The sequence below is a fragment of the Corvus moneduloides genome, chromosome 1, assembly GCF_009650955.1.
Source record: "Corvus moneduloides isolate bCorMon1 chromosome 1, bCorMon1.pri, whole genome shotgun sequence".
Taxonomy (NCBI): Eukaryota; Metazoa; Chordata; class Aves; order Passeriformes; family Corvidae; genus Corvus; species Corvus moneduloides.
In genome coordinates, this window is record NC_045476.1 from 7,740,836 (window position 1) to 7,811,913 (window position 71,078).

The following is a 71,078-nucleotide window of genomic DNA, read 5'->3' on the forward strand; positions in this document are numbered from 1 at the left end:
AATCATCTTAGAGCTAACAAATCAATAAGAAATAATTGAAAACCAGACCAGCTCTCACTCTGCATATGCAGACACCAGAAGATTTTGCCTGCATCCATGCAACTGAAAGATGCTGTGTCACTTATTTCAGGGTTTGCACTTTTATATGACCATGATAAATGGTGCCAGTGAAAAACAGGGCAAAGAACTGTGGTGAACTTTGGGATGTATCAGGAATACAGCTTGAGTCTTCTGATTGATTTAAAAGATCTTAAGCAACACAGACAGCAATTACAGCTGTGCTAGAAACTTCATTCCAATACCAGAAGGAATCTGCTGTACCAAAAACATTTTGAAAGCGTGTCAAATAATTTTCTTAGTTTTTAATTAGCTTCTGCAAGAGGTTGTGGCTTAGAGGTTGAAACAGAGAGCTGGGAGTAACAACATCCAGAGTCTCTTCCCAAGCATGGAAGTGACAGGAGAGGTGGCTCTGGGCCACTGGCTACAGCCCCTCTGTCCAGCTTCCACAGCTGTAAGATGGGTAAAATCATACTTACTGCTCAGGGACACTGTGAGACCTAATTAGAAGTTTGCAAGGAGCCCACTGGTCCTCCAATGAATTGTGTGGGGGAAATGAACAGTATTATCATGTGGGTAATGAGCTCTCACAAGACAGGGACTCTTTTGTTCAAAGAAACCAGCTTTTTCAGCAGCAGCCAGGATCCTGGCTAATAAAAAACAGAAGTTTATTAGAGAAAAGTAAGTGTTGTTCATCTCTATATAACTGAGAATTTATTGCTTTATATTAGGAGGATTTATCTGCAACATACTGCATTCCTCAGAGTTTTTACCTTTAGGGAATGACTGAGGAATAACTCCTTAACGCCTAGTTTTGTTATGAAAATTAACTTTAGCTATCTTATGAATTGTTTATCTTAAGCCTGCACAATCAGTCTGATTATAGAAATCTAGTGTTATTCAAAAGACTGCAGAATCTCAGGTGAGTAGATGAATATTGAAAAGATACGAGGGACATTCTGCTTTTCTGATTCTGTTCCACTCCTGTGCCCATTTCTCATATGAAGAAGAACAAGAGTGTAATTGTATTGCAACTTATTATTGTCATACAGAAGAAGCAATTACTATATGTATACAAAAAGGTAATTAAATATTTCCACTGGTAACCATGAATGATGCCAGAAATGTATTGCTATCATACTGTATTTTCATTACATTCCCCACAAGAAACTTGGTCAACAATTAATTCCGGCAACAGCATAAGGAAATAGCAAATAGAATATAATTTTTTTCAGTCATCCTTACTTGTAGACTGAAATGAAAAATGATGTGAGAAAAAGCAGCTGAAACATTGGAAGTTGTTAATTAGCAGAATAATCTATGCAGAGCTGAGTGACTATAGGAGTGCAGCCCCCTGAGCGAAATGTGGGGCTGTGTTGGTGCAGCAATGAGTCCCCGCAGGCTGAAGAGGTGAAGCAACCGGCCCAACCCTCTGGTTTTCACTGCTGGGAAAAAAAATAAACACTGGCATCCCTTCTCCCACCCACACATTGCCAGCTGCACCAGCAGTTCAAGGCAAAAGCCCCAACAGCTCCAGCACCTTGGGGTAGAGCCCTGTGTGCTCACAGTCCTGACCAGGACACAGATGTCTCTGAAATATTTGTGGGTGGTGGTAAAGGGTTCAGCTACTCACTGCTCTGTTTCTCTCTACTTAAACTGTATTTTCCCTATTTTTTGTGCCTTCACCAGTGATGGCAGGAAATACCAACAGGTTTTCTGTTTCTATGGAATGGCTACACACAGCATTCCTACACCGTCCCAGCCCTAAGAGCAAATTGCACAAACAGTGCCAGTGTATGACATTTATGAATTATGTATGAACTTTATATTGCCACAGGGCCACGGCAGCCACCAGACCAGCAACATCAGCCTTGTGCCCTTCCTGCAGCACCTTGCATCACCTTGCTGCACTGGACTGCCCTGTCTGCCCACTCCTGGCAGCCTCTGTCCACATGGCTCCACCATTGTGACCATGAGGAGGAGGGAGGCTGGAAAGAAACCACTGTGGCCATGGAGAGGCTGGAAAGCAGCCACACTCTGCCTCAATTTCTTTCCCAGACAGGCAGAACATCTTGACTTCCCAGAAAAGTGGTAGTTCAGAACAAAATGTCTGCGGGGTCAGTGGCTGCACCACTGCCTGATGAGTGGGAGTGGGGAGGGGAGGCAAAGGGAGTCCCTAATTCCAAGGTGGGTGGTAGAGTAAAAGAGGAGAGAAAGGCACCAGAGAAGAAACCCCTGAGCCTCAGGAGGAGAGGAGCATCAGGAGCAGACCCATAACAATGTCTTGTGCTGCAGCATCCAAGAGGCAGCAAAGTCTCCCAGGCCCCAGCCTGTCAGAGAGGGCTGCTAGGGCTCAGGGAGAAGAAGAGAGCAGGAGAGGCACTGAGGACATTTAGGAGAGAAGCTGTTGTAGTTTATCAGTGGAGACTTTTAATTACAACACCCAGTGACAATGCCCACTTGGTGGTAAGATGTGAATCTCTGCCACTGTTGTAGTAGAGAAGGGGAAAACACTACATTTTTTCTCCTCTGAAATGTTAAGAGAAGCAGCACAGCTTTGTAACTCTCACAGCCAGATTACTTAACAAGAAACTCCAGGCAGTTATGAAATAGGTATAAAAGAGTGTGCCAGGGCTCCCGAGGTTCCACATGAGTTAATCAAAGACAAGTCAGAACGATGATAGCACCAGAGCCATTGAGTGAGCTTCACTTGCAATTAAAGACACACATGGCAGCAAAGTCTTCCCTTTCCACTGTTTATTTCCAGCTGTTTTGCAGTTTGCCATAACTATAAAGCTTGTGGCCTTTCTCTGCTCTTCCAAGCTCTGTAACCACTCCAACAAAATGATTAACATGAGGCCAGTTTTGCATTAGCATTTCAGCAGAGTTCTGCTGTGATCTTCCTTATTTTGTTGTGCATGTTTACAACTAAATTCAGCACCTGCAGTGACTGCAGCCCTCCAGCAGTGTGTTTACCTTGTGTAAGTGTTTAGCTTGTGTAGTCTATCTGTTGTACATAACATGCACACCAGACAGAGGGAAAGCTTGCCTGGATTGCTCCTTTAGTCTTCTTTTGGAAGGAATCACAAGGCAATCAGCAGGAGTCTGCTTGATGCCACTGTGATGGCAAAAGCTGCCACTTCAATGTGTACAGCACTTATCACTGGCAGGTCAATGGAACACCTTTCTAGGAGAGCTTTAGAAACTGGAGGGGAAAAGTTCTGGATCTACCTCCTACTTTTATCGTTCATTCATGGAAAGTGTCCTGTTTCCACCAAAATTAAGATAGTAATATCCACTTAGTATAGCAGACAAGGCAGCACAACTCTCTAGTATGACCAATATTTAAATCTCATATAATCTTGTTTAAATTCAGATCAATGCAGCAGGATCTATTCCAGATTAACACAGGCATAAGCATAGAACTGGAGCTTAAGCTGAAGGCCTCGGGGTCCTTCTTTCTGGATCTCTACAGCTGTTCTACATCTCAATCTGGTAGATGTGATGAAAGTCACCTACTTAGCCAAAAATAAGTTTCCTCTTTGCCAGCAGTTACTGCAAACACTTAAGCAGGCAAGTATTGGGTAATCCCTATGACTCTGCTGATGTTCTGGCATATCTCTGCTTGGAAAACAGACAAGTCAGCATCTGAGCAGAATGATTTCTCCTCTAACAAAAAAAAAAAAATCAAACAAAAAACCAGATTATTTACAAAACAGCTCTTTTAACAAATGCTTTAAAGAAAAGGTTATCAGGTCAACAGATTAAAATCTGAGAACATTTCTTTTACAGCATTTTCTAGCCCTCTAGTTAGTCTGCTTTTGAAGCTAAATGGTATTCATCCCCGGGGATCTTTCTCACTACATTCTAGATCTTGAGAAATACATATTTTCTGTTACTAATAATTTTTTGCCTTTCCTTGAACTTCTACCCTCTGTTCTTCTGGCATTAATCATGTCCTCATGCAATGTTTACCTGTGCTGTCTTTTTTTTTATTGCATATTTTTGGGACAGTCTGGGATACCAACTGTCTGTTCTTCTGATCTGATGCAATTGCTTGATGTGTTCAGAGAACATGGTGAGTGCTGACGACAGCCACCCTAGATCAAATCAAATCAAATCAAAGCTCCTGCCAGCCCAGAGTCTGACAATGGCCAGTGGGTTAAGAACAGCACAAGCTTGCATGGTTTGCCCTCTAGAATATTTTTCCAGCTTCTAACAACTTCTGGTTTAGGAATCTCATGAGCAGAAATGTTGTTTTCACATTTAGGGTGTACATTTCTTCTAGCTATTTGTTTTATCCTTTCCTCAGTCCTTGTAAACAACATGCTGCTGTAGGTTGTAGGTTTCAGATTTTGTGGTAGAAAACTAAAACAAGTAATGTTTTTACTGTTATGTAAGTGGAGTCTCGTCATGTGGTTATTCCATGCCTAATGAAAAGAACAAGACTATGCTTAATTATATTCAGATTTACAGAAAGCAGTTGGGTTCTTCAGGTTTGGATACTGGTGATTCAATAGACAGGTTCTTCCCCTGAATCATTAAAAACATTGCCTCAGCATGTGAATATTGCTGGAAGTATCAGCCTTAACACTGAATAAAAACACAAAGTCCTCATCACTTTGAGACTTTGAAAAATAACTAATCCAGCTGGAGTGTTGCTAGTTTTAATTTCCTCAGCCTGCACTGATGAACTGATCTTGTTGATGGTAACTTAAATGCTTGGGTTTTGTCTTCAGCTGGCACATAGACTTGCCCTGTCTGGTGACTGCACTGTTCCATCCAAGAGGAAGCCATTTATGAGGAAGCTGTACAGAGCTGTACTTGCAGCCAAATTACTGTGTTCATCAACATCTCACTCCATACTCAGCCTTATGACTTCGGCACCAGCTCTAATTACTGAATGGATTGAACAAGCTAAGCACTCTAGCAACCTGTTATTAAGATTACCTGAAAGCACAGCTCAGTCTGGCTCTTAGAGGTGTGACCAACTTTGTTACGGAAAAAAGAGTCTAAATGAGAGCAACTCCTCTGCTTCCATTCAGTCTCACCTGACCTCTGCTGATCTGTCACACCCTTAAAATTTTTAGCTGAGGAAGATGAAACTACAGAGGAAACCATGAGTTATATATGATTCAGTACCAGGCTAGTAGGACAAGAGGAGGTGTCCAGGTTCCTTTATTAGTGTGCTCTGCTCAGAAACTCCTCACTTCCATCGCCACACTGGCCATGCTTGCTGGTTAGTCTTGGATTTGGTTCTGTTAATGGAGAACCTGTCTTTCTGAGCCCATCCTGTCCTTCTAATAAGTGATTGACATAAAAGCTGCTGCAAAGCTGGCAGGAAAGCAGTTTTCTCAGCCAGGATTTGCAGTGCCACTGACCGTGAGCACTCTCACTGCAGTGGTGTCAGCCCAGCGAGGGCCAATAAAATGCTGCTGCCATGGGCATTTGGTTCTTGCAAAAATAGGTTATCCAGGAACAGAGGCTGCCAGAAGCACACACAGGCAAGTAAACAACTTGTGGATGTGCGTAGCAGAATGGGGGTTAGGATATTTCCCCATTCAGTGGGAGTAATAATCCTGCTACCCCAGCATTCCATTTGCTAGATTGAAGTCAGTGTGACTATGGCCAATGACTTCAACACAGGACTGGGCTCCTGGGACTTAATTCTGCAAGGCTTCAAGCACTCATGTACCCTGCTGAGTGTGCTGGCTCTCCTGTAGAAGCCCAGGAGTTTTTTGAAGAGTCTGAAATTAAAAAAACCCCTGCTAGTGCAGATACTTACTGAAAATGAAAGGCCTGCAAAGACAACAATGCAATACATGAGTTAATTATTTCTCACCTCCTTTCAACAGAAACATAATTTACTGGTTTGACAAATTGCAAGATTGCAAGAGCACAGCTAAAGGTGAGATAACATCTCTCTTCAGAATCTCTTTGGAATAATAAAAGATAAAGATAACAAGGCAAATACAAATCTGCAAATTTTTTCCAGTTAAACAAAACAAATCAGATCCTTTTTGTTGATATCACTTTAACATGGAGTCTCTTAGATAAGCACCTAAACATTTAAAATTTAACTGATGACTTGCATTAAGACCTAAATTCACCACATTCTATTAATTTAAAGTAAACACAAGTTCAAGCAGTCCATGTTTGCTGCTGAAGATGAAAAGGAAAACCATTTTGCTGAGAAGCACATGGAACAAGATTTGCTGTAGCCATGACCAGTTTTTGGAAACAGCAGCCTTGCCTACAAGCGCAGTGCATCAATCTCCCCCAATTCAGTACTAGCTAAACTAAACTAACTAGTAACTAGTTTAATAAACTAGTTTATTTAAAGTTGGAAATCTCTCCTGTGCTGGTGGTCTAAGGAGCAAAGAAGATAGTTTCCTCAGCTTCAGACAGCTGAGAGGCTGCCACCATAGGTCCCAGAGCATAAATAAACTCGGTTTATGCCAAGTAAATGTGCAACAAGAAGTGCTGTATCTCTGTGCTGCTGCAGGAGCCTGGCCACGACAGCTGACTCTGCACCTGAGGAGAGGCGTCCACACAGCTGTGACACAGATAATCTGCTGCTGAGCTGGAGGGAGCCATGGAACTGACAGGTGTGCACGCAACACTGCTGGGATCGATGCAGTCTAGTGGTCCAAAGTCAACTTTCCCCGTGGTGAATGAACTGAGGTCAGCGCATCCCCAGCCCAGTTAATCCGCGAGCCAGACAAGCCAGGCGTAGATAACTGAGAATTGATTTCCCCATTGAAGCGACAGACAAATGACTACAGGCTCTCCATTCAGTTTATGATCTACAAGAAAAAACACATCTTTTAATTTTTATCAGTGATAAAGAATTATTGATATTTTTGTTAGGGAAAAAAAAACCGCCCCGCAAAAATAACCAAAACAAAAGATAATGAAGTGGCCTGTTTAGGACATGGCTTCTTGTTTGCTGATTTGAAAAGAAAAGCAGTGCTACTATGACAGATAAAGAAGCCTGAGCTGTCTCTTGGAACAGCATATCCAGCATAATTTGACACAGATTAATGGGTAAGCAGAGAAAAGCAAATTTACACCAGCTTTGAATCCTCCCCCTTTCAGTCTTCTCAGGAGATTAAATAATGTATGGTGGCATTATCAGATGGACTAAATGAGGAAAGGAAATAGGAAATAAGTTTGGAAAAACTATGGCTCGGATAGTTTGGGGAAAAAAAAAGTTGTGCTTACCAGCAAACTAGGTCACTAGTGACACTGATACAGTAGCCAAATCAGTCAGAGATTAGGGTTTGTTGTATTTGCTCTTGGTCTTTAGTTATATAGTGAAAACCTACTCCATGGAACTATGGACCTAGGAAGAAGAGCAATTTTATGTGTGTTCATTTGGAATAAAATACCCAGTTTTAGGGGTTGTTCTCTTAACCAGTTGAGTCAGTGAATCTGTTCCTAGTAGCTGTCCAGAGGAGGATAAAGCTTTGTTTGCCTTTCTTGAGGTACTACACAGCAAACTGTAAAGCAACTGCAGGAGACAAATCAAATAGCATTTTGGCTCTTGGGACCAAATCTTTGTACAAGACCTAATCTACAAATTTTACACCTCAGTAAAACTTCAGATTTTCCCAAAAGAGAGGATTGATCCGCTATGCAGCCATGGGTTTGCACACAGCAGACCCTAAGTGCATCCATGCAGGTCAGAACCAGTCCAGGCAGTAAAAAAGCCTTTGCAGCTGCTTTGCCAAACATCATCACCTCAAGCCTAGGTCCAAATTATTTTATTAATGCTTGATTTAAGCAGAAGATCTTCTCATCCAGCCATTTCTCCAGGGCAAAAGGCCAACCATGCTTCCACAGTCATAAATACTCCCTGTTCTTGCACTACTGCCAGTCTTTTTTCCATGCTTCAGAGCAGCCTTTCAAAAAGATTGAGTAAAGTTGTTTGATGGACAGTATTACAGAAAATTAAGTTTTTAATTATTTTTCAGCCAGTCTATATCTGTTCCTGAGGAATGGTTTATTGCAAAAGCAATGACACGCTCCACTGCTTGGGAAGAGTTAAGGACAAGCTGCTGTGCAAGTTTGCTCCTCACGAAGAGCGTGTGTGCCAAACCACCTTCTCCCAAGCCTTGTTCTCTCTATTCCCCTGGGAAGGATATTGATGGACATCCTTCACCTTCAACATGAAATAACAGCAGGCTTTATTTCTAAAGAGAGTCCAGACACATTATGCAGGCAAGAACATTAAGTCATGCCACTAATTCTTACATTATTTATTATAGTGTTATCTTATACATCAGTTGGATTAAAATTGAGGTGGAGTATCTGTAAAATGTACAGTTACACTAGACTAAAACATTCATACCAGATACAGGAAGTCTTTAAAAAAATTGTAGATTTCCTTTTTCATTCAGTAGATTTTTCATTAATGAATCTTTTGGAACAAACTCTTTGTTTTGTCTTTGCATTTCCCATTGAAATTTATTGGTAAAGGGCATTTCCTACTACAAAGTTAAGTGTTAACGACCTCTCTGAGCAAATGAGGTTGTGGACTTTAAACATATGATTGAAAATTTCAAGTGCAAATTTACCTTTTTCTTGAGGGGAAAGTCATTGGGCAGTTAGGCATTTCTGACTGGCTGCCAGTCCTAACACCAGACATTCACGACAGAATTTCTCTTGTGAATGGACAATACTTTGCTTTAGCAGATCCAGGCAGGTGAGTAGAAGCACAAAATGACACATTCCTTCCCCAGCCTCATGAAAGCTTCTCTGTTACTTAAATGAGTCTTCAGTAATATCTCAAGACCAAACAACAGAACAAGTTCTTCCTGTCCAGCTCAAATAAGCATTTACATCACAGTCAAGGAAATACAGATATAATCCAGGTTAGAAAGCTTTGTCCAAACTTCAAGCAAAACCAGATGGAAGTATTCAGAAAATATGGTGTTGGTTTGATAAAGGTCTGATGAAGAGTGAGAAATGTCCTGGGATATTCACACAGAAATCACCAGTTTCACTAAATGCAGCACCAGAGAAAAGGCAAGACTGGAAGGAGGAAGTAATTTCCACGGGCGGCTGCTAGAAGATGAGGACTGGGTGTCATGGTACTATGATTACAGATTGTTTACACACAAGGAACAGGGAAAAACTCTGTAGAGAAATAGGATTGGTAATCACAAAATCACAAGGGAGACTGTCTGTATATAGTTTGCTCACCAGTATCGAGACTAGGGAAGAAGAGTGGCACAGTTTTTAGCCTGTTTCTTTAATGAAAGGAGATTTATTCAGCCTTGCTGCCTTGACTAGTATTCACTTTCCTACTTGTCCCATACATTTCAAACCACTGGACAATTTTAAAATTTTTTACAGCTGGGTAAAGGTCACTATGAAATAAAGTTCAAGATGTTTTCAAAATGAAGATAGCAAGGAAAAACACAGAATCATTTGTGCTATTTTTAAGAATTCCAGTTATGCATGACTGAGGGAAATACTCAACATGAGCTTACAAGAATCAACTTCAACTTTTCAGCGCTTGAAAAGATGCCAACAACAAGAAAAATTATAGTCAGTTTGCCATCAGTTGACAAAAAAAACAGGGTGAGTGAGCTCATAGGAAATTACTGAGCACATCCCTGGTAGAATGGCTGGGTGGTGAGCTGCAGTGAGACGCTTTCCACACAGGGAGGGCAAAACAGGCAGTGGCACAACTGACCTCAGCAGGCTCCATGCATCCGTAGCTGCTTCTCCTCACTCACCACACCGTTCATAGGGATGGATGAGAAGTGGATTAAACAAGAGAATGGATGCAGCCAAAACCTGCAGGTAACCTGTGCTGCCTGGGTCACGGCCTCCTGCTTCCCAGAATGATTACACAGGGAGATCCATGAGCATGCTGCAGGGACTGGCAATGGGATTAACTGCAGGAGCAGAGAAATGGCTGACTACCTGGTCAATAAATGCTTGCTCAGAGGCCACCTAAGCTTCAATACTCACATCATAAAGGCAGGCAAAACTCTGTGACTTGCAGTAAAGGACGGGGAGCAGTGGAGGAGCAGATGGCTGCACTGTGGTAATGAAAGGCTCTTGCACCACAGCTGGTATCAGTGAACCCAGTGGAACTAGTGACTAAGCAAGATACCAGGTGGTGTAAGAGCATCAGAGCTTGGCCTTATGGAAGTGAAACTCTAAATGATCCTTATTTGTTTTTGGAAGACAAGAATAAATAGTTGAACCTTGAAGAAATACAGTGAGAATTTCAAACAAGACAAGTAACTGTTAATAAAATAAAACCCTCATATACTAAAGTTTTTCTCAGTCTTACAGACAGATGTGTTCTGTTCTGGTGTGTGTGAAGCAATGGCTCCATGAGACTTTGCAAGTCTTTCAAGACTAGCCAGAGTAAATCCACTCCAAATAAGGTCCAGGCTTTCACAGCTACAGATACACAGAAGCTGAACTGCATCTACACAACACCTCAACTATGGAGTTCAATGTCCCTTCTCCTTATGTCACAACTGTTTTTAGTAACCTTTGTTCAAAGGAAGGCTCCATTACCTATTAACAGCCTCTTCAGTGATAAATCTTCATTAGAATCTGTTCATATGTGTGTGGATATTTATAGTGTACTTTGGAGCTAATGATAACATATGCAATAGTCACCCCATAAGGTTTATGCAAGGTATTTATTTTTTATATATATATATACAAAAACACCTTCCATGAGCACCACAAGCTTGCAGTTTTCAAAACTTTAGGCATTTGGACCTACTTATATTCACTTAGGCAATTTCTACATCTGTGGAAAACTCACCTTTGATATTCAAAGGCACTCTGGTAAATAAATTCACTTTAAGAGGGCTGAGACCCAGTGGAAGTCCAGCAGTTTTGAACTTGCAATCAGTGAATAAGGCACAGTGAATAACCCCTTCATGGTTGTAATCATAAGACCTCCCAGCTAGAAAATATAGTCCATCTGCAATTAGAAGTAAAAATGGCCAAGACAGTTAAATAAAATCCACTTTATACAGTCTGACCATAAGAAGTGGCCTCGTAATTATCAATTTTATTTAAGGCTTTACATTGCTGGGCCGGTGTAAAAGGCCCTTTATGTCAACAGGAGTCCAGCACTCTTTGTCTTCTGTGCATGCAAGTATAGCATTGCAAATATTTACCCAATTAGACAGTTAGCTCCACCCGAGTATGAACAAACAAAAACAACTGCTCATAGCATTCCAGAGAAACAACACAGCACAAGAACAAAGATTTCCACATGCAAACACAGGCAGTCAGCTCACCACGGAACAGCAAAACCAGCAGATTCTTAAATGTTAAAACTTAGGGGCAAGTTCTCTTTGATAACCACAAATCTTCGTGCTGCTGATTCAGACATAGGGGAAGTTGCCTGCCTGATTTTTCCAGCTGAGATTCCTCCAGTGCAAGTGAGAAAATTAAATACATATTCAGTTGAATAGATGCCCAGGCTGGCTGATGAGAAAACCAATAGCTTCTCTGATGGGATGCAGATTCTCTCTGGCTTCTCAGATGGGACACAAAGCCATTCATCTTGAGATGTTTTGTATTGGTTTCTTCTGTTTCCTCTGACAGGGTTATTGGTTTTTATTCCTGGTGTTTCTTCTCTCTTGCCAGATGAAGGACATTATAAACCAGTAACACCCAAGAGGTTAATCCCTGTCTGCCACAAGATCTTTCTGCAATCAGTTTCCAGCCTCTGCAACAGACATGAAGGCACCAACCTCATCTTTACAAATGTCACGAGCACCTGACCTTGTGAGGCAATTCACAAACAAACCTGGCCAAACAATGAAACCTGGGTGAGTTCTACACCAACAAACCATTCTGTATGATAACAGGGTAGAAACATATAGCTGCCCTCTGACCTCAAAGCTTGAATCTATCCCTCCTTCCTTCTGAATAAAGAAAGCAGAAGGTTTTGCCATAGTCAGGGGACAGAAATGGGCACCTCCCAAGGTCAGCCCAGACAAACTGGGATCTCAGCAGCCTCTGGAGGTACTATTTCCTCCTGCTCTCTCCAAGGGCAACCAAAAGCAACAGCTACTAACTTCAGCACCTCCATTACAGGCGTTAATCTGAGCACAGTGCATGATCCTGAACCAAGGATATTGTTACTCTACATGTTCTGAACTTCTTCAGCACTCTACATAAGCAACACCCCAAAATATGCCTGAGTAAGCAAGTGAAGCTGGCAGTGTGCAGCTCAGATCATTAACGAGGTGTAATCTGCCTAGCATTTGATTTGATCTGTTAGTAGTATCTGTAAAACCAGTAAAATTTACAGTGGCATATTTGAAGCTGCTGTGTAAGGCCCAATCCTGCAGTGCAATGATAGCAAAAGTTACACTAGTGTATAGTTAGAACAACTTAGCACTTAATTAGTCCTTTGAGTTTGCATGCAAGTGGCCTGATCTCATTATTACTAGTGTGTCCTTTCATGAGTAAAAGCTGAAGGGTTTGGCTTTATATTAATACATTTTTCAGCATAACCCAACTTCAGCAGTTTCTAAAGTATCGCTCCAGGCAAGTTGTAGGCTTCCCATACGCTGCACATTCTTAACCTAAAGTTCAGCCTGGCAATCTGAAACCATGTCTGACAGCAATTTTTCCCACTTAGGTACAGTGAGCTGCATTTAAGAGCACTGGTATAATCACTGACATGGGAATCTTAAGATTTTGCCTGAAAAGTGGCAATATTTACAGTACTAATCATGAAGCAACATGGAAGCCACGCTTTCACACCATATTAAGCACTAGCACATGTGCACATTCTCTCTCTGATGCTTTTCCTCTGCACTGGTCTTCCTGGTTGTATGGGGAGCGTTATCCTGGAAAGGTTTTCCCATTATCCTGCTCAAATCCAAGACAGCTCTCTGAATACATAACTCTACAGAACGATGGGAGAAAAAAATCATGGGTAGATTAGCTCCACATAATCATGCTCGCAGCCTGGAAGAGGCACTGGCAGTTCTTGGGCACCTCCACTGAGCTCTTTCATGCAGTCATAAAGTTGTCCTTGCAGATGAGCTACAGATGTCTTAAAGGCCTCTTTTTTTTCTCTTTCTTTCAAAAGCAGTGTGAATTGGGCAGAATCATCCTATGTGAAAAGCTCTGGAAAAAAGTGTTTTCCATATGAGAGGAACAGCTCTAAAGCTCTTGGCCTTTGTGCTCCTGAGTTTAAGGGACATGAGGATGTATAGCTATAACCAGCATGTGTGTGATACTGAGTCTATTCCTGGTAGCCACAGCTCTGCTATTTATAGTTACTGCCGCGGTAAGGACAGGAAGGGAAGGGAAGGGAAGGAGCAAAGGATCACTGATCTGATTTAGACCTTGACTGTCCTAGTCAGACATCGACGCTGCAGCCAGCTCTCCTAGGTGGGAACAGTCCCTCTGCCTGACAAAGTGAGGAGAGTTTGGAAAATGAGGATGCTGCAGAGCTCCTTCCTGTCCTCTGTAGCTACTCGTTCCAAGCTGAGAGCCTGCAGTGCCACTGCATGTCTCCCCCACTGCAAGGTGATGAAAAATCCAAAACTTGGAGTAAGCTGGAGTACCACCTTTGTGGTGGTTTCATGTTTAACCCTACAAATTGGCATAGGAATTCCAGGAGCATCTTCCTCAGGCACATGTGACAGGAGTAACTGGGAGGGTTGCCTACCTGAGAGGAGAAGTGCTGGAATTAAGTGTTATAAGAAGAAGAATGTAAGAGGAAGACAGTTCACAATGCACTACTCGAGAGAAGTTCCTTTTTTATCCTACATGGGAATGACCAAATCCACAGTCACCAAACAAGTGAAAACCATTAAAGCTTAAATCACACCATGGACATGCTTGCCTGAACACGCTCCTTGGAGGTGCCTTTTTGAAAAAGGACTGATGTTGCATAAGGATTGGTGAGAGAAATGTACCTAGTTTTCTTCCTTATGCAAGCAATATTTCCATCAAGAAATAAATGCATTTAAAAGACAATGTTCCTTTTGTTTGGCGGTTTATCATGATACCTCTGTTTATTTCACCCATTCTTTCCATGACTTGGACTACTATTATAAGACACAGGCCACGCCCCCCCAGATGACAATTGACTAGCTACTCCTTTAAAAAGGCATTACAGTCAATAATTTTGCCTTCAAGGAAACTTGGTCCATAGTGTCCTGCTTTTTATGTCACAGCTAATGTTAAAAAAAAAAAGGATGGAAGTATCACTTCCAACCAGTATCTTTAAAGGTCTGGACATGGTATAAATAAATGTATAAATGCAAATATAGAAAGACTAGAATATCAACAATTTTAACCACACCTGGATAGAACAGCTTGCCTCAGTAATGACGCTCATGCCAGCCTTGCAAACCTACTGTCGTCATCAAAGAAGTAACTTTTTCGGCAATATAACCAACAAACAGTATTTTTTCATAATGAAATTTAGTTTAAATCATCATTTGGAACATCAAGTATGAACTCCCTGAACTCTCTGCTACATAAATATGCAGAACGATGGTGATGAATGAAGTCAAAAGCAAGGCAAAGGCACTGCCTTTGTGTCAGGACAGAGGTTCATTGACAGGGAGTCAGTGCCCACAGCTGCATGTGGGATGTTGGTTGCCTAATTATATGATAGTTGTTATATGGATTTATAGACATTTGAAGACTGCAGTCTGCATAGAATTGTTCTTTCTGTTTTGTTCTGATAAAAGAAAAAGCAACTAGAGAAACGTCGGCAACTAAACAAAAAACCTTCAATTAACATTTGTCATATGCTCACTACAATATTATTAACTACACAAAGACAGGGCTTTGTTCAGATATCTTAGGGTTTAATTTCAATGTTCAGACTCCAACTATAGTTCCTCACCCTCAGATTATGTAAAAGCAGCCAAGTTTTTAAGCTCTGCTCACTGTGGATGACTCACATTATTATATGCTAACCACCAACACACTTTGTTTTTCCCCTTTGTTTTACATGCCTGAAGTGTTCTGGCTGGAGTTTGCCTTGTTCAGAGCTTGTACGTTCTGCATCCTGCCTGTTGTACCATGTAATCACTCCCTGTCCTTCTCCTTTCAGCTTTTAATGAGCTCCTGTGCTGGGGCTTGGGCAATCTCACAGAACTGGCCTACAGAACTCAACATACACCATTTACCTCTAAAGTGCCCTGACCTCTGAGAAGGAACCAGGAGATCAGTGACAAGTGGCGTCCTTCAGGATCCTCACTGGGACCAGTGTTGTTAAGTATCTTCATTAATGACATAGATAAGGGGACTGAGGGCACCCACAGCAAGTTTACAGATGACACCAAGCTGAGTGGTACAGTGGCCACACCTGAAGGACAGGATGCCATCCAGAGGGACCTGGATGAACTTGAGAAGGGCCCATGGGAATCTCTGTGGTTTAACAAAGCCAAGTGCAAGGTGCTGCATCTGGGTTGGGGCCACCTCAATAGCAATCCAGGCTGGAGAATGAACAGATTGAGAGGGATTTGGAGGTGCTGGCGGGTGAGAGGATGGACATGACCTGGCCATGTACAGTCACACTCATGTCCTGGGCTGCATCCAAAGCACCGAGGGCAGCAGGGAGAGGAAGGAGATTCTGTCTCTCTGTCCTGGTGAGACCTCACTTGCAGTGCTGCATCCAGCTCTGGGGTCCCCAAGACAGGACAGACGTGGACCTGTTGGATGGACTCTGGAGGAGGCCACCATGATAATCAGAGGGATGGAGCACCTGTCTTATGAGGAAAGGCTGAGAGAATTGGGATTGTTCAGCCTGCAAAGGAGAAGTCTTCAAGGTGACCTGATAGTGACCTTCCAGTACCTGAAGGAGCCTACAAGAAAAATGGAGAGGGACTTTTTCCAAGAGCCTGGAGTGACAGCACAAGGAGGAATGGCTTCACCTTGAGAGCAGGTTTAGATCAGATATGAGGAAGAAATTATTTATTGTGAGTGCAGTGAGGCCCTGGCACAGGTTGCCCAGGGAATGTGTGGATGCCCCATCCCTGGGTGTGTTCAAGGACAGGTGGGATGGAGCTCTGAGCAGCCTGGTCTAGTGAAAGGTGTCCCTGCCCACGGCAGGGGCCTTGAACAACATGATCTTTAGGGTCTCTTCCAACCCAGGCCATTCTATGATTCTATGATTTGCAGGTTTTGCTGCAGGTTCCTGAGAATTCACACAACTAGACTGGAAACCTCTGATAAAGCAGAGAACTCAGGATGATAGACTGCTGCTGATGTCAAAAGATTTTTTGAACTCTTGTATGTAGGGTTGGCATGGGGAATTAAACAATGAATGTCACTAAATCCTTTTATGGAGACACAGGAGATTACAGTTGAGCATATGACTGGGAAGGTTTCTCTTCTCTGTATCAATAGGAGAAAGTCTTGAAGGTGAATAAACTCAAAAAAATCTCCAGTGAAGCAGAGGGAGAGCAGTTTTACACATAAAACAGGCCTTGCTCTGTGATTCTCTACCACTACCTTTTGAGCTTTTAGCAGCAGCCAGCTCATGGTTTTGATCTGGTTTAAGTAGGGAGAAAAATAAATTGTCCAAGTATCCTAAGCTTCCCATGTTAGAGGCCCATGAGACAGTCCTCGTGAGGCAAGCACATTGTCAGGCTCCAGAACATCACAGAGCTTAATACAGAAAGTGTGAAAGAACAGGTGAAATTATTTATTTATGTAATGAGTAGCAATGCTGAGTACTTAGAGATTCTGCTGCCTTTGCTAAGGGATGAGTTAAAAATAACGATGTCATCAATCTTACAAAGACATGTGAGCGCTTCTTTCCAGAAAATAACTGTTAGGCATAAAATTTCAGGCATTAATTAAAGCATGGTGAGGCCTAACCTTCTTTAGGATTCCAAAAAGAAATGTAAATGCAACAGGACTGTAAAGCAACACGAACAAAAGGGGCATTTAACCTTTATTCTAAGTGGGTAACTTTGGGGAAAATATGCTTGGGGACAGGTTACTGAGTAGTGTAGATTTGCACTGATTCAGCTGGTTTTAGCAAAGCTGCAGCAAGTCTTACCCTCTCAGAAGTTGGTCTCTGCTGTCTGAAAGGAACCAGGAAGAAAGAAGGGCACCACCACATGATATCATGAATATGAAAAAAATATAAAAATAAAATATTCAAATAAAATATTCTGCAGGAAGTAGCAAAAGAGACATACCCACAAGGAAAGGAAAAACACAGGATTAAAAAAATGCTTAAGAGGTTCTTTCAGGAAGGAAAACCAGCACAAGGGAATGTAAACTCTGCCAAAATACTGAGAATATGGGCAAGATTCAGGGAGAGAATTTAAATACAGAAAGATACTTTTTCAAATAAAGTAGAGATGCAGCACAAGCAAGGTATAAATTATATTTGTTTCCCATAGACCAAGTCCAAGAAGAGATTTCCTACAAAGATGAATCATTTTATCTCAGATCCACAGCCTTGTTGATAATCTCAAAGTGATTCACCAAGAAAGGAGTATTTCCCAGGGAACGAGTTCTAGCCCTTTTTGAGAGCTGCTGAAGGTGTTGCTTAGCGGTCTGGGGATGCAGATAAATTGTCTCTGTCAATTCAAAGCTCATACACAGTTTCCATGAGGGGAAGTTTTTATGTCCGCATGTGATTTCCTGAAACAAATCAAACATTTCTGCAGAGGGAACCCATAAAAAGCTGACAATATATTAAGGCTGTTTTCTCTCAAAATAGTTAAATAAAACTTATAGTGCAGGTCCAGCTGGGTTAGAAAAAAAACCAAAATTAAAAAAAAGAAGAAAGGGAAATATGTTATGTCTTAAAAATCTGACAGAAGAATCCAAACAATGTTAGCGATATGAAACTAAAACCAAAAGCTGTTTCAGTACAATAAACAGCAACGGAAAACTGAATATTTACAATTCCACATACAGATGACACATATACCTTGGTTCAGCAGTAAAGTCTGCAAGACATTACTGGGGGTGATCCCAGCTGGCATTAAGAGAAAAATACTGGGCTCATCTGTCACTTCCAACAGTGGCACTAACAATCTGTCCAGTATGTTTTCCAAAGGCACTTTGCTCAGCAGGATCAGCTCTGCTAACTCTTTCCATCACAGCTAAAAATGAGCAGAGATCAGAAGGGATAGCCATATGCCAGCTTAATTTACCCTTCGTGATATGCAGAGAAGAGCTGCCTTTTTTCCGTATCTTTAATTGATTTCATGTATTTTATTTGCTACATTTAACACATCAATGAAAGACAACTGGAACCATCACTGAACCACCACCAAACACTGATCTTGGACCATCGTTCTGCCCACCACAGGCATGGCTAACAACTACTCCTAAATCCTCAGTGCCATCACTTGGGAAGCCCATGGGTCCTATATTCCTTCCAAGTGTAATGATGGCACACCTCGTGTGAAAAGAAGACCTGCTGGCTCCAGTGAGGCCAGTTCATAAACAAGAAGCCCAGTTATTCCTTCTGTATACACCAGCCTCCCACGTGTCCTGGAGAACTGGTGTCTTAAAAAGAAAGCTTGCGAGCTGAGTCCTGCTCTGCGTGCTCATCTTTTGGTGCTGAACTCTAACATAATGTACAGCTCACACTTAACTATCCCTGATAGGCTTCTTCCCAAACCCTTGCAGAGCCCAGAGGCTGAACTTGTAGATTTAGTCTGGGAGGATTGTGACCCGAGCTTTGCCAGTGCTGGCAGAGCAGCTGCTCAGGCTGTCAGGGAACAGTCAAGAGCCCGGCATCCTCCGGTCACCCCACGGCTGGTCGCTGACGCAGCGTCTGGCTTTGGCACCATCATCTTACAGAGTCATGGGCTTGGCAGGATCCCCTTACACCATTTTAGAATGATGACAGGGATCGCCGATCCCTTCGTCTTCAGGAGATGCCACGATAGACGCTTCACCTTCCCCATTATTAACTGCCATCTCCCAAAGGGACAAGCAGCAGGCTGGGCGAGCACACAAGGGCTGGGCTGCAGAGGCCACCAACACGTGGCCTTAAGATGAGACACGGGAGATTCAGATTAGATAGCAGAAAAAAAAAATCACTTTTAGGGTGGTCAGGCATTGAGATGGGTTGCTCAAGGAGGTGGTGCAGTCCTTGGAGGTGTTCAAGAGGCGTCTGGACTGGTGCTGGGTGATGTTTAAGGGTTACAGTGCTGGCACGGGGTTGACAGTTGGACTCGAGGATCTTAAAGGTCTCTTCCAACCTTGACCATTCTACGACAGCGTCGCCACCGCCAGCATCTCCATCCCTCCACCGCCCTCCCTCCCGGCCCGCGGCGGCGCGCATCCCCCCGCGCGCTCCCGCCGCCGGCCGCGTCCCCACGGCCCCGCACGGTCCCTTCCGCCGCCGCCGCCGCGGTGCGGGCGGAGCGGCCGGCCCGGGAGGCGGGTGGTGTGTCCCGCACGTCATATCAGCCGCCCGCCCGCCATTGGCTGCGCCGCCTCACCCGACCGGAGCCGCGGCCGCCCGGGGCTGGCGCGGCGACTCCCGCGCCCAGCCGCTCGCCCCGCCCGCGGGGAGGGGACGGGCGGGCGGGCGCGCGGAGCGGAGCGGGCGGGCCCGGCGCTGCCTGCGGCCGCGGGTAGGTTGGTGGCGGGGTAACGTGACATCCGCGGCTCGGGGCTTATAAACCTTCCCCGGGGCGCCGGCCGGTGGCGCGCAGGCCGGCAGGGAGGCGGCGGAGCGGCGGCCGGCGCAGCCCCCCACCCCGAGGTGAGCGGGGCGGCGGGACCCGTGCTCCGGATGCCCGGGGGGGCGGAGGCTGCACGGGCCCGGGTGGGGGAGCGATCCCCGTCCCCGCGGGAGACGGTCAGCTCGGGGCCGCGGGCGGGGGTCCGTGTTCTCCCGTTAGCCCCGGGGCTGTGCGGTGGGTCCGGTCACCCCGCATCCCCGGCGCCTCGGGAGCCCTTGTCGGTGCTGGAGGAGGCGGCGATGTGTGTCAGCGCAGACACAGGCGCCGGCCTGACCCGTTGCTGGGGGCTTTACTAGCGTGTGCCTGTGCGTGTGTTTCAGGACTCCGGAGAAGCCAATGCCCAGGCTGGAGAGCTGCGCCTGGAGCTGTTCCTGCGCTGCTAGAGGAAGGCACAGGACCCAGCTGGGGGACACGGCGGCGGGGCTGGCCGCCAAGGTGGGCGAGATGCTGAGCTCCTCCGTGTCGAGCCCCTCGCTGGCGCTGGTGGGTCGCGGCGCTCGCAGCCCCAGCACCTCCAGCGCCACCAGCAGCACCAGCAGCACCTTGAACTGGAGTCAGCACCTGGTGCAGAGGAGCGTGGTGCTCTTCGTCGTGGGTGCTTTCATGGCCCTGGTGCTGAACTTGCTGCAGATCCAGCGGAATGTGACTTTGTTCCCTGACGAAGTGATTTCCACTCTCTTCTCCTCCGCCTGGTGGGTGCCCCCGTGCTGCGGCACAGCCGCAGGTGAGTCGCTGACCTCCACGAGTGATGTTTGTTCGTTTCCCCATCCTCTCGTGCAGGAGGACAGGCGATGGGGCTGAGTGCGTGACCCGTGCGCGTGGGAGGCCAGCACGTCCATCACACAGCGAGTGATGCGAACTCGGGCTTCTGGAAGGGTGCGCGCCCAGCTTTATCCACGCGCGAGAGCTGCCCGCGCGTTTCCGCGTGTCCGAGGGCTATGTTTGAGCCGGTGCGCTGGGAATGGGGGTAAAGCGGCGGGTTTTGTTTCCCGGGCCGGAAGCGCGGCGGTGACCGCGGGCTTCCCTCGGGCTTCCCTCGGGCTTCCCTCGGGCTTCCCGCGTGTCCCCGGTGCCCGCGAGCCCCGCGCGGGGTTCCCGCGCTGCCCCCGCCTCGCGCCGCCGGGGGGACGTGCCGGCCCCGCCCCCCGCCGCCCATTGGCTGCCGCCGAACTGGTGAGTGGCGGGCGGCGCGCGCCATTGGCTGCGGCCGCGACTGGCCACGGGCTGGGCCACAACAAGGAAGTCACGTGCGGCGGCGCGCGCGGGCCCGGCACCGGCCCGGGGCCTGGCACCGGCCCGGGGCCCCCGCCCCTGGCACCGGCCCGGGGCCTGGCACCGGCCCGGGGCCCCCCGCCCCTGGCACCGGCCCGGGGCCTGGCACCGGCCCGGGGCCCCCGCCCCTGTCACCGGCCCGGGGCCTGGCACCGGCCCGGGGCCCCCGCCCCTGTCACCGGCCCGGGGCCTGGCACCGGCCTGGGGCCCCCGCCCCTGTCACCGGCCCGGGGCCTGGCACCGGCCCGGGGCCCCCGCCCCTGTCACCGGCCCGGGGCCTGGCACCGGCCCGGGGCCCCCGCCCCTGTCACCGGCCCGGGGCCTGGCACCGGCCTGGGGCCCACCCCTGGCACCTCACCTGCCTGGCCTTCGTCACCGGCCCGGGGCCTGACACCGGCCTGGGGCCCCCACCCCTGTCACCTCACCTGCCTGGCCTCCGTCACCGGCCCGGGGCCTGGCACCGGCCTGGGGCCCCCACCCCTGTCACCTCACCTGCCTGGCCTCCGTCACCGGCCCGGGGCCTGGCACCGTCACCGGCCCGGTCCTCCCGCCCCTGTCACCGGCCCGGGGCCTGTTACCGGCCTGGCCCCCCACTCCTGTCACCCGCCTGGCCCCTGCCCAGTGCCCCTTGCCCACTGGCCGTGTCAGCTGCCTTCTTGCTGCCCCTTGCACCTCTCGCCCGTCTGTCACCTGCCTGCCTGCAGCCCCTGCCCGCTGCCCCTGTCACCTGCCTGGCCCCTGCCCGCTGCCCCTGCCCACCCCTTCCCGCTGCTGGGCAAATACTACAGGACGATGCAAGTCACAGTGTGGTTGTCACAGCAGCTGGCACATAGCCAGTGCTTTATCATTCATGACTCCCCCAATCCGTGTCTAGACAAAACAAGGCTTTGGCGAATGGTTGAGGAATTTAAAAGGAGTTAAATTTTAGGAAATAAACGCACTGTAATAATTTTTAATTTACATTGAAAATACTGTAAACAACTCCTGCATGTTTTTGTTTAATGCAGTTGTGTGATGTCTGTTTGTATCACACAGTGAAGGGGGCATTAATGATAAACCATAAACCTTAATGAATAATGAACTGCGTAGTAAAAAGGATGGCCTGGGATATTCTCCAATGAGAGTTTTTATAGACCTGTCATAGTTGGATTAAACTTTGGAATTTAGCTGTTATCATAAGGCAAAAGTCCTGGTAGCTGGCAACAGAATAATGAGGCTTTTTCAGAACACAGCTGTCTTGGAATAGTATGTCCTGTAGCCTTCTTAACATAGAATTTTTTACTCTTAGGAGTTTAAGAAAAAAAAAAAAACAAACTAAAAAGGGCAGGAAAGGAAATGTATAAACACAGAAGTTACACACAGTAAAAGCAGCATGTCTGACCCTGGAGCTGCTGACAACACATGGAGTTGCAAGTCTTAAAAGAATGAAACTCATCTGGTGTTTGTGCTGGCAGCTGGGCTAACACTAGCCTATGTTTTTCTTCTGCCAATTTCCAAACTGATAAGGTTCAAAAAATGCTATATGAAGATAAAGTCTTTGTCTGCTTAATAGTATGAGTAGTTATTTTTCCCTGATACAAATAGACTTGTGGCAGGTGCTTGTTTAACTTCAGCTCTGCTTCTGTTTGGTATCAAAATTTATCTGACATGGGCGGGAGCACTGGGCTGACTTACAGCCCAGCAGAAGGGGAGAAAGCAACTCTGCCAAGGAACTTTTAAGTCCAGGCAAATATTTAATTGAGACCTGATTCACAGCTGATGAATCATGTTCATAAAACTGTCAGCCCTGCACGTGAGCAATGAACCCATATTCCACTCCTCGCAAAGCTTTTATTATGCTTTGCTTTTATTGGTACAAGCATTTGCTCAGGATGGCAAATGACAAATCTCTTTGGACAAAAGGAGCTTCAAGTCAGATACCTTAACAGTGCAATATATATCGCTGCTTTAAAGGTTCAAAGAGAATACTGCTGGTTAGAGTGGGGTTTTTACTTTTCTAAAGTAGAAAAGGTGGGTAGTAATTGTCTTTTCTTCATCAGTCTGACAGTAGTGTGATGAGCACCTTGCTGTTTCTCAAGCACTTACGTGCCAAGCTAATATTCAGTGATACTGGAGTAATCACTGCCTGACAGCTGGTACAAGTGGTGTTCCTTCTCTTGCAGCTGTGGTTGGCCTGCTGTACCCCTGCATCGACAGCCACCTTGGGGAGCCCCACAAGTTCAAGCGGGAGTGGGCCAGCGTCATGCGCTGCATCGCGGTGTTCGTGGGCATCAACCACGCCAGTGCTGTATCCTTGAGCTAGTGTTTGCTCCATGGGCTTACTCTGTGCTCATGAAACTCTCTGCCACTCAGGTCTGGGAGAATTGTGAAGGTAAGGGTGGTGCTTCTGGCAGAGAGGTTCTGTGAGACCTGCTGTACGCTGCAGGGGTTACTGTGAGATGTGTAACACGGCTCACTTGAAGTGTCACGGGAGGGAAGAGGGATCGACATCGCAGTATGTCTTGTTTAACTGCAAATGTAACAGTGTAAGTTGTGTTATTTTAATCTGTATCTTGTCTACATCTGAAAGTTAACAGAAGTGACTAGTGATGTACTAGTGAGAAGCACAAAATAAGAGTGTTCTTTGTGTTGAGATGTGGTGGTTTGAGCAGAAAACCTAAGTCAGCTGGCTTACCCAGGTTACTTGAAACAAAATTCCTCAAAGTTAAATATTTTAAAATGTAGCGTATTGTCTAGATGTTCAGTGTGACAAAAATTGATGTTAACTTTGCAGAGTCAACAGGAGCTATGATTGCTTGGCAGGTCTGAAAACCAAATCCTAAATGTATTGTATTTAAAGACAGAGAATTGTGCTCACTTCCAGTTTGAGTTCTCCCCTGTTCAGTTTCAGCAGCAGCATGACTGCAGATTTAAAAAGGATTGTCCTTAACGTCTTTTTCCAGAAACTAGACTTTGCAAACAACGTCCAGCTGTCCCTGACTCTGGCAGCCTTATCACTGGGGCTTTGGTGGACATTTGATCGTTCAAGAAGTGGTCTCGGACTTGGAATTACAATAGCCTTTGTAGCAACTCTGATAACCCAGTTCCTTGTATATAATGGTGTTTATCAGTAAGTTATGCTTCCAAAATACTATTTCAATTCTCCTGTCTTAACTAAAAACATGGGTGCACATGAACTGGAATTTAGTTGTTAACGTATTTGGCACGTTCTTATAAGGAAGTTATGTTTGTCTAAGGTAGTGGTCCAGTTGTTCCAAATGCCCAGGCTGAGAACTGCGGGTGGAAGGTGGAGAGCAGATGCATTGGGATGTGTGTTGAAATGGTAGGAGCTCAGACAACTGAACTTCTACTGGATCTCAGCAGAGTGAATTTCTAAACTTTACTGGCTAGGACATGGGGATTTAGAAACTTAAGAAGTTTACAGACTTAATTTGGTCTCCCAATTTCCTTCTCCTCTGTTGCTGCTTTTTTGTTTCAGCCCAGGGAGAGAACTCTGTAGCATCTGGTTAACAGTATGTAAGATGATGAAAGTTACTTGTCTCTAATTTATCTCCTTTTCTTTACTAGGTATACATCCCCAGATTTCCTTTACATCCGTTCTTGGCTTCCATGTATATTTTTCTCAGGAGGTGTGACTGTAGGAAACATAGGACGCCAGCTGGCTATGGTAATTACTGCATAATTAGTAGTTTCCTTAACAATCCAAATCCCTTCCATTGTTGTTAGTCCAAGAATAAACTATGCCTTGAAGGGTGTGACTCACAAACTGACAGAGTTAAATAGATGTATTCCTAAGAGCTGAGCTGTAAGCAGACAACCTGTGTTGCCAGTAGAGTGGGTATTGTCTTAGTAAGTGTTGGATTATCTTTTGTATTTAACTTTTTCCAGCAGCAGCCTAAATAAGACTGGAATCACTACATTGCTCCTGCTCCATCAGTGTTTATAATTAACATCTAGGGTAGCTGGAGAACTGAGACACTGATGGGCTTTCTCTAATTACTCATGCACAAAAGTATATATAGGGAAATGTCCCTATATAGCATCAAATTCCACTGCTCCAAAATCAAATATTCTCTTGCTGGTCACTTAAGACATGGTTCAAGTATCACTCCATACGTGGGATAATATAAATTGCTGTCTTGTTTGCTGGGTTCTTAAGGAATTATTTCCTGGTGGCACACTGAAGAGTAAACCTGGCTGTGTGTTTGCACATCAGCCTAAGGCTTAGTTGTGAAAAGCATTCTGACACTGATGCATAGTAATAATTAATATTGTGTTGATTTAACTTCTGTCTTCTTTGCTATGTGAGTCCTGTATCCTGGAAAACATCCTTCAGGTATTTAACTTTCCTAAGGCTGCTGTGGTTTAGGTGTCTTCAATTTTTACTGAAGGAAGGGCATTTGAGGTTCTTTAAACACAAGTTCTCTACTCCCCCTTCAAATCCCACTGGTGCATACAATCTGCATTTGGGTTTATTTAGGACTACGTGTATGAGGGAAGGAGAAGGTATAATTTCTCTTTTTAAATTTGCCACTCACATCAAACAAAAAACATACATTAACTTAAGTCTACTGAAGCTTTGCTATTGCAGCAGAATCTCAAAATAAAATTACAGTTGGTTTTGTGCTACAGTTCTGTATTTCACACAGTGCTTCCAGTTGCTCTGCTGGTCCTGTTAGAAAGCAAAGGAAGGGAGCCTTAGACTAGAAAGAGCTAAAATGAATTTAGGCACATAGAACTTTTTCCTTTGATATCTTTTCACCTGGCATCTCACCTGAATGTAGTTAAAATCAGCCTGGATTCTGCCTGCAGCTTCCCTGTCAATCTTGTCATCTTCCTTACAAAGAAAGGGGGAAGTTGGCAAGGCAGAGCTTTTTTATTCTGATTATTTAGAGGTGTCTTCTCATGTGTTTTACATTGCCATTACTTAGTCAGGAAAAGCTTGGAGAGGTGCAACATTTTCATAGGAACACTTCTGCAAGTCATTGTGCAGCATTCCATGCTGGAAATCCAAAGAAGTAAGAGTCTATAATTCAGTCAACCACATCTTTCTTCCGTAGAGGTAACTCAAAAGTACTGGTCTGTTTTGTCAGCCATTGTGGATGTGTCAGGAAGATGGAATGCAGCATTTTTTTAACCCATACTTGGATAAAACAGTTATTTCTGTAGCTATATTGTGCTGCAGTCCCTGAGCTATTTGCTGCATGTGACAGCTGCAGACCAAACAACAGATGCTTTCTGGGCTTGTCCAGAGCAGAAGGTGGCACCTGTGGAAGTAAGTGCAGTAAAGTTGCTTTGCTTCTTCCTCAGCCCCTGTCTAGCTTTTGCAGTTAGAAATTAAAAGTGAAATGAAAAGTGTCCCTGAGACATCTCCCATTGTGATAAATGTTAGCTGGGAGATGCTTGCTGCTTTCCAGTTGCTGGATTTCAAGGGAGCTCCCATGTACTAACAAAGTGCAGTGTGACCTTTCAGCAAGCCTGCTGTTAGCAGAGACTTTGGGGTTTTGCTTGGCTTGTTGGGCTTTTTTTGCTACCAGCTTGAGGATGAAATCCAATGTTTTCTCTTAGTAGGTTTTATAGCAAAAGAAGAGGCAAAGGTTCTGCTGCTGCCACCATCAATTCTTTTCTGCTCATTATGACACCTAGAGTTGCTCAGTCAGTGCTCACCAGCTGGGTTAAGTGGATGGCAACACTTCATTTTGAGTTGTAACCATCATTCTCAGCATCTGACAAATTAGGGTGGTATTCAGAACTTTGGCTTCACAAATACCTATTGTGTATTAGTGCTAGAGACTGGACTGAGAATGCATTCAGTACTTGAAAATTTGTTTGCATTTTGACCCTAGAAAGAGAACGTTACCAGGTTTGTTTCAAAAAAAAGTTGGTGAAATTTCTTACAGTGACATACTACAGGATTCCATACTAGAAAAGGGACTTAGGAGGAAATGAGTAAGTCTCTGATACCAGGCTTTGACTGGAAAATAAGGTAACTTGTGGTTAAAGGCAGTTTGGAAAAGGGCTGTTAAAACTGAATTAATGTCCGTTAAGTGAAGCACTGTGTACCTTCTGCTAAGAAATAAACTGAGGTAGAGAGGGAAGATAACAGAGTCTTATAAAAACTAGTGCAGTTGGCAGATGGATGTTTCAGATGCACTGATTGAGGCAACAAACACCCGTAGTGATTTGGTTTTTTTGTCCACAGTTAGGGAGCACGTCCTTGTTAAGCTTTTATAAGAAGCCATGCTCGCTGGGTCATTGTCAGCCTAACTGGAGTTAGTTGACTATTTAATAATTGAAAATACTAAAACCTAACATGTGTTTGATGTTTTTTATCCATAGGGTATTCCAGAGAAACCACACAATGACTAAGCCTTTGAAGAACACCCAGTGCCAGTGTGAAAGCAACATTATGAAGATGTGTTCCTTTTTAAAACTGAAGATTATTTAGAAGAAATAATCTCTTTGTGGGCTCACTGCACAAATGACTTGTGGGGAAAAAAAATATTAATCCACTCTTAGAATAGCCAAGTGAAATTAACTGCTTATCCTGAAATCTTACCCTGATTTACCGCATAAGCATTTGCGTATGGCTGTTCTCTGGAAGAGTTTAACACCCAGTGCATACAACTGTTCAGGCTAAGTGGCAGTTTTCCAAGTATTAGATTCCACTGTAAGTTATTGAATCAGCTGCCGTGTTTTAAAGCCTTGAAACTGAAATTTAATTACAAGCTCTTGTATCAGTGCCCAAAGGAAGTAGATCGATGGTGCTTAACAATGATGAAGTATGGTTTAATAGGAATAGTATTTATCCAAATCTTTAAAAAATAGGGTTATTTAAAAATAAGAGTGATCGAAACAGATTAAAGGCATTGCACTAATGCTTTTAGGAGACTTATGAAGGAATCATGCCCTTACTTGTAATGCTGCATTAAGTTTCTGTCTTTGATGGTGGAGAGCGTTTGAGGGATGAGAGATTGGAAGCCTTAGTTTGGAATTTCTAAATTACTTCAGTACGAGAAGTGAACACTGGAGACAATCTTGTTCAGATGTGAACCTTTATCAATAGATTCCAACTGGAAATTTCATTACTCCTGAGGCTTGCAGTTAGATTTGCAAGAATCAAGTTCTGGCCACAATTCAGTAAGAAATCTAAGTGTGTGTGACTACCCCTGCTTAATATTAGACACCTGCTTCAGTGTCTCACCAAAGGACATCTTTAAGTGTCTCAGATGTCTGGTGTCACTGAAAAAACATGCATGGCATGTCATTGCTTGGCCATCAAATATGTGCCCCCAACTTCTTTGATTTGTTATTTCCTCGTAGAGCTGCCCTTTCAATCAGGTTTTGGACTGAAATGATTAGAAACAGAATTGGGCCTAAAATTTGATTTAAACCCTATGTGAAGAATAGCGAAGAGCTTGTTTTCTCAGTTCAGTTTCTGAAAGAGATCACTACTTGTTTTTACACAACCCTATAGAACTTGCAATCTGTGATTGCCTTCTTAAAAACAAAAAGTGCTTATGTCACTGCATTAAACATTTGGTGTTTCCTAATACATAGTTCTGGTGAGCACAACATATTCATTTGATAGCTTAGACCACAGGAGACCTAAATAGCAAGTATTAGGTCTTAAAAGTTGAAGTGCAATGTACAGTAAGTCTGAGCCTCAAGTTCTCTTCAATATCGATCATTTCTTATGAGAGATTAAAGAGAAAAGGGTTCTGAGTTCATTTCAATGCTGCATGGAGTCAAATGGAGCAATAATTTATTTAACTAGTAAAGCTAGTTTTGTTGTATCTTACATTGAACCCAAATTTTTAGAAATACTCCAATTTTGTGGTTATGGTGTACTTGTAAACTTTTATGGATTTGCCTTTTTGTATTATGCAATTTTTTTTTTTTTTTGGTTGTGTTCTTTTACTATATTACATGGCTTCAGTTATGGTTAGAGGCATCAGTTAAAGGTTGAACCATCAAAACAGATGTTGAGGCCAGGTCATGGTTCTGGCTGTTTTCACTCTTCTAAAGGAGTGCTAGCAACAAAAGTTTAGCACGAAGTCTATACTACAGAGCAGACCCCAATTCTAACCTTGCTTTGGTGTAAATCAAGAGTAATTTCATTGGTATAAGATCCTTCCTCAGATGTTCAAAACCTAAATAATCAAATTTTATAGAACTACTTGGAGAGGTCGGGGTGGGTTCAGCTCAGCTGTTTAAGAAGCTGCTGCCTTGCTGGAGATGCAGCTTTGGAACCATCTTGAAACCCATTTCACAATGTTAGGAAACCAGATGTAAGTAAAGCTGGCAGTGATCTCTATGGATATTTGATAGAGAAGTATTTAAGATTTATTTGTAAAGACTGAAACTAAATCTGTACCTGTTAGAAATAATGCAGCCAAAAATGTAAGTCAAAAGTTCATTTTTTGCCAATACTATCTTAACCAAAGTGATTTAAGTTTGGAAGAGGTGGGGAGGGGAGTGAAGAAAATTTGCACTATTCTGAATTTGAACACTTAAATTCTCATTCTTACTGATAAGTTTTCACCGGTGTGTTTGGTTTTACACTTTTTTTACTATTAAAGTTTTAAGATCAAACCATGTTTGCCTTGGATGCTCTGTGCTCACATTATGCAGAAATCTTTCTTGAAAAGGACAGTTGTTATGGTTGCATAACAAATATTCAGTCATGCATATGCAGTGGTTTAAAAAAAAAAAAAAAATTCCTAGACTGAACTTGGCAAGATCAGCTTCAGCCTGGGTTGTACAGTTGAAGAAAAACAGCCTTGCTATTGTACCAGGAAAGAAACATAAGTGTGTTGTGGTTTTGTGGCTTTCAGTACAGAATCTTCCTGCCATTGTCTTCCAAAATGCTGAAATCCATAATCTGAAACAAAATATGGAGGGGGCAGGGTAAACATGAAAATTCCTGTTGTGGTTTGGTTGTCTGCAGCAGTGATTACTAAAGTCTGAAGCATCTTGAAGAGTGCGAGCTAAGAATGAGCTGATCAGGCTAAGCAACTCTAATAGCAGCTTGCAAATTTAGACTAAAAGTCTTCAATTTTACTGCACTTAAGTCTCTGGTTTGGACTCCTAGAAGTTGCTGCATTTTCAGTGGAAACAAGAGAATGACTTTTTGGTCAATTTTCTGTTGGCTTATCTGAAGAAAGCTTCATTAGGAACCTCTTAAGTACTTCAGTTTAAATAGCCCGGGTTTGTTTAAGTTCAGTGTAGCTGCTGACGAGGTCAGCTCCAATTTGATGGCCCGCATTCTCCAGGTACATTGATTTCCCTGAAACTCCATTCAAATTTTGTGAAAAGGAATTAAATATATATATATTTTTATGTGCATATGTATATAAAAGGTTGTGGGACACAGCCTGGTCTTGGAGAACTAAAGCATGAGAGTCTCCTTTTGAGGCAGGAACAGGTGTACAAAGTTTATAAAGGAAAAAAACCAAAATATTCTTCCCACCAAGTGGGATGATTTGATGTGCATATTCCTGCAGAGCCATTCTGTGGCTTGTGCAGCCTTTGGCTTTAATCATGGGGATTTGCAGGTGCTAAATTAGCCACAGGAGGGCCCATAGTCTGTTCTCTGAATGCAGCAGGAACATATTGAGATGAATAATGAAATTAGGTCTCAATTGCCTTTACTGCACATCAGAGTAGCTCCAAAATTCATGAGAACAAAGCACTACATGCTGGACTAATTGAGCAAAGCATATATGTGAGAGCTTATTGGGGGTCCTGTCTTGGAAACAGGTGAGAGGTGGGGATGACAGTGGGTTCTTTCAGCTAAAAGGCCAAGAAAGGCACGTACAGATAGATAATGGTGATTTCTCTGGGCAATGAAATACCACAGGGGTTCCCCCATACACAATTTGGAGTCATCTCCCTGCATTTAAATCCTTACATTGTGCAGTGATAATGTTCTGCCTTCATAGGCTGCAAATGGGGACAGATGAATTGCATATTCAATAAAGCCACAGTCCTTGTGCCTGTCTGTGTGATAAGACAGTCTGTAGATTGTGATGATGCTTCTGACCTGCTCTGGCTAACTTTCAAACACAGAATTCAAAGTACATATGATAATTCTTATAAATAATGAATTGCTACCCAAATCACATTAAAGGTTAGAGCTTTACTGAGTTTTACTCTGTGAAATTTTTTGTCCAGCTGCAAATCATGTTTTCCCTATTCCATTAAGTCTTCTTTGTGTGTTAAGTAGCTAGAGCACTATTATATTGTTTTATTAAATACCAGAAAAGTGCTACAGAGATTTACATAAAGTTACTGTGTTTTATGAGAATTAAAACATCTACAAATCAGCAGAAATTAAACACAGCTACATCATTTTCTCCCAGCTGGGATGGGGCTCCCTGTGGCAACCAGGTGCGTGTCCCTTGGGTATCCCTGCCATGGTTTGGGGCTGGGAAGGGGAGGCCAACTCCTGTAGCTGCTGGTACGTCTCTTACTCATATGAATGCACAGGGAGTTCATCCTTTTCAAGATAGCTTAGAGTAGGAGCCAAAAAATTAAAATAAGTTAACCTGGACTCACAAGTGAGTCAAGATCCCATCCAGTAAGGGCCTGTGACAGAAAGGCTCACTGAGATGCTCCTGGAGAAATGATACTTGTTCACATGTGACCATGGAGTTCTTCAATACAGAAGGTCTGGTGGGTGTTCTGGCTGCATTTTGAGTTGCATGATACTGGAGAGCTCACAGAATCATGAAATGGTTTGGGGTGGGACCTTAAAGACCATCTGGTTCTAGCCCCCTCCCTGCCATGGAGGTCTTACCTAGCCCAGGTTGCTCCTAGCCCCATCCAGCCTGGCCTTGAATACTGCCAGGGATGGGGCATTCACAGCTTTTCTGAGCAACCTGTGCTAGGTAAGACCACCAAGCACCAAGTCTGGGTCCACTTGCTACCACCTTGACGCGTTGGTTTGATTCTGACCTTTGAAGAGTGGTCCAAGTTGTCTGACAGTGCAGTGCTTCACCTCTTTGAAAACCTAAACCACTCTTTTTTATAAAAATGAAATGAGAAATTTCGATTTCCAAACGTTCTTTCTGGTTGTTTTTAATGTTGCAGAAATGTATAAGAATTTGTTGGTTTAGAAATTATCTTTTGTTTTGATAAATCAGCATTTTTTGGCCAGAAAAAAGGTTTTTTTAAAAAAATCTGGTCACTTTCGGTAAGTATCACCTTGCTTATGCACCACCCTCATCGATCTTTTATTTTCTGGCCCTGGGTAATCACTTTCTTCTTCCTTCCTGCCCTTTGTTAGTTAAACGGCCTCCTCTAGGCTTTATACTGGCTTCATCACCTTTTAGACCTCATCTTACTCTCTGCCCCCCCAATGGGAGCTTGAAAGGCAGCAGACACCTGTTCTGGATCTGTAGTCTGCATGCTGCACTGTATGGACCTTTTCATTCTCAGACATTACTGAGAGCTGGTTCAAGGATTTTTTTTTCCTGTTTTCTTGCCTGTTTCTGTCAGAAACTCTTTTTAGAATAAAAAGTCAGCCTGCTGGAAGGACCAGCATCCCCCATCTCAGCACCTGGGGGAGCAAGCAAGGAGCTGTGTTGTGCAGAATCTCTGCCTTGTCCTGACAATTGTGTTTGGGAAGACGAACTGAAGTTTTGTGTTTCAAGCAAACAAAACAACCCAAACAAACCCCAAGTTTTTCTCACCAGTTCTGCTGTGGCTCAGAAGAGCAGCTTTGCAGTGCCAGCTGTGTCACTGTTACGTGGTCCTGGAGACTTCTGGGGTTTCAAACAGCAGCCCCTGGGGATGGGATACCTCAGGCTGTGTGTTAACTCTGGATCCTACAAGCCATCACTCAGATTTTAATACCAGCGCCTCTCGTGCTGCTGCTGTGTTACAAAAAAGCAACTGCTGTTGAGTTTAATGCTAGGTATCATTTGAACAGATGTCATCCAAAAGCAAGAGAAGTTGTCTGTGATCCCTGATCACTCCTGGTGTGTCGCTGACAGACCAGGCTGGAGGGTCCTTCTTGGAGGGGTCTGTGCTGCTGAGCTCTTGCACCAGGACCCTGTAGCACAGAGCGTGGCGCTGTGTGGAGCTGTGCTGGGGGGATGAGCAATCGGCACTGATTTCTCCAGGAAATCTGCTGCTCCAGGGCTGGTGGAAGAGGTGACACGTGCTAATGGAGGAAGAAGGTGCAACAGATCCCCACCAGCATCGATCAACCCCACTCCAAATTTTGCCCTGCAAGGATCAGACAGCATAGTCCAGAAATCTCTGGAGGTGCAGAGCTTGGGCTAAGGAAACATCCCCAGGAATACCTACCCTACTGACTTACCCAGCACTAGCAAAATAAACAGGGCAAAATCAAAACTCATGGGGTTCTTTTGTGCACCAGAGACCTTGTCCAGACAAGCAGAGATGATTCATTTCCATGCAGAGCTCTGCAGCAGTGAAATTCTTTGCAACCTCTTGCTTAAAGGTTTTTCCTTGCTTGGCTGAAGCACACAGACACTGTGGTCAGTGATGGCCCGGAAAGGATTCAAACACAGGCGACCTGAGGTGTACCACAGGTGAAGTCAGTGGGACTGGAGATGTGCTGAGCATCACGAGCAGCTCCAGGTCTGGAGTTGTGCTCCCAGCCACAGCAGAACAGCAGAGACTGTCACTGCTAAGGGCTGGAGCTCGGACATGAATAATCCTACTACCAAACCTCCCACAAGTCACCTTCCAAGCACCTTGCTTAGGGCTATTTTTCAACAGTTGAGTAAGAGTGAATAAAAACATCAGCAAAAGAGGCACACTGAGTAGTAAGCAACTGAGTTATCAGCTCAGTGGAAGAAGACAGTAATGGTGTCTAAGAGCATAACCAGTCCTGATGTGTTTACTCAGAATTTTAGCAATTTTTTTGTCTTTTCATGCAAAGAAAACACCTGGTACCCCCAGGGCAAATCCTAGTGTCATTGTTTAGCTTTTACTTCATCTTTACTCCCACAGCTTATGGTGCTGCTGGGATGAGAATCCTACCAGGGTATGAATGAGTCTGTACCGAACACAGATTGAAGGTACGACCTGGGGACTCATGATTCCCTTGGTGGAACTCAGTTACAAAGAATAAACATTCCCATAATTGTAGACACCCCAGGGTATTCCAGGCATCCCTATGGGCTGGTGGATTTGGCACAGGAGACACAAATTGGCCGCTGAAGACCACAGAGAAGATGTGGTACATCTCAGAATCATAGAACTGATGCCTTGAAGCAGCTACCTGAAAACAGAGGCTACACGAGTTTAAGAGAATAAAGGTGGGTATTTATTTGAAGGGCCTTCAAAGGTACACCTTGGGAGTCAAAAGCTTCCAAGGGACTCCACCCAAGATGGATCCCAGGTCATGGGTTTTTCACACTTTTAAAAGTTTGGCCCATTTGCATATCAGGGTTAATTCTCTGATTATAATTTCAGATAATGATGTAATTACCCCAAGTTGGCTCCCCCTGTCCAGAGGCTCAGTTTACATATTTCAAGGCCTGGGACAGCAAGGTGTCCTTGAGTTCAGGCCCAGAGAGGGTTTGTTACATCTAATCAAAACGAGAGAACAGTAGCTAACAGGCTGTATGAAGTTTCAGAGTTACATACTAACCAGTACAGGATCTGAAAAATATAAAAGCTAAAACCTAAGGCATCAGAATCACTTACACTGGGAAAACATTTAAGGTCATCAAGTCCCGCTGGTAACCCAGCACTGCCAAGTCCATCACTGAAATCATGTCCCTAAGTGCCACATCTACACATCTCTTAAAGACCTCCAGGGATGCTGACTCCACCACTGCCCTGGGCAGCCTGTTCCAGTGCTTGACAACCCTTAAGGAAAAGAAATTTTTCCTAATATCCTGAACTTCCCCTGGCACAACTTGAGGCTGTTTCCTCTCATCCCAAACCAAAACAACAGGAGGCTCCAGGTTTGAACCCCACCTTCAATGTCCACTAATGTGTGAACCAAAGACATCCATCAGTGCTTAAGATGAGAAAAGCCAGAGGGTCGGGGTTTATCTCAACAATCAGATGCTGGAAGTAGACCATGAAGCCAGTAATGCACAGTTACCTCAGCAGAATCATGCCCACAACTCACTGTCATGGAAAGGACCATTCTCCTGGAAGGTGCATCCAGGTGATGAAAGTCTGAATGCAAACTTATGAGGTCGATAGAACCAGTAGCCTCACACAGGAGCTGGTGAATAAGTCTTTCCCATCAGATCTGCAGTGGGATTTGGGGAAAGAACAGCTGCATTTGTCTGCCGGCTCCTTGGGCATGTTCCACCTGCTTAATTGAAGGCAGGTCCGAGTGAGCCATCTGTTGACCTGGTTGAGGAATCAGAGCTTCCCACTAATTTAAAGATATTCTTAACAGGTTATTAAAGGCCTAGAAGGAAAGGAGAGATGGATAAAAAACAACAGTAAGAAGCTTTGCCTTAGAGGCACAGGTAATATCTGTAACAGCTGCTACACCCTATGCCTAAGCTAATTGTTAAATGAATCACCCTGGCAAAAGAAGCATTAATAAAGGGAAGCGAAGACTGAACATCTGGAAAATAATATGAAAGGGAAGAATTTTCATATTTTGGAACTCCTTGCTGTGTGGGAACTGCTTGGGGAGACAGCTCTAATTGCTTGTCTGAGAGAATGAAAAGCAAATCTATTCCCAGTCTGAAATCAGCACAGTCATTGTGTATTCCTCTCTGCTCTCCTGTCCCAATACCACAACTGTTACAGGGGGCCCTGACCTGCAAATATCAAGACAAACTCTTCATCTTCTCCTCTTTGCCCAGAAAGCAGTGCTGGTCCACAAAGGCAGTGGTGTGCACCAGCCTCCTCAGGACCTGGGTCCAAGCTCAGAAGCTGTTTTGAGCAGCCAAGTGCAAGACAAACCATCAAAATAAGGTTATTCTGGTGGCACCTCTGTCTCAGGGCTGCTGGGTGGTTACCAGGACTCATTTGATAAGCCAGCTCTCTGCCTGAGGCTGTCATGGCAATGGCTGTGGGGTAGGAGGGGAGAACACCAGGCCTTCTGCTGCCTGTTCCTGCTGTGCCTTGCAACACTTTGCTGGCTACAGGGAGCTAAAGACATGGCCAAGTTTCTCCCTCTACAGAAAAAGGACATGGCCAACACAGAGCAGAGTCCTCTGTGCAAGCCCCCGGAGATGCCTTGTCCAGCACAACAAGGAGCTCTGCAAAAAGAGCCCACACCACAGTCTGAGCCAGACCCTTTTCATGATTTGACACTAGAAACTGGGCTGGATGAAACTCTGGAACGTTCCTGGGCCTCATTCAGCTTTGGTAAGGAGAACCAAACCAGGATACCATGGATCTCTCTGATAGGAGGATGCTGGGATTTTAGCATATACCTGGAAAACAGATTTGCTGCAATACCTGTGCTCTGAGTCTGACTGGGATTAGCTTTTCTGCTCACCATTTCCTTGCAGAAGCAGCTCATGATTCTTCCACCTTCCCTCCATTTGGTCTTCTTGCTCTTCTGCCATTCTGCATTTTCTCCATCTCTCGTCTTGGAGAAGAATCTCCTTCACTTAACACCTCAAACAGCACTGTACAGCCAGATCTCCATCCAGCAGAGTACCTGGCAGCCCAGGTTTCTGCACAAATGAGTCCCGGGCAGCAACTTCCCAGGGCACAGGTCCAGCAGGACACAGTGGGTCTGTAACAGGGGCATGCTGAGGGCAGGGGAGAGAAGCAGCACTGAACCAGGGCCCTGCGGCAAGACAGGGTCACAGCTCTCTCATTTCAGCAGGACTGTAAAAGTCTGATCCAGTCTTCTAAACAGAGCTTAAAAGCAATTCAACCACCCTCCAAACACAACACTGCTCCCAGCCCAAGCTTGCAAGGCACTGCCAGAGGCATGTGAAGCCCTTCTGAGGGCTTTAATTTCCACCTGCAAAAGCGATAGGAGAGTTTTTCGATATTTTACATTTGCACTGGTGTAGGTGAAATGCCAACCTGAGCACAGGCAGAACTTTTATGTGGGACCCCACTTGTAAGGTCCCCAGCACCACCTGGCATGCCCCAGATCCCACCCCTCTGGTGCCACTGAAGGAAGAACCTTTGACAGCTGTCTCTTGACTGGCTGAACACAAAACTTCCTGTAACTGGTTGTTCCGATCTGCTTCTTCCTGATGTTCTTCTGGAGTAGCTGTGCGTGGGAATCAATTTCGCAGGCAGGAGACCTGACACGGGGATGTGCCACCAGCCCAGTGGCAGCGGGTGGCATGGCACTGTGGCATGGCCCTCCGGAGGGCTGTCCAGTGACACGGAGCAGAGGAGGCTCAGTGGGTGCCAGGGCCAGGGATGAAGAGGGACAGCACCCCGGGCACCCGCGGGTGCAGGGAGAGGAATGCCACTGAGGCACGGACAGGGAAGAGGCTGAAGCCAAGGAGGGGGTGTGGGGGGGCTGGGGCCAGGCAGGCGCATTCCCAAACATCCACGCAAGGATCCTAAAGCATAATTATGAAATTTTAAAAAACAACTTGACGTTATAATTATAACGGCTCCTGGAGGAGCCGCGTAATTGAATTCTAGGGTGTCTCGCTCTCATTGCAGGCACTAACAAGAGAATGGCTCAGCTTCCCTTGCAGCCTTCCCGGAGCCCTGCAAAGCTCGGGAGACACCCAACAATTCAATTATTGTTTCCCTCTGGAAAGCAGATCATTTTAGACACGCGGCCAGCTCTAATTACAAAGGAGAGGGGGGAAAATTTCTTGTGTCCAAAATTATTTGACTCATTAAAAGGATTTACTTTCCGCCAGGCCTAAGGAGTTGAAGCTCTGGTGGAAGGATGGAAGGCAGAGAGAAGCAGCGGCTCTGGCAGGAAATAGAGGGACCCCTACGTGAAGCAGCATCCCCAGGAGCCGGTACTCGGGGCTGAGCCCCTCCAGGTCCCCCTTTCCCAGGGAAAGCTGTTTTCCATGCGGAAGGAAGCCGGGGCTGCAGCCAGGGGTGGTCAGAGGCAGGCAGAGTTCATGGCAGACCACGAGGCTTCGCACCAGCAGCATGTGAGGAGAACAGCTCCCTCGCAGGGGTTTGGCAGGAGCGAGACCGGGGCTGGGGCTGGGGAGCTTCCCTCCTCCCTGCTCTCCTCGGCAATGAAAACATGAGGTCTTTTACTCAAAAGCTTCATTATGGTGTTGTGGGGGCTTTTTTTCCTCAGATTATTTTTAAGTGCTCTCTTGTGGCAAAAGAGAATTTTACGTAGGGGAGGTCCCTTTTCCAATTACCATTAATTAACTCATCTGTAATAGATTTTTTTATAGCCCTCCATTTCCTATGGCAGGGAGAAGGCAAAAGGCAGGAGGCTGACCTGCTGCTCTACCCCCGGATGGACCAGGGCTAATCCAACCTTACAAAGACAACACTTTAGAAGGGATTTTTTCCATTTTTGTTTCATTTTTTATAATTAAAATAATGCCTTCATGGGTTTTACAGGGACAATGCTACTGCCCAGTGTGGACAGCTTGGGTGAGAAGAAAGGGATTCTGGGCACAAGGCTCCCAGAACCATTCCATGCTCTCATACCCAAATCCACACTTTCCCTCCTCTCCAGTGCAATGAAATGAATTCCAGCGTAATGTTTATGGTTAATTTGAAATCTAGCACTTGTTAGCTAATCCTGTTAGTAGCTTGCAAAAACAAGGGATCCCTTGTATAATCAGTAATTATAACAGGCGTTTTATGTTAAATTATATCTAATAAGCAAGACAAAAAGAGGGATGTGTTCTCAGATGAAGCTTTCCTCATCCAAAAAGAAAATAAAATAAAAAGAGGCAAAAAAGTCTTCTCCATAAGGAAATTATACACCTAGAGGGAAAATTAGAAAACATTAAGCAGTGGGATGTCACAGTGCTTTTGGCATGTCGCAGCACAGTGCCGGGGGTGGGAATTCAGAGTGGTTTCTCTCCCCATGGCAGGACCTGACCCAGCCGGCCGCCATCGAGGGCTGAGGAGCTGCGGGGTCGCGGGGCTGGGGATGCCGAGGACAGGAGGACAGGAGGAGGAGAAGGAGGAGGAGGAGGAGGAAGAGGAGGAAGACCGTGTGTGCCCCAGGGCAGAGTGGTGCCGCCGCTGGGCCCGGCTGCCCGGCTCCGCATGGACGGGGCGGGCGGTGAGCCCCGGTCTCTGCGCACCGCTCCGCACCGGCCCGCACTACCCCGCACCGCCCCGCACCGCTCCGCACCGCTCCGAACCGCACTACTCCGCACCGCTCCGAACCGCACTACTCCGCACCGCCCCGCACTACCCCGCACCGCTCCGCACCGCTCCGAACCGCACTACTCCGCACCGCCCCGCACTACTCCGCACCGCCCCGCACTACTCCGCACCGCTCCGAACCGCCCCGCACCGCTCCGAACCGCACTACTCCGCACCGCCCCGCACTACTCCGCACCGCCCCGCACCGCTCCGCACCGCCCCGCACCGCCCCGCACCGCCCCGCACCGCCCCGCACTACTCCGCACCTCCCCGCACCGCTCCGCACCGCCCCGCACCGCCCCGCACCGCCCCGCACCGCCCCGCACTACTCCGCACCTCCCCGCACCGCTCCGCACCGCCCCGCACCGCCCCGCACCGCTCCGCACCGCCCCGCACCGCTCCGCGCCTGTGCGGGGCAGCAGCAGCGCACTGCGAGGGCGGCGCCGCCTGCGCGGCTCTGCGCGGGTTTCCCGCGGTATCGGGCGGAGCAAAGGAAACCGCAGCGAGAGTGGGAGAATCCCGGTGAGAAGTGGAGCCCCTTCCCCTCCGCCAAAAAAAGAAAAAAAAAAAAAAAAAAAAAAAAGAACATTGGAAGAAAAATAGAAATTAAAAATAAAATTTTAACATTAAAAAAAAGGAAGCCACTCCCGCTGCGGAGAAAAGATGTTTGTGCCCTGAGGAAGCAGCCGCGCTGTGGCCGCGGGTGCGCACCCTCAGCTCTGCGCTGGGGCTCCGCGGGGCCTGCGGGCTCCTGTCCGCGGGGATCCCGTGACAAAGACCCTTTTGTCTGACTGTAGGACCTCCGGCCCCGAGTTCCGTGGTTTATTGGTTGTAATGCCTGATGGAAATAAAAGAAGGTAAAAGAAGGTAGAAGAAAAAAGAAAGGTAAAATAAAATAAAAATAAAAATAAATAAATAAAATAAAATAAAATAAAATAAAATCCCCGGGGCAGGCTGGAGGGCTTCGTTCTCTGCAACTTTTTCCCGTTTTAAAATCACACTTTCATTAAACCATCCCCTAAAATGTGACAATGTTTAACTACCTGAGTTATTGCAAATACGTTTAATCAAATAGACTCTTGAGGAAATCTCCCTCCATAAACACGCAATCTTGTCCTTTAAACATGTGTATAATCAGAAAATCTAATTAAAAGCTAATCGGAGGGCCGGGTTGGGTTAATTCTGCGCGGGGGCGGGCGTGCTGCGCGGCGGCCCCGGCCGCGGTGTCTCCGCTCGGCTTTTCCATCCGAGATGGCAGATCCTGCCCGGATTCCAAACACCGTGTGTCAGGACGAGAAGCAAATGTTGTTTTAGCTGGAAAGTAGTAATAACAAAGCCATTTATGCAAGCACATTAGAGCGGTCGGAACCCTGCCTCTTAGTTAAAATTTTTGAGCCAGAAAATTAAAAACAAATATTTAACTTCGCAATTTGCACCCCCCGGCTGCCGCCGCCGCGAAACTTTCCGCATGCATATGGATGAACCCGGCCCCGCGCTCGCCCGGCCGCGGGAGATGGTTTAATGCGCCTTTAAATAAATTAATAGAAGTTTTGGGGCGATGCCGGGGCGAGGCGCGGAGGGGCCGCGTGTGCGCAGCCCAGCGCGGGGGGAGGATGTGTTGGAGGTGGCGAGTCCCGGCATCACCGCGGCCACCGGTGTGGAGAGGGGCGGAAACTCCGCGGTTCCCACGGCCCGGGAGGAGCCCCCGCGCTGCTTCCGCAGCCGCGCAGAGAGCCCGGAGAGAGACTCCTTCGGGAATGTGTGCGGTGAGCAGGGACCGAGCCCACCGCGCAGGGCTGCGGAGCGCGGAGGAAGGACGTGGGGTTGGCGCTGAATTCCAGAGGGGCTGAGGGGGAATGAGGGAAGGGAAGGGAAGGGAAGGGAAGGGAAGGGAAGGGAAGGGAAGGGAAGGGAAGGGAAGGGAAGGGAAGGGAAGGGAAGGGAAGGGAAGGGAAGGGAAGGGAAGGGAAGGGAAGGGAAGGGAAGGGAAGGGAAGGGAAGGGAAGGGAAGGGAAGGGAAGGGAAGGGAAGGGAAGGGAAGGGAAGGGAAGGGAAGGGAGATGGGGAAAATCGGAAGAGAGAGGAAGAGAGAGAGGAAGGAAGGTAAGGGATGGAGGGAGGGAGGAAGGAAGGTAAGGGAGGGAAGGAAGGAAGGAAGGAAGGAAGGAAGGAAGGAAGGAAGGAAGGAAGGAAGGAAGGAAGGAAGGAAGGAAGGAAGGAAGGAAGGAAGGAAGGAAGGAAGGAAGGAAGGAAGGAAGGAAGGAAGGAAGGAAGGAAGGAAGGAAGGAAGGAAGGAAGGAAGGAAGGAAGGAAGGAAGGAAGGAAGGAAGGAAGGAAGGAAGGAAGGAAGGAAGGAAGGAAGGAAGGAAGGAAGGAAGGAAGGAAGGAAGGAAGGAAGGAAGGAAGGAAGGAAGGAAGGAAGGAAGGAAGGAAGGAAGGAAGGAAGGAAGGAAGGAAGGAAGGAAGGAAGGAAGGAAGGAAGGAAGGAAGGAAGGAAGGAAGGAAGGAAGGAAGGAAGGAAGGAAGGAAGGAAGGAAGGAAGGAAGGAAGGAAGGAAGGAAGGAAGGAAGGAAGGAAGGAAGGAAGGAAGGAAGGAAGGAAGGAAGGAAGGAAGGAAGGAAGGAAGGAAGGAAGGAAGGAAGGAAGGAAGGAAGGAAGGAAGGAAGGAAGGAAGGAAGGGAGGGAGGAAGGGAGGAAGGGAGGAAGGGAGGAAGGGAGGAAGGGAGGAAGGAATCAAAAAGAAAAAAGAAAAAAGAAAAAAGAAAAAAGAAAAAAAAAAGAAAGGAAGTCAAAATAGAGACGAGAAGACAAACATCAGCCAAGTTTTCTAACTGGGTCTGGTCCCACCTCGGCCGAGCACGGCGGGTTTGGGTCAGCGGGGAAGGGATTGGCACCCGGGACCGGCTGGGCACCCCCACCTGAGCACCCTCCCGAGCATCCCATCGCAGTGCCCGCACCTCCCTGTCACCACAGCTCTCCCGCCCTGACGCTTCTCCTCCCGGACATGAAAACTCTTGCATTTATCCTTCTCCTTTTCCCTCTTTTGTTTCCCTACCGTCAATTTGCCAGCCGAGCATCATTTCTCGGTAAAATTCAATTTAACGAGTGCAGGCTGCATCGAGCGCCCCGGGTCCTGCCGCAGTGGGACGGGGCATTTGCCGGGGCCGTTGGTAATTGCAGCTTTTGGGGGGATTTGGGAGATCCTCAGCATCGACAGCCACTAAGTGTCATTTCCTTGGCTCGCTGGGGAAGTATGTGGAAGTTATTTTTATTGATGTGCTCCTGGTACATTATTTTGGCAGTTGCAATTTCCGTGTGACATATCCAGACTCTCCTCCGAAAATCGAGAAGGGGAAAAAAAAAAAAAGAAGGGAAAAAAAAAAAAAGGCGCCTTGACATTTATCCCCAGCTACTGCCGCTGCTCAGTAACGTTTAATTACAAAACTCGGCTGCGATGCCAACCTGTATCGGTCATTAGGAACCTTTCTTAAAATCTTGTCAGCCTGCAATGAGAAACAGATTTAATGGAGGCAACCACAAAGCTCCTGGTCTGCCAGCTGAAACTGAGACTATGCAAAAGAGGATAGAAATGCCAAAAAAGCCACCGCATTCCCTTCCTAGCAACCAACTCTTTAAATTTATTGCACCTTTTTTTCCCCCCCATTCCTGCCCTTCAAACTGCCTTTGAGGAACTGGGCAGGATCTTCTTTATTTTTAAAGGTGTTTTGGGGAGGGAGAAACAAGTTTTTCCCGGGGGTGTCGCTTGTGTCGGTTTGGCTGGGTTTGTTGGTTGGGGTTTTGGGGAACGAGGCGACGAGAGATAGAGACGGCCGGTGGCGACCTCCCCCCGCGTCTCGCCGGTCCCCTCCCCACTGTCCCCGGCATTCCCGGCCCCTGCTGTCCTTGCAGCGAGGGGACGCCAGGGGGCAAGAGGCATTCACAAAGACTGCATCCCTTCATCCCTCCACCATTCCATCTCTCCTTCTTCCCATCCCTCCGTCCTTTCATCCCTTCACCCTTCCATCCTTCCGTCCCTCTCTCCCACGGGGGTTTCATCGTCTCACAACTGCAAAAGTCAGATTTCTTACTAAAAATAAAAAGAAAACATTCCGCAAAGTGGTCTAAATTCCCAATCCCGCCCCCCCCCCCCAACCTTATCTCCACGTGCACCTCGTGCGCACGGCAAAGCGCTGCCTCGCACGCAGCACAGCCAGGCGGAAACAATATCCAGCAGCCTTGTAAAGAACGACAGAGTTTATTTAAGCCAGCCATTAATCCTACTTACCTTGCTGCTATTTGGACCTAATCCTATTTCCTCTGTGCATTATAAGGACAGTGAAACGACACATTTTTGTTCTCCTGGTGGAGGCTGGCTGGGAGGAGCACGCCACCGGTGCCTGGGCTGCCGCTGGAGCCGGAGGAGAGGGATGCGCTCCGCGGGCAGCAGCAGCCTCCAAAGGAAATCACTCAAGGGAAACTTCGCCAGAGAAAAAAAACCACATTCAATTTCCTGACTACTGCTTTCCTGCCTGAGTTATTTATTTTGGCAACCGCACGTTCAATAAATGAAATATTCAGTCAACTGACCTCCGTGCCAGCTCATATGATTCTTTCAGGGGTCCACTTTTTTATTTTATTTTATTTTGTTTTAGTCCTTAGATAAACTGCAGGGAGGGTTCCCATATCCTGGCTTTGCTTGGCAACTGATGCATTACATGGCTTATGAATTTTGCAGACAATGAACCCCAGTGTGGCTGAAGCAGACCGTACACACATCTACGTGCCATTTCCCAGGCACGTTAGACATTAGGGAAAAGTATCACTTATTTTTTCATCTTTTTCACACCTTTCCCTTTCCCAGACTTTGCCCCAAACGCTGAGTTGGGATGTGAAGCTAATGCCAGAGATTTTGCTGCAGAGACAGAAACCACTTAAAATAATCAGATGGCAAAATACCAGGCTCACCCCCGAGAGCAGCATTTGTAATGCTCCTGCCTGGCATTTTATTCCTTGCTTTATCTCCCCGTATCACACAAATCCATACGCTGTGTATCATTTCTGTTTGAAATGCCATGAACTTGGTGTTTTAAATCGAACCAGCCTTCCTTTTTTTTTTTCTTTCTTTCTTTTCTTTTTTTTTTTTAGCCTCAAAACAATGGAGATTGTCAAAGGGCCCCGGGTTGAGCTTTTCTGCGTGTTCACAAAGCGTTAAAGCTTTATCGAACAAACCGGCTCTGTCTGACCCCTGCCAGACAAAAGGCAAGTTCCATTTTCCTCTGCAGAGAAGCGGGGCAGAGAGGGACACAGAGAGGGATGTACAGTAGGACTGGGTGGGCCTGGGGTAATGGGGTGCCCCAAGGCAGTGGTGGCATGTCCGGTCACCCAGCCACAGCCCTGGTGCTGCCAGTCCTGGTCATTTTGGTGGTGCTGATGTGCTTGGCCTCATGCAGGTGGGGGCATGGTGCCAGTACAGCCAGGGAGCAGCAGTCCAGCAAGCTGGCACCTGCTGGGGGCTCAGGCAGGGATTTTGTGTGGTGCTGTGCTGCATTTAGTGCTGCACCCAGCCCAGCGAGCCTCGACTGAATGAATGTCCACCCACTATGAATGGTCCTGGAGGGTTTGGATTTTTCTTTGAGGCTTTGCACAGAGCAGAACCATTCCATTGCTCCTAAGGTCCACACAGATGATTTACCATTTCCATGGGGTTTTTTAATGAATTTTGAATAAGATGGGAACATCTCGCTCTGGAGCAGTACACCACCAGGGAGGCTGGGAACGGTGGCCAGGCTTAAAGGAAGAAATGGTCAGAGAGGTAAGAAATGGTCAGAACAGCCTTCTGAGGAACAACACAGGCAGGGGGACAACTGGTGGAAGACTGGATCTGCAAATGCTGGTGTCTGGGTGTGGGCATCTGTTTGAGCCTGGGCTCTGTGTGTCCCATATGAAGCCCTACTCGACCTCCAGCTGTTGGTCCTGAAGAGCATTGATCTTTTGTAGGCTCTTGGTGACATCTACCACCATCATATGAGTGTCCCAGACACCCTTCCAGTGGCACCAGTCTCTGCTAACCTCACCTCTGTTTTGCTCATATGCAGAGCCCAACGTGGAGCCACTGGGCTAAATCCTGCCCAGCGTGTCCACAGCTTTGACAAAAGTTCGAGCACTGTTTCTTCCAGCTCCAGCCACAGCCAGGCAGCAGATGAATCAGTTTATTGACAATCACCATGATTCCCGTCAGCAGAGATGTGTCTGGAGCACCGTGATGTTGAGTGGTGTGAGGCATTTATTTCTGCATCTGCTTCTCGTGTGGGAGGATGAGCACGGAGACATCCTTTACTGGCACCTGGAGCTGAAATGGGCTTCTCAGAGGTGGGTGGGAGAAACACTCACCTCCTATGAGTTGTGCTTTGAGGGTTGCTGGTGAAGTCCACACTATTTCCCCCTCGGGTTTGGTTATTTGCAGAGACCCTAGTGCCCTATGCACATCTCTATCCCACAAGCAGCAGGCCAATGCCACAATGGCAGAGACCACCTTTCTGCAGGTATATCACGCTCTCACAGTACCAAAGCACCCATAGATTTCCAATCCTGCTCATAAAATGTTAATTTCCAAGGAGGAGGCCGTGACTATGCTAGTTTTGGGGTTTGTTGAGCTTTGGGTAGCAGGCTCGGGCTGCTCACCCCCCCAGCAGTGTTTTGCATTACTTGTTAAGGGAAGCTGGCACTCGGCTTTGCTGTCAGTGGAGATTTGTAAGCCTGATTATATTCCTAAGCATATGTTTGGAAATGAGAAGCAGCTCTCTGAAGTCAGTGGAATTGCTCTGATTGCAAATCTCAAGTCAAGAGGAGGGAAGCCTGGCTGCGGGTCTGAGCTCCCTCTTGGAAGAGCCACAGGCAGTGAGTAACAGCTCTGGGCTCTTCCCCACTCCGGGGGCGAAGCTGAACAGAAAGCAGAACAAACATCTTTGTCGTGAAAATCCCATAATATTACAGAAGTTTTTGTGTTGGTGTTTTTAAAGTGCATAAATGATTAACCATACTACCTGGGTGGGCAAGTAATGCCTGGCACCATTTCCAGGGTATTTTACGTGTTTCAGAGGACAATCCTAAGGAGAAAGGGAAGTTCATTGAACACAGGATGCACCAGATATTCCCCCCAGCAGATGGCTGACTTTGAGTGATGGAACAAGTGGCCAGGGCTCGGCAGCAGCAGCAGCAGCAGCAGCAGCAGCAGCAGCAGCAGCAGCAGCAGCAGCAGGAGCAGCGGATTCACATCACCTTGCAGGGTTCAGCTCTTCGTGTCACTGGGCTCAGCTGCTGCAAAAGATGTCTCTGAATGGGAGCTGCAGTTTCATTCCCAGAACCAAACCATTCCTAAAAGAACACCACTTGTTTTGAGACAGCACCACTTCCCCGGAATCAGCCAGATTTGCCTGGCACAAAACTGCCACTACAGAGCAATGATTCTGATCTGTGAACCTCAAAGTAGTGAGAGAGATTTGAAATACTAGAAAGGCAAGTGGGTGCTTTGGTTGCTTCATGTTAGAACTGGTGGGAGATGAACACCATAAAATATTACCCATGCAGGGTCACAATTCTGCAGCACTCACTCATACACCTTCTGCATTCCCTGACTCCAAACATGCTGGTACTCAAAGCTAGGCCTCAAAAAATGCTTGAAAAAATTAAATTTGAATTGCATCCATGCCAGCTGTCACATCAGAAAGAAAATGCTGCTCATGCAGTGAGGATCTTTTTACAAGGGCAGGTAGTGATAGGCCAAGGGGGAATGGCTTTAAACTGAAAGAGGGCAGGTTTAGCTTGGATATTATGAAGAAATTTTTCACTATCAGAGTGGTGAGACCCTGGAACGGGTTGCCCAGAAAAGCTGTGGATGCCCCATCCCTGGAAGTGTTCCAGGCCAGGTTGGATGGGGTTTTGAGCAACCTGGCGTAGTGGAAGGTGTCTCTGCCCATGGCAAGGGGTTGGAACAAGATAGTTTTTAAGGCCCTAACCTGAACCATTCTATGATTCTATGACCCAACTCACCAGGACTGAGACTTGGTGCCCGGAGCAGCTGCCATGCGACGCCTCCTGTGGCATCTGTCCCTCCAGTGAGCTGTAAATCCCAGCCTCAGGACTGGAATTACTTCCACTTTACACCAGCACAGGGAATGGGACAATCAGGCTGACTTTGTGTAACTGGGACAAGAGAAAATTCTATTTAAATTCTGCACCCTGCCAGTGAATCTTGCAGCAGCCTAATTTTTCTACAAATAATGCCTTGGGCAAGGCTTGTGTGGCCCAGAAAAGAAAAAAAAAAGGGTTGAATTTCCTCCACCCTGCTTATTTGTAACCTCCTTCCTAATGGATGGTGAATCTTGGGAGGTTTGGCCCACTGGTGGCCAAGTCAGGGCTGTGATGCTGGAGAGGGCACCCGGCTGGGGATCGCTGGCACCTGTCAAAGCAAGGAGGGGGCAGATACGGGGACTCAAACACTTGTGCGATTAAGACAGAGAGCAAAAATAAAATAAAATTAACAAAAAAAAATTAAAAAAAGAAAAACTAATTGAGTAACCTCAAATTACAAATCAATTTGAGGAAATCCCAATCTAGCTGCAGATACTCTGTGAGCAGTTGAAGCTAAATTCATTGAGCAGACAGCTCTAATTAGCACACGGTTGCTCCAACAAGCTCTGCGTGGCTTTCTCCATGTCAGATGTGCCTGGTCCTGAGCCATGACACTCATCAATTTGACCCAAAATACATTGAAGGCAGGGTGTCACTGCACTGAGATCATTTAGGGGCTGCAGAAAATCAAACTCCAAATTTCTCCGCTCCAACACCTCTGTGCCGCCTTATCCCAGCCACCCCGGGCTGGTTTCTGACCTCATTCATGCCAGTGCAAATCTGCAATAACTTCACGTTAGCCACAGGGTTTATTACAAATTGTCCTTGTGTAAAGAGACCAAAATCTGGTTTATGAAGTTGGCTTCTTTTCCCTCATTCCCAGGCAAGGAACCCTTCTGCAGCCGGAGTCAGTGGGACAGCTTTCACCTTTTAACTTAGGGAGAATTGCTCCCAGCTCACATTGATGGAAGCAAGGGGCAAACCTACTTCCTTCATAATAGCAACACTGCTTTGCTGATGCAGGATTTAGCCCTTTAGATTGAGTGAGAATTGAATATTTTTTTGTAAGAAGCCCGAAATAAGATAAATACCAGGATCCCACCGCAGTGAAGCATGTCAAGTTACTAGAAGGGGATGAAACGCTGCACCAAAAAAATCCCTCTCTTTCAGCTTTAGTGAAAGATGTGACCTCATTCTTTTCCTGGGGCTGTAGAGAGATACGTGGCATTTTCCTTGTAGAGAAGTGTATTTTTCCTTTGGGAAAGGCTGAAAGACTATTTGGGTAGTGTATTATTTTAGACATATTTTGCATTCCTTCTCTCCCTCAGAGGAGGAAGTTGCTCTCTCCCACTTCTGCAACACTCTTATTCCCCTGTACTGAGTCACGTTTGATCAAACACGTGGGAGAAGATCCCTGGCTAATGCAAACACGAGCAGCCACAAGGCTGTGCTGAGTTACACCTGGAGAGTTACACCTCCATCACGAATTTCTGGTTTTTCTATAATCGTGTTAAACTCCATCCTTCCTCAAGCATTTTTTCCTTTTTTAACCTGATGTCTTCCACCAGGAGATGTTTTCTGATCTCTCCATTGTATGTTCTTGCTGATATCTGGAGCCCAAATCACATTTAGCTCTGTTTGCATAGTGAGTGGCAATGAACTGGGAAAAGGCAGGTAATATTGTCACGGTCTCATACTTTTTGGGCTTCACTGCCTTGAGGAGAATTTGAAATCTTCCCAGTGTACTGAAAACATTGCTGTAGTGACAGTTATTGCTCATCCTTAGTGAAGCATTTGAAAGAAGCAAAGTTTGTGGGGAGAAATAGTGTATTTCATTAGATTACTCGGGGCAGTTGCACACAGCAGTGAGCCTTTGGGGTCTGCACCTTTCAGATCTGAAGGAAAGCGAGGGTGCAATGCACCTCCTCTGCCTTTCCAGCCCAAAACAACCTCATCTACCCTTCCAGCTGTGATAAAAGACATTCCCTGACCTACAGCCACCATCCCTGGGAAGTCTTTTCTCACCCTGTTGTACTGAGGCTGCTGGTGTGACTTGGATGTGAGCAGACAGCTGGGATACCTTGCCCAGGTGTGGACATGGACACTGCAAATGTCACACCCAAGTCTATCCCTCAGGCTGCCCTAACAGCCATGGAGAGAGGTGGGTGCTTCTAGGAGGTGAAGCCCCTCCCCAAAAGCACCTCAAGCAGATGACTCCTCAGTTTTTGGTCCAGTAACTGGGAATGCTACAGGTGAGAGTGTGCCCTGCAAAGTCCCCCTGAAGGCGTGAGCTCCATCCCCAGTCTCCCCTCAGCCTGGTGAAAGTGTTGGGAAAGCACTGAGTAGCCAGTGCGTCCATCCCATTCCTACAGCCCCCAAGGCAGTCCCCTGCATCCAAAGCTGCCCTTTACAAGACAGGTACAGCTCAGGCACTTTCAGGATGGGGTCCAAGCAAACAGTGATGGCTTGTGGAGCCATCATTGACTTTTTTCGTACCCAGGCTTCCCCAGAGAACTGCATCTTTCTCTCGACCCCGTATCTGCCAGAGTATATGCTGTTTTTCCATTCCCCAAACGCTGTTGCAATCATTTCTGCCCAGATTTATCTCATTTCAGTAATGTCTCTTGGGTTTCATCTCTATTAAATTGTTTGGACATTGGAAAGCGGGATTACCCCACTTAGCTGTAGCTGTCTCCAGTGTGGCTCCATGTGTACTTATGATCCTGGTCCTGTGCAGGGACAGTGGGATGAAACAAGTCCTTTTGGTGTCAGCTCGGATACCTACAGGGAAATGGGCAGCTCTGCCAGCTCCATGGCCCAGAGCAGATACCCTGGGGCGGCTGGTTCCCATCTACAGGATTCCATATGATTGCCCTCTGAGCAACCTGGTCTAGTGCAAGACATCCCTGACCATGGCAGGGGTTTGGAACTGGATGATCTTTAAGGTCTCCTTCAACCCAGGCGAGGGTGGAAGAGAAGGGTGAAGGGTAAAACAGGAGAGTGAAGGGTGGCAGAGGGTGCTGAAGCAGCTTTGCTGTCCCAGCTGCTCCTGAGTGTAGTATTCTAGCAGCAGGAAAACCGTCTTCATACCCTGTTGTACAACAAGATTTTTTAATGGATGTTAAGCCCAAAGCCCCAGAAAGTTTCTCTCTAAAGGGCAGATTCTCACAGGGCTCGGTAATGAAGCTTCACTGATGAAAGTGTCTAGTGCTGGTTTATAGCAGCTCTAAGAAATCAGTGCAATGTAAGAACAACCAGGGGGGTATTGACTTTAAATACACTGACTTGTTTTGGTTTTAACTGGTATTTTGGATCAAGAACCTTGAAAGAAGATTTGACACCAGCTTTTATGGTAATACTTCTCCCTGATGATACCACACCTTTCCCCCAGTCACCACTACGAGTAAAACTAAGAATAAAAGCATTTTTTTAATCTTTACACTTTATATTAAAAAATAACTCTCAATAAACACCTTCCAGGATCACTTTTGACATTAAACATTGATTTCTATGTCTGTTATAAACCTTGAAGAATTGCCTCAGGCACTTGTAATAATCTAAGCATTAGATAGAAGCATTTTCACTATCTAATTATTACCCAGTTTAATACAAGCTGCACTTCAAGAATATTTGAAAAAAGAAATTATCTTTAAAAAAAAGACCCATCCCCCAGCAACTTCACTGTTGCTGTTGGAGCCAACTGCAATACACATCAATGCAGGGAATACAAATCAGACCACCCAGTAACATGACTCTTTTGAAAAGCCATCAAAACATGTACAGAAATGTCAAGGTCATCTTTCTAAACCAGTAAAATTCTCTCCCCATTGCTCTTATTTCCAGAAGGAATAACATCCAGTTTCATTCTTTCCTGTTTCCAGAACACGGCTCCTTGCTGAGCACATTCCAGACACAAGGTTAATGCAGCAAAGGGATTTGTGCACTCCCATGTCCAAGGCTGATTCCTGCTTATTTACATTTGTGAGCCATCAGTTATTTTTGCATTTTTCTCCCCAAAACAGGGCTTTTAGGAAATTAAAGTTGGGAGCATTTGCCCATAACTCAACTCATATGAGGCCAGTAAGTTACATCTAGTCACAGAAGAGAAAATTTCTGGAATAGCCTGAATTTAGTGTCTCCTGTACTTCATACAGCTGTTTCCATAATTTATGTGCACTTATTTAACTTGGCTTTATAATTCTCACTCAAAAAATTGTAGAGGAATAAAATACCCAGCAGAGGAAGCTAAATACTTGAGCTGGGATTAATCTCATAGAATCACAGAAGGGCTTGTGTTGGAAGGGACCTTAAAGATCAACTGGTTCCATCCCCTTCCATGGGCAGGGACACCCTCCGCTAGAGCAGGTAGCTCAGAGCTGTATCCACCCTGGCTCTGAGCACTCCTAGGGATGGGGCATCCACAACTTCTCCAGGCAACCTGTGTCAGTGCCTCACTGCCCTGATGGTGGAGAATTTCCTCCTAACATCTAATCTAAAACTGCCCTTTTTCAGTTTAAAGCCATTGCCCCTTGTCCTATAACTACATGCCCTGCAATATTAATGGGGAAAGTGTGAACACTAAATCTAATGCAATAATGACTTATTACAGAAGGAAAGATATACTTTTTGTTAAATTATGCCAGTGGAGTACTGAAACCCGTTTGTCTCCCGTGGTACTTTTGTCATAAATCCAACAGGCAATTAGAGCATTTCAAATCTTGCCTGGAGTAACTTCTTGATTTACAGATTTTCCTGCACAGCTGTGAACAGCCAAATTGGGCTTAAAATTCTCCAGTGAGACAGTGAGAAAGCTCATTTTTTGTCAGATATGTCGATCTCCTTTCATAAACCTGTGCAGAGTTTGGATGCTCCACATCTCAGACAATCAGGCTACTCATTGTACCCTTAAGTGTGGAGTTGGATGTCCAGCTGTGGACAGAGCTGCTGTTCTCATTTGCTTGTCAGCCAGAAACATCAGCAATATTATTGGGCAAAGTCTGTAGAAACAAAGACTGAGAAATGGCTTCAGAATTGGACCTTCTCAAAGGCCTCAACTAAGAATGATGAGCAAGGGTCACTACAGCTTGCCAACCCAAGTTCTGTCCCTTTTAGGGACCAGGGGTGACATTTATCCCATGGCAGGCAGGGTTTCCTTCCTTGTCTTTGTCCCCCATGCCTCATTCCAGCAAAACTTTCTGATGCTGCTGTGGTGGTCACAAACAGGAGTGGTCTGTGGGAAATCACTGGGAATCCCCTGCACAGACTTCCATCCACATACCAGTCAGAAGATTTGTCTGTGATGGAGAGTGATTTGGTCCAGAGCAGAATATACCCATGTTCTGTATCTCCCTGGTACAGCATGTAACCTCTCAGTATAACTGGGCCATGGATGTGCTTTTCCTTACCCCTGTGTATGCACAGTAGCCATGGTTTCATCTCTTCTGGTTCAACCCATTCATTTAGGGAACAAAGTTTCACAGCATGATGATCTATGTGCATCTTAGAGAAGCTGGGGTGGGAAAATTCAGCTATCCAGCATAGAATTGGAGCCTTCTTACCTTGCAGTTTCCACACTCCATCTCCTTCCTTCTGTGCTTGGATCCATCCCTGCAGTTTTATGCCTATCACATATTTTTAAGGTATTTTTCCCAGAAGTGTAAATGTTGAAACAATGTTGGCGTCAGTGTGATCATTTTGAATTTCCGTGAGTGTGTGGAAAAGCCTCAGGATATGAGATGATGATAGGCACTGAAAAACACCTTTCACTGGAGAGTCAGCCACAGTATTTCCAGCAAGCTCTAGAAAAACTGGACAGAACTGGGTGACAGGTTCCTCCTTTTCCCTTGCCTGAGGGACAGAAGAAGGAGGTGGTCTCCTAAAGTACAACACCAAGAGAGTCTCTGAAGGCAATTGAAGTCCCTGCAGCTCTGGTTTGCTTCCACAGCAGAACCTCTGCATGCTTTTTTTGGTGCATTCCCCCGTGCCAGGAAGGAGACACCCACACCTGGACACTGGGGGCTGGATAACACCAGCCACCCCGTTGGTGCCAAGCAAGAGGATGGAGATCCACCTCTGCTGGCTCCCCTTGCCCGTGGGACGTCGTGCTGGTCCTGTCCAGGGTGTGATGGCTGCTGCCTGCAGCCAGCGGTGCCTTTTGAAGGTGGCAGAAAACTGACGGATCAAAAGTTTAGCCCAGGGGCTGCTGTCAGTTTGCTCAAGCAAATAACTTCATAGAGCTTTCAGAGATCCGTGGGATCTCCATGTGCAGGAGGCAAACTTAAATAAACGGGAGAGTTTTTCTGGAGAGAGAGGCTGGCTCCTGCTCCCGGGCCTCTCAGCTGGGTATAGATGGGGAAAAGGATGGGCTGTGGCATTGGAAGTGGGGGAAGCAATGGGGCCAGAGCTGGGCTGGGGCAGGTAAGCAGGAGGGGACCCCAAAGGGCACAAGGAAGGACAGGTCCTGTCACTGAGCACTGCAGAGCAAAGCCAGCCCCACGTAATTAAATCTAACATATGTATATTTACACAGTGCACGTCTATCCCTCTAGACAGATATATTCACAGAGGGACACAAGAGTGTCTTATTTTGCTATGCTACACCACGCAGAAAAAGCCAGCCCAGAGCCCTAAGTGTCTGCTGAAGTGGCCAGAGCCATCTGCAAAGTACCTGGTACCAAGACACAAGAATCTGTGTTTGAACACTTTATCCTGGTGTTCAGTAATTCACTAAACCAAGACAAAGAGTTTTAAACCAACTGTTTGAAAATCAGCTTTATTGCAATTCAGACAGACACCTTTCCTCTGCCAGGCCACAGGTTTAATAAACACACCAGGCTCATGTCTGAGCTCACAGAGGATAACCTATAAGCACTGAGTGACAGATTTGACACTTTTTTGGAGACATACTAGAAATTCCAATTGCTGGAATCGATGTCAAAGTTTCTCTCCTTTAGGGTTTTATTTGTAACCTCTCAGGTCCTTGCCTTGGGATTCAGGGGCAGGGGAGAGGATGGGTGAGAGGTAACTTTCCCAGGAATGTTGTTTTAATGATGTTCTGTTTATGTGATGGTTTGGAGTAATGCGAAACCTTGACATGCTCTTTATTTTTTTTCCCTTTCAATCTTGTATTGTGTGGGCTTGGTTTATTTCCTTTTTTTCTCCCTGCACTTAACAAAACATAAGTGCTATTTGGGACTTAAGAACAGAGTCCTGACATGAAAAGGAGATCACCTGAGAGTGGGTGACTTCCATTTTGAAAGCTCAGGCATGGCTTTTTTAGTTCTGTGCTTCAGATGGGCTGGGCCTGCAGTGGTTTATCCTAGATTTTGGCAAGTAAGGGGATACAAATGGAATCAGACCCCAGCCCAGCCTCCCTCCCACACCCTCCTGGGGAAACAGACTTGGGTCCCTGGGCAACCAGCAAGGGGGACACAGTAGAAAGCACCGGCAAAATGAAGCTACCTTCCACTTGACCTAGGCCAGCTCTGAGGCTGAGGTCTTGCAATGTGATGACTTTCACAAGTGTGGGTGAAAATGTTGTGGTGCCACGAGGTGAAGAGAATGCTCCAGTTTTGCTTCCTTTGGTGAAGGTGGTGAAGAGGAGAGGGCACTTCTCACCTCGAGTGATGCCCTCAGACCTTGTTTTGACCTCGGTGCTGGGCTTTGGTACCATCACAGGGCTGAGCCCTGGGCAGGGTCCAGGGACTGCTCCTGGTCACGGGCTGCCGGGCAGGAGACAGGCAAGAGGGAGCTGTGACTCCGAGTGTTGATCTGGAGACTTGGCATCCTTAGCTCGGTTCCAGGTTTGACCTGTAAGGACAAAGAGAGCACATGCCTGGCAGTGACTGCCCTCTGCCTCCGTGCCAGGCTGCCAGCAGGGGCCTTGTTCTTTTTGCTTAGGGTTTTATTTTTAGGTAGAGCCCAGAGACGCGACAGTGCCGGGAGGCGCAGGCAGGGCTTCACCCTCTAGAGCACAGACAGCATTTGAATACGTGATTTCACAAGAATTTTTCTTGCCTGAAGTTGCACACGTTAAAGCTTTCGGAGCGAATGCTTCTTAATTGCTCAGTTGTGTTATGAACAAGGTTTTCCCTCGTTGGATGATTGTTCTTGTGATCTCCATGGTCATCATTATTCCTCTGCCTCATGCAGCCCTGGCACACGCAGGGACCAACTCACCTGGTGTTTTCAATGCCTAAATGATAACACTCTTCATCACAACAAGCTCTCAATCCATAGAGCCAGATCCATGGGAGAAGGGAGCTGTTAGCTACCTTTTAGTATTCACTTACAAACAACAAACAGGGCCACTGCTCTTTTCCAAGCTCACCTGAAAGGTCGCTGCAGTATCACTGCTCAACAAATTAGTGCAGTACCTGAAGATTTCATTCCAGTTCCTGGAATGAGGTACCTCATCTCAAGGAGCACAAGTGCTTCATTTTGTGCTAGAGTTCCGGGGACATCCATCATTTGGAAATTGGATTTTTGTTAGTTTGGTCTCAGCCTGGGCAGTGTGTCCCCTCGGTGGCACAGCCACTCACCAGCTGTTGTGATCCAGCCATTCCTGGATCATTTAAACCTGTTGATTTGCACTTCCCAAGCCCAGAGCAGTTGCATTTAGCAGGTGATTGACATATTGAGGAAGATTTAATTGAACAGGTCCTCTCAGAGACAGCATTATTGGGACTTAGATCCTTTTCACTCAGCTTCTGGAAGCACATGTCAGAAAGGTTACGAGCAAATTTCCCGCTTGGAAAACCTGATGGGTGACCAATAACACGCAGTTCATTCTCATTAGTGACAGGAAAACACCATGGGTGTTACCTGAATATTTCTGGCCTCTGCCTGCATAGGCAATACCCAGTCTGATACTGCATTCCTCTTTTCTAGGACAAGCAATTTGATTTTTCATCTGATAATTCAGACTGTTCTTGCAGATCACCATTCACTAACCTTACAGGGAGCTGGATAAATGTTACAGCCATAAATGCATGACAGAGGAGGGTCCTAGTGCAGGGGTCTGTGGCACTGGTTCTAAAATGCTTTTGCTGTACAGTAACAGCTGCTCTTGTAAACCTGCTCCCCAGTGACTACCCCACTGTCAATCTGATGTTTGACAGCATTTCACATTTTGGATGTTGAAGCATTTCAAAATTGTTGCACGGGTTTAGTGTAATTGTACCAAAAATATACCCACAAAAACCTCATGAGGTCCAACAAGGCCAAGTGCAAGGTGCTGCACGTGGGTCAGGGCAATCCCCTCTGTCCTTACAGACTGAGAGGTGAATGGATTGAGAGCAGCCCTGCCAAGAAGGACCTGGGGACACTGATGGATGAAAAACTGAATGACCCAGCAGCCCAGAAAGCCATCCCTGGATGTGCTCAAGGCCAGGTTAGATGGGGCTCGGAGCTACCTGGTCTAGTGGAAGGTGTCCCTGCCCATGGCAGGGAGCTCAGACTAGATGACCTTAAAAGATCCCTTCTAACCCAAACCATTGTATGATTCTATGAATTTAACAAGCTAACCAAATATATTTATTAGTCAGCTCCAAATCTACTTGCCTTGTGCCCAGGAGTGTGGCTGGGACTGAGCTGAGCGCTCTCCTGGAGGAGCAGAGGGACCCTGCGTGCTGGTGGGCTCTTGCAACACTCCCTGACCCCCAACTGCTTCATCTTTCCTTGAGAGTTAATCTCTTTTATGAAATTTGACATTGAAATGCCTCCCTTATACAACAGATTATGATTGTAATTAGCTACAGGATAAATAACACTGTATTGAGTATTACACCAGACTTCTCCTTTATTCTGTCACTGAAGCATGTTTTTCCCCTATTGCTTCTCCCAAATCATCATGAGACTTTTGTAAAGAGAATATTTGCACAAAAAGCTGTGGGCAATTGCTCTTGAAAAGATTCTTGCAGTTACTTAATACTCTGAAAGGGCAAAATGAAATGCTATTTAAATGTATTTTCATGCTAAATTAGAATAATGAAACTTCCTCTTGATGCTCTGGCAATGAAATTGGAGACAACTCACTTTACCCAGGTAAACTGTGCAGACTGGGGGGAGCTCCTCAAACATGAGGAATGGAGTTTATCACTAGATGATGGCTGTTTGCTTTAAAAATAAATTAAATTATTGTAGTCTGCTTCACTTGAAAACTTACTTTTAATGTGTCACAAGATGGGGGAAAGAGGATTCTTGATGGGAATCAGGGAAGCTCTTAGCTCCCAGTGAAAAACAAGGCTGGGTACAGTTTCAGGGGTCCCAGCATGAGGAACTGGCGAGGGAATGTGTTCAGCAAAGGGAAGTGTCATTCTCTGAACATCATCAAGGAGACAGAAGACACCACAATTTTGTGGTACAGCATCCTCAGGCTCCTCTGGGGGTCCCTGCTGCATCTCCCATCATCCCAGCTCCTAAAATCACCCCAAAATTACAAGCCTTTTGCTGTGAGTAGCCATTGCAATCACCATCCTCCTGTAAAACTGACATAATTTTCTTCCCTCTGGAGAAGGGTTTGTAAACAAACCCTCTCCTCTGTGACAAGCCATTAGTTCAGGTAGTGCTGTGGCTCTGAATAGAAAGTCCCAGAGCCAGCCAAAGCCCAGAGCTGATATTTTCTCCATGGCAGTGCCCTTGTGCTTCCGTATCTCGCAGCGCTGGAGCAGCGTGTGGCCAGGCTTGCCATATGTGCTGCGGCACCTGCCTGCCCCTCCTCACTGGAGCAGCATTCCAGCCTGGGTCTGTGGCTAGGCACTGATAAGCACGTGAAAATGAGACCTTTTTTCCTCCCTTTGACCCTACCAGCATCCACAGTCCTCAAGGTTAAGTTTACATGGGATGCTCGGGTTGATGATATTTCTCCTTCTATGATTCACTCCCAAAACCTCCTGATCCTATTCCTGAAGCAAATAGGCTGGAGCTGTGAGAAGAAAAATAGAGTTAGGAAGCCCAGATGTGCAAAGAAGAAGGCAGGAGAGGAGTGGCAGCATTTCCCAGCTTCGGTAAATACAAATAACCCCAGTGAGGGACAGGGATGATCTCAGCAGCAGGAGCGAGGTTTGCACACCCTGGTAAGAGTGCTAACACTCACCTTCAGCATGTGTGTGTGTCTTATATATGTGTGTACATATATATCTATATCTACATATAAAATAGGTTTTGCTGGTGTTTTTTATTTATATGTAGGTGTATATGTACACACGTGTATGTATGTGTATATTTATACAAATATATGCATATATATATTTGTGTGTATGTACACATGTGTGTACATTTTCCTGTATCTCTCCTCTCTCCTTGATGATGTCTAAATAACACCATTTCTCTTTGCTGGACACAGTCCATCCTCAGTGCTCCTCCTGCTGGGGCTCCTGAACCTGAAACCAGCCTTATTTCTCTACAGGGAGCCAAGAGCTTTCCTCCATCTTATAACACTCAAAAAGTTAGTTTTCAAGTGAAGCAGGCTACTGAAAAAAGAACCCTAAAGGGGGAAAAAAAAGGTCTAAAATATTATAAAAAATACATTTACTGATTTACAAGTATAAGAACACACACACACATCTGGAAAACCCCAGCCCAAACCACAGCCCTGCACCTCACAACAGAATCCCCTGCCTGACTCAGCGATAAGCAGCTCTCCTGATTATCATTTCACAATTCAGAGCACCTCACCTCACGTCAGATGTATATTTTCCTGTCATACAGCTCACCTGAGGCTACGTAAACCTCGCTGAGCTGCTGCTGCCTGTCTCAGCAATGGGAATATAACTTAATGATTCACTCCTCGCCTGGACCAACATGTCAGCCCCTCCTGATCGTACGACTTGTTTAACCTCTTAGGAGTAGGAGCTACCCTGACACCTGATGTGTCACATCAGCTATCAGGATGCAAGAGAGAGATCTGGCTGCCCCATCTCCATAAATCCTTGATCTCTGTAGCAGGGCTGTCACTTCTCCCTGCAGAGACTGTAATTTCGGGTTTGCTTTGAGCTGGCTGCGGTACACCTTGGGTTTGATATCTTCATCACAACTCAGAGTCTCTGTGCCAGCCCAGGATGGTGTTGCTATGACTGCTCACAATGATGTTGCAAGATGTCCATCAAGGACTTCAAAGCCTTTGCAGATGCTTTTTAATGAAGCCTCGTAGTGAGCTGTAAAGTAAACAAGCATCATTAAATGTCTGCACAGACACGGAGAGGAATTGTCACTGCTGAGATCATTCCTTAAGGTCACACTGTTGAGTGAGCTCAACTAGAACAGGGCAGCCCCCATGTCCTGCCCCACTCATTAGAAAACACTCTCTCTTAACCCAGTCGACACCTCTGTAGCAGCAGAGTGGCCATAAATCACAGCATTAAACCCGAAGGCTGGTGCTGCTGCTCTGAATGCAGCAGGCAGCAAGGGCAACCTGCTGCTGCCCATCCATCTCCACATCAGGGCATGCCCTTCCTTCTGCTCTCCTGGAAAAAAGTCCTGGAAAAAAACTAGTCCAGCCTGGGAAAATCCCACTCTCCAAACTGGGAAATGCCACCTATTATAAGAACTTTTTTCCACCCTCTCTTCACCCATCCAGTTTTTGTTTCCATGGAAACATGGACGGTAAATCGGCTGGCCAGAGGCAGCCCGGGAGTGGGGAAACCCCTGGGGAGGTTTCCATACCTGAAAACTACAAGGGGTAATTTGCAAAACATAGGCTTTTTGTTCCTTTGGGGCTCCCAAGTCTCTCAAAATGTTTAAATGCAAATAAAAGATTAATAAGTTTCCTATACCTACATATAAGCACGGAGTTTAGCAGCTAAATGTTCCCACCTGAACCTGGGTGATGTTTTGGATAGTCTCAGCTTCGGGCGGAGATTCTGGTGCATGGCCTTGTCCTTTGCACTGGGGGCAGATTTTGGGGCTTGGGGGTAAAAGTAGCACCAGGGTGGTCCCTGAAGTCTGTATAGGGGAAGATACAGGACATAAATAGATGTGTCTAAGTATTTACACAAACAGAGAGCAGGAGAGATTAAAAGCTACAAATTTAAAATATTTTAAATGCTTTTAGTGACACAAAGCACTGATAAGTGCAGCTATGGACCAGCCCTTGAAACCAGAAATCACTTCCCATCCGTCAGAAAGAGTGTCCAGCCTCAACCAGAGGCACCACCATTCCATGCCACCCCACTGCAGGGAAAACAGCCTCACACGATGCACATGGAAGCAATCCCACCTTTTTGACCTATCAGCAAAGACATTCTCAAAAACATTTGCCCAACACACCCTTTCCCCAGGATACACCATCTGGGATGGTCTCATGTTGGACACCCAGGCAAGCAAGGCTGAGAAAATATGAGCCCATGACTGCATCTTGTTGCTGACCTTCCCGCTCGCTGTGTTTAATTCAGAAATCCAATTATATCATTTTTAAATCCCCAAATCTTGTGCTCTTTCTCCTGTGCACATCTCTTCTCCAGCCCTGATCAATATTTCCAAGCCTCTTACCAGGGAGCAAACCGCAACTGCGCTGCAGGATTTGCTCTCACGCCGCCGAAGCAAAGCTCTTCCCTGCTGCTACCCACGAGCCTGCCGTGCTGGTCAGGAAAAAATCACCAGGGGGGTGGACGGCTCTAGTCCACCTCTCTGTTGCTAGAAAATTAAAATTAAAAGCCAGCTGTGGGTCTAAAGCCGGCAGGGGCTGGCAGGCAGCGGCGTGTGCTCCCTCTGCCGTTGCGGCCGCAGCAGTGATGGACTCCGGGCAGGGCTTTCCGTGCGGGGATGCACAAAGCAGGGAAGGCAAGTCCAGCCAAAGACCTTGTTTTCCCATTAAAGTAGGAGTTTTAATAGCTGATGAGGATGCTCTCTGCCTGGCCACCTGTGTCAGGCTGCTCCTGGCAGGTAGAAAGGCAAGCTGGAGAAAATGTCTGTAAGGAAGCTGTAGGGATAAAGGTGTGATATGGGGATTGCTCTGGAGCCCCTTGGTCAGGTGAAATCTGTGCTTCAGAGCAATGGTCAGGGGCTCAAAGAACAGATATTCGGAAGGCTGCAGGATCAGTGAGTGCCTGAATAGGGGCAAGTTTTATTCCAGAAGGCTTTGCAATGCACACACTGACTTGGATCAGCAGTGCTGCTTGTCTTAGAGAGGCTGTAGCATCACTTAAGTCAACTGGAGGAAAGTGATTTTTATCCCACTAATCTCTCCTACAGCATCAGCCCAGCCACCCCTGAGGGACCCTGCTCTCCCTTACAGAAGGTTTAACCCTTATAATAACCAAGTATTGTGTGATTGAGGCAAGTCTGTCACAATCTCCAGGACATGTCTGGGATGGAGACAGAAGCACAGCCCTGCCCCTGTCAGTGTCTCCCAGGGCTCAGCTCAGAGATGTGCCTGTCCTGAAAGCAGGTGGAGATTGAGCACTGCTCATGCTCTTTCATGATGCAAGTAGGTGGCCAAGCCCACTGTCTGAAACACAGGGCACTGGAAGGTACTCCAAGTTCTCTCCAGAGCCTTTTTTTCTCCAGTGTGAACAACCCCAGCTCTCTGACTGTCTCCAGTGGGTGCTCCAGCCCTCAGAGTATCTTCACAGATCCTCCAAACCTGCTCAAGCAGATCCACGTCTTGCTTATACTTAGGGCCCCTGAATAATTTTTGTTACTGTTCATCTCACCTTAAAAATATGTTCCAAATCCTTCTTGTCTGGTGTTTGGGGGGCTCCACTGGTCAGAATACCCAAAGTTGTTTTGTGTAGCTACCAAGTGTGACAGCACAGGAGAAATACCCCCAGTTACTACCTAGCTGCATGCACATAATTAGCCATTTGTGCGTTGTTATTTTCAAATGCCTTCAAACCAGGGCTGTGCCTTGCACCCAAAACTGCTGGTGGCTGCCTCCACTTCCCCATCCAGGCTGTGGAAATGACATTACTCCTTGTGGACGGGGTAATGAGGAGGACACAAGTCCCTGCAAAGCCCCCTCCCCGTGTCTTCAGCAGCAATCCCATCAGAAAGGACCCGGAGGACAGCGGCTGGGGACATACATGCATGTTTTCTCTAAGTGGGGAGGATGGCAAAATTGGCAAGGGGCCAGTGGGAAGTATTTGTAAACACTTTGTAAATGATCCAATTTTCCTGAGCATCTGTTCACGACTCACTTGCCAGCTCCATGGAACCAGTGCTGGTTGCTCAAATGGCAAAGGCTGGAAAAACCCCAGACTCGCTGTGACTTCGATCCCATCACCGAAGCAATTAATTCACAACAGCTTCGCTCTGACAACGCAGGCACCTTGAAAAGAATAAAACCCCTTGTCAGGAAGATGCCTGCATCATTATTGCATTGCTTCTCAGAACAATGTGCTCCAGCCCAAGGACACTTGCAGCTGGCGTCTCATCAGCAGCCTTTGCCATGGTGAGGACTTTTGCTGCATTCCTCCTGGAAAGATGCTCACAGCAATTTGAGTAGGTGCACTTGCCATGCTGGAGCTAGGGCTAACTATGACTAAAACCTGGTTTGGTCCTAGTTAAGCCAACAGCAGTGGGAACAAGTGTTTTCCATAGGGGGTTAAATATTAGATCAAGCTTGACACAGTTTTCTAGGTTTTTGGATGAAGACTGAGCTCAGGAATTGGCAGCAGTGTGTCAAGATGAAATGACCTCATGTAATCTCTGATTTCTGTGTCCTGCTATGCCCTTTCCCATTGAAAGTAATCAACTCCTCCAAAAAATATGCCATAAAGGGTTTCTTCTTAATAAAGAACTTGGAAAGAAAGCCCAAGGACATCAGGCTCCACAGACCTAACTGAGTACTGACGATCCAGTAGGTATTTAGTGCTATGGTCCCAGCTACGTCTTCATCTGCTTTATTTTTTCCCTCCTTTAAATTGGGTTGGAATCACAAGACCAAATCTCCACTTCCAGCATATATTGGGACCCTCTATGGGTAGCTTGGATCTGCAGTCAGGACAGTTCAGCACGGATTTGGAGCAGCAGAAGGGATGTACTGGTTCTTCATCCCATGTTAGTTCATTCTCCCAAAGACCACAAGGTGTTTCCTGCTTCCTACCATTACCTGGGAATTTCACATGGAAAATTCCTCATTACTGAAGGATGCAATGATTCTAGGGATGTCTTTCACCCCCACTCTTCTCTCACTCCAGAAACTTAGTGCTTATGTGGGAAATCAGCTCAGACATTGCCCCAGGTCAGTGCATCTGCCAGCATTTGGCCAGTCGAGCTCTGCCATCAGTGCCCATCAAGCCATGCCCTGGCCTGGAGTTTTCAGAAGTGATATATTAATTTTTTTCCCAGGTGAAGATGACCCCATTCATGGCTCCTCATCTATTCATCCTCATGCTAATAATTAGAGCAGTGAGAGGCCAGGGGAGCACGCCTGACATGCCTGGGAAAGAAAATCTCTCCTGCCTCGGGGAGGGTTTCTTCAGCCAAAGGAGGAATTGCTAAAAGAAGAAAAGAAGAAAAAAAGCCAGCAGCTCTTAGATGGGCTGTGTCTGTATCAAGGACAAAATATGTCTCCCCACAGTTCCTGATACAGAAATGGAAGGTAACATCTCCATCAGGAAAGAACCACAGAAAAGGCACGGAAGGGAGGAATCACAGTATGTTGGGTGAACAATGTAGGATCTTAGCTAAAAACTAAAGATGTTGGAGGTTCTGACTCCACTCTCATCCATCACCATCATCAGGAATCATTTACCTGCATTTAATAGGGTCATTTTGATGCCTTAGCTTTCAACTTTTATATCTTTCAAATCCTGTACTGCCTGGTGTGTAACTCAGAAGTTTGGTGTGGACCGTTAACTACTGTTCTCTCGTGCTGGTTAGACATAACAAACCTCTCTAGGTTTGCTCTTCAAGGACACCTCGATTGTCCCAGGCCCAAAATGTGTAAACTAAAAGCCTTTTGAGAGGAGGGGCAAACGTGGAGTAATTACATCATTAACTGAAGTTATAACTGGCAAATTAACCCTGTTATGCAAATGGACCAAACTTATAAAAGAGTGAAGAACCCATGGCCCAGGGTCCATCTTGGGTAGAGCCCCTCATAGGCTTTACACTCCCAAGGTGTACCTTTGAAGGCCCTTCAAATAAATACCCACTTTTATTCTCTTACTGTTGTCTAGCCTCTGTTTTCAGGTAGCCACATCAAGGCATCAATCTATTTGAACCAAGAAGGAAGAGTCTGTTCCTTACTGAAGTACTCAGAAATCCTGGCTTTTCTGTCCATGCAGCCTCCTCAGTAAGTGAGTTCTGGAGTTGAAAAGCCCATCCAGCCTTCAGACTGGCCTTGTTTCAGTGACTTCATGGTTTTGGGGGTTGCTTTTGGGAGACATGGGCTCCCTCACTTGCTGTGAGGATATTCCGAGGGAATTAGTAACAGCATTGCCATGTTTCTGCCTAAATTAGGGAGTGGTGGTAGGTTAAAGAAACTGAGTTTATGTTATTATTTTCCTGGTCACTTTTTCACTCTACCTCTTCCCTTACTTCTCGCTGGAAAAACGGATGTTAAAATATTTGACTGGTTGGTTACAGACCAGCTCATTGCCACAGAAGAGCAGTAGTGTGTCACTTAACCTGCAACAAATCCCCAGATCAAACTTTCTCATCCCCAAAAAAAGCCCATTTTAGGCATCTAACTTACTGCTGGCTGCTCATGGTGTGGGTGTAATGGGATAAACTCTGGCTCAGAATTGGAGATGGGCTTGCAGGAGACGATCATTCTTCAGGCCTCTGCAGCTGATGCCATGACTTGCACACTCCCACTGCAAAGTCTTTCCTTGAGGCTTTGCTTCACTGAAAGCTGGAGAAAAAAATCAGTCTTGTGGTTAGTGTATCTTGAGGCCTTTCAGGTGCAATTTTTTTTGTTCTAGTTGTCATTAACCTGCCTGTACTTGGTTTTGTGATCTTGATTTAAAACCAATGAAGTCTGGAGTAGAAAGTCTTGGTTAATTTTCTTGGGATTCCGTAAACTCTACTCAAGTTCCCAGTAGCATATCTCAACACTGGGAATTAGCTGGAGTGGTTTTTCTTGTACCCAAGCAAGTAAAATTCTGGTTTCAATGTGTAATAAAACCAGAATGATACATATGGGATAAAGGGCAAGACATACCTTGAACTGGCATGGTGAAATTATCTGTAAGCGAGTAGATTGAAAAGAAATGGCTCATACGCATCCAATAGGAAAAAATAAATGGTGTTCTGGTGCTGGGTTATGAAAACAGAGGCAGGAGAAACCCTTGGCTGGGCAGGTTTCCATACCAAAGAAATGGAAAATATCCATTATTTCCAGAATAAAGCTACAGAGATTATTCTGCTGGTTGCACACAGTAAGTATTACCTGCCTTCGAAATGAGGGCTGGTTTTGCTCTGGTGGCTGATGAATCAAACTCGCCTTTAAAGGTCCAACCCCCTTGCAGTGAGCAGGTACACCTTCACCTAGATCAGGTTGCTCAGAGCCCTGTCCAACCTGACCCTGAATGTTTCCACGGGTGAGGCATCCACCACCTCTCCGGGCAACCTGTGCCAGTGTTTCAACACCCTCATTGCATAAAATTTCTCCCTTCTATCTAGTCTGAATCTATCTTCTTTTAGTTTAAAACCACTACCCCTTTTTCTCCCACAAATGGCTCTGCTTAAAAGTGTCTTCATTGTTCTTGTAAGTTCCCTCTGAGGGCTGATAGGCCACTCTAAGTTCTGCCCAGAGCCTTCTCTTCTCCAGGATGAACAACCCCAGCTCTGGGCATCGTTTCCTCATAAGAGAGGTGCTCCAGCCCTCTGATCACTTCTGTGGCTTCCTCTGAACTTGCTCCAACAGGTCTTCCCTGTGCTGAGGACCCCAGAGCTGGCCACCACAGTACTGCAGGTGGGCTTTCATGAGAGCAGGGGGGAAAATCCCCTCCCTTGACCTGCTGGTCACACTTTGTACCCATTGAGTCCTACGTCCTTCCTTCCTTCCTTCCTTCCTTCCTTCCTTCCTTCCTTCCTTCCTTCCTTCCTTCCTTCCTTCCTTCCTTCCTTCCTTCCTTCCTTCCTTCCTTCCTTCCTTCCTTCCTTCCTTCCTTCCTTCCTTCCTTCCTTCCTTCCTTCCTTCCTTCCTTCCTTCCTTCCTTCCTTCCTTCCTTCCCTTCCTTCCCTTCCTTCCTTCCTTCCTCTCTTCCTTCCTTCCTTCCTTCCTCCCTTCCTTCCTTCCTCCCTTCCTTCCTTCCTTCCTCCCTCCCTTCCTTCCTTCCTCCCTTCCTTCCTTCCTTCCTTCCTCCCTCCCTTCCTTCCTCCCTCCCTTCCTTCCTTCCTTCCTTCCTTCCTCCCTCCCTCCCTTCCTTCCTTCCTTCCTTCCTTCCTTCCTTCCTTCCTTCCTTCCTTCCTTCCTTCCTTCCTTCCTTCCTTCCTTCCTTCCTTCCTTCCTTCCTTCCTTCCTTCCTTCCTTCCTCCCTCCCTTCCTTCCTTCTTTCCTTCTTTCCTCCTTTCATCCTTCCTCCATCCCTCCTCCCTCCCTCCATCCTCCCTTCAGCCCTCCCAGCCTCCCTGGGTCTTTTCAAACAGGCTCCCCCATTCAGAGGGGATTTCTCCACGCCAGGCCGATCAGGGGGATTAAAGAGCAATTAAACCTGATAAATTATCTGCCTGAAACATTTTTTCAAAGTGGCCACTGTGCTGGAGCAAAGTCCCTGTCGCTTCATTTCCCCTGTGAAGGGGGATCAGGGCAGATCAAGCCCCGGCGACCCGCTGACCTCCGCCTGTGCCGGGCAAGGAGCAGCGAGGGACCCGCGCCGACACCGCGCTCCCCTCCACGCCCCACCGCAAGTGAAACCGGCCTCTCCGCCCCTTTTGGCAGGGCTTTAGCCTTTGGGAAGCGTGAGGGATGCCTCCCAGGCTGAGGCAAGCAAAGCAGGAACGGAGCAGCCTGCCTCCTTTAAGGCTAAACAAACAGCCTTTGCCTTCAAAGCTCACAGCAAACCTTGTCCTAATTTCTCTCCAGTTTGATATTCTGCATCTGCTTTCGTGAAGGCTCCAGCTGCCTCTCACCTCAAACCTTTTCCAGCCTCTGCTCGGCAGAAGGAGTCAAAGTAAGAGGCTTTAATGGCAATTTGGAGTGTCCCCAGTTTAAATAAACCCCAGACCTACGCCGGTCCTCAGGGGTGCTCCAAAATGCACTGTGGTTTCTAGCTGGGTGCTTTGAGCTAGTGTACAGTCTCAGGCTGTCTTATCAGTCCTTTTCCTCTGTTCCTTCAGTCAGGGTCCATAAAATTCCTGCTTTTATTTTCAGCCCTGTGCTACTGCTCAACCCAGCTGTCGTCTAGAGTCTAGATGTCTCCTCTCAGCTGATTACCCACGGCCTGTCCTCAGCTACAACAGACCTGTGCCTGCTCCCATCATGGGTTTATCAGTAAAAGGGGTTCAGCCCCATGGAGCTAGTCCAGATTTTGGGTGCTGTAATAAGGAGCAGGATTCAGCACCCCACACATGATCATTGATTTCAATAGGAAGGTTGAAAAACCTCATTTCTGGCCCTTGCATTTCTCTGGTTTTCTTTCCCACACCTTCACTCCATTAATTAGAATAGGAAAAGATGCCACAAAAAATCTAATGATGCCTGCGTGTTTTATGTTAATGAATGTCGATGTTAATGCAATACAGCATCCACCCAAAAACTCATGAAAACAAAACAGCCCTGTGTGGGAGCACAATGCTGTGTACAGCCTTGCAAACTGCGGGAAGGAGGGAAAGCAAGGACAACAGTAGTTTCTGATAGACTAATTAATTGAAAATAACTGTGGGGTCAAGGATCAGACTGCTAGGAATATGCTTTTAAAGATGCTGAATGTGTTTGGTTTCTACAGTGCTATGCAGCTGTATCCAGATTTCATGTCCTTGCTGGAGTCCCCCATGCGGAAGTCCACCTCTTGCCTCTCAAGTCCAGTTATTCAGAAAGCACTTTGATCAAAACTGGGATGTTCAACTCTTCAAACAACAAATCACCGCTTTTCTCTGCCCTATCTGCTCTACCAACAGCCTTGAAGATCTTGGGTCAAATTACCCCTGAGCTTCTATACCCAGAATCAGCACATGGAGAAGTTCTGCAAAGGCTGCATCTTGGTAAAAAAGATGATCCTTGCTGCTTGAGCTGGTGGACAGCTCAAAAAATAGGCTGAAATTTTTTAAAAAATGCAATTTGATTTGTCCATATGCTTGCCTCTTCTGCCTTTACTTTCCTTACATGGCCTTACAGATTAATTACTTGGCTGAAACATGCCTGCAAAGGGAAAACTATAAGCTAGGAAAGACCTCCAGAAATGTGACCTGGTGCTGACAGCACCATCCACCCATTGAGGGCAGATCAGCACTAATGTGACCTGTGTGTCCAGCAGCATGTGTCAGCCCTGTGAACCTTCACACTCCTGGGGGATTGCTTGTGAATAGCCTGTGGATGGGTTGTCTGGCACTGGAACACGCTGCCCAGGGAAGTGGTGGAGACCCCGCGCCTGCCGGAATTTAAGAGATGTGCACATGTGGCACTTAGGGGCAAGGCTTAGTGGTGGGCTAGGCAGTGCCGGGTTAACAATGGCTCTACTCAATGTTCTCAGAAGTCTTTTCCAACATAAACGATTCTATGATTCTATTGGCTGAGAATGACTTCAGAAATATGCCCATAGCCTCTGAAAGAGAAAGATGAAACCAGTAACCCAAGGATATGAGAAATTCTGATGTGAAATGGAGATTTCATCCTGGAAATTTTCATCTCTTCTCTTTTCTGGCAGAGATGAAAAATGCAAGACGTCCATGTCCTGGGAAGTTTTGGCAGTGTTGGCTGAGAGTGCACAGATACTTAGGGGGCAAAATCACTTGAAAAAGAAACCTATCTGCTTAGGGGTATTTGATACCAGAGGGGCCCAGGGCATACAATATCCTTTCCACACAAGCCCATCCATTTTAGGTCATCCACCCCTTGCTCACCCCCCCTCCCTACAAAGTCCTTCTGCCCAGAGTGCCTCTCCCTGCCCCAACAGCCACTATCCCAGTTAACATCACACCATCCTTATGTGTAGCAGCCAGGAAAATCCAGAACTTTCTTTCTCATTTCTGTCACCTGTACCTGCGGATACAAAAATGCTGTTAGCAAGGATTTTCTTGCTATTTTCTAAGCCCGTGAGAGACTTGTCTCTCTCGCAGAAGAGGTAGCAGAGTTATGTAAACAACCAAACACCTGCAGCCTTGAAAAGTTTTGTTTATGGTACAGTAGAAAAATATTTTGACAATGGATGTTTTAGGATTTTAGCCAATCACCCCAAGGAGTGGCTGATCCTTTGTCCAATTAGACTATGAAGAAAAAAGTCTATGAAAGAGTTGTAAAATAATTAAATAAATCGATCTTGCTGTATAATTCCTGCCTGTTGGATCTTCTCTCCTCCTCCCTACGGCTGTGGGACACGGTAATATACCCTAGGGTTGCAGTAATATGTACCCACATCTCATCTTCATCTTCCTCTGCTGGGAAACTTCTCCCCTCCCCATGCCCATGCTCCCAGGCAGAGGCTTGCTGGATAACACAGCCATCACCACAATCCTTCTGCTATTAGGCATAATAATGCTGCCGGGATTATTTGCCTCCTACTATAAGTGATACATTAAATTGATTTCACAAGGAACTGCTATTCCTGCTCACAGCACCATCCGGAGCACACTAGGAGTGCATGGCGTTATTTACATTTGTTTGCCCGTACCAAGGCTGACTGTAACTCCATAAATATTTATAGCAGCAGTGTGTATCTACAATACCCAGTCAGTTCTCAGTGAGTGGTGTGTGCTAGGCTTTCTGGTCTACCCCGTGGTTTTATATAAAACCGATGATGCAGAAAGGTAAGGGGAAAGGGAAAGACAAACTCCTGGTCCACATGAGCCGCTGGTGCTTGCCTGAGTGAGAAGAATCCACACCTCAGGGAGAGGTCCCCCCGGACAGCACAGTTTGCAGATGGTTCACGGCACGTAAGTCCGTAAGTCAGGGGAGCTGTGACCCAGCTCAGACGGGCGCAGGAGCCAGCTCTGCACAAGCTAACGCAGCGCCAAACCTTGCGAGCCAAAGAGGGACGGATTTTCTGTCCTCCAGCAGTTGTGGCAGGCAGAGTGCCAAGTGGCATCTCCAGTGAGCACGGCTGGGCGTTCGCTACCCAGGTTGCAGGGGGATATTTACTGAATGACACTAATAAAACCCAAAACCAAAGCAGGCTAATGTCGGTAATTCCCTCGGACAATTTAAATGCACATATTTTAGGACAGGAGCAGCCTCCCACACATCCATTCTCACACGCGCTCTCTAAATACCGAGAACAATGTGGCCGCTGCACTTTGGAGAAGAAAGTGAGGATAGATCTGAGGACTGGAAGTGCCAAGCAGAAGCCGCAGAGCCAAACGTCACAGAGCCCTGGGACTGCAGGAAAGAGCAGGAGAGATGGTGTGTGAGCATCCTCTCCGTAGAGGCACGGAGGGACAAAGCTGTCTGCTCAGGGTCACGGCAGCAAGTGGCCGCCTCTCTAACACTTGCCTCAAATGCTGCACACAGCAAACATCCTGCATCTTCCCATGCAGCCTGAGGGGAATCTCCGCTGTATCCGCATCCTGGTTTGCAGGACAAGGACATGGTGCTACTCTTGCAACCCTGAATGGGTCAGGCGTGGTCCCCTCTCCATC

The 71,078-nt window shown here is 46.4% G+C and overlaps 1 protein-coding gene and 2 long non-coding RNA genes across 4 annotated transcripts; all 3 read left to right on the top strand.

Annotated features, from left to right (window-relative positions):
• Positions 1-11,310: 11,310 nt before the first annotated feature.
• On the top strand, positions 11,311-14,049 carry LOC116439476. The gene is made up of 3 exons (XR_004238171.1): positions 11,311-11,486; positions 11,695-11,879; positions 13,154-14,049. It is a non-coding gene; the product is annotated as an uncharacterized LOC116439476 (long non-coding RNA).
• Positions 14,050-19,602: 5,553 nt separating this feature from the next.
• On the top strand, positions 19,603-31,044 carry INSIG1 (insulin induced gene 1). Of its 2 annotated transcripts, none has more exons than XM_032099072.1 (6): positions 19,603-19,643; positions 20,075-20,478; positions 23,189-23,313; positions 23,969-24,135; positions 24,594-24,693; positions 27,366-31,044. In XM_032099072.1, exons 2-6 carry the CDS (start codon positions 20,091-20,093, stop codon positions 27,393-27,395), a joined length of 810 nt encoding a protein of 269 aa, XP_031954963.1. In that variant the 5' UTR covers positions 19,603-19,643; positions 20,075-20,090; the 3' UTR covers positions 27,396-31,044. The 2 variants fall into 2 exon arrangements, with proteins under 2 accessions (XP_031954963.1, XP_031954952.1); XM_032099061.1 differs by lacking the exon at positions 19,603-19,643 and adding an exon at positions 19,666-19,774.
• Positions 31,045-40,713: 9,669 nt separating this feature from the next.
• Positions 40,714-43,855, top strand: LOC116447259. The gene is made up of 2 exons (XR_004241550.1): positions 40,714-41,035; positions 43,601-43,855. It is a non-coding gene; the product is annotated as an uncharacterized LOC116447259 (long non-coding RNA).
• Positions 43,856-71,078: the final 27,223 nt, after the last annotated feature.

What these genes read in the sequence shown, in the direction of transcription:
- INSIG1 (XM_032099072.1), top strand. Translation starts at nt 20,091, where the DNA reads ATGCCCAGGCTGGAGAGCTGCGCCTGGAGCTGTTCCTGCGCTGCTAGA. An exon ending in GCATCAACCACGCCAGTGCT is followed by an intron (nt 23,314 to 23,968) that starts GTATCCTTGAGC and finishes GTCTTTTTCCAG; the next exon opens with AAACTAGACTTTGCAAACAA. An exon ending in TAGGACGCCAGCTGGCTATG is followed by an intron (nt 24,694 to 27,365) that starts GTAATTACTGCA and finishes TTTTATCCATAG; the next exon opens with GGTATTCCAGAGAAACCACA.